Source organism: Lethenteron reissneri, chromosome 65 (genome assembly GCF_015708825.2).
Source record: "Lethenteron reissneri isolate LAM-NWPU_2019-01 chromosome 65, ASM1570882v1, whole genome shotgun sequence".
Classification (NCBI taxonomy): domain Eukaryota; kingdom Metazoa; phylum Chordata; class Hyperoartia; order Petromyzontiformes; family Petromyzontidae; genus Lethenteron; species Lethenteron reissneri.
In genome coordinates, this window is record NC_083843.1 from 3,641,755 (window position 1) to 3,713,843 (window position 72,089).

The following is a 72,089-nucleotide window of genomic DNA, read 5'->3' on the forward strand; positions in this document are numbered from 1 at the left end:
GATGGGTCAAATATCTCGATGGGTCTATATATATCTATATGGGTATATATGTGTCTCTATGGTCCCGATATATTTCCATGGGTGTCTAGGTATCTCTATGTGTCTCTATGTATCTACATGGGTCTCGTTGTATATTTGGCTGCTGCTATAAATTTCCACACGGTGACGATCAGTTACTTCGTAGAGCTTTCATTTGTGGTGGCCAGGTAGTTTCTGAAAAAGGAGCTACACAGCTCAGTGGGGCATTACCTGGTGAAATAAAAATAGTTGTTTCGTACAGTTTGTGTCGTGGGCACGGCTGGGTAGCTCTGTGCGATATTTAAAGCTGTTTTTAAATTGGTAACTTTCACACCTCCATAACGTGACACAACACCTATCTAGTCTACTTACGAGTGCTGAAGTTTAACATTACAGCGGTGGTCCAGATATATTGTGACCCCATCCTCCTCCCCGCCCATTTAATTCTCTAATATGTAATATCTATTTTCAAGTAAGGTTAATTTTAAACATAAATTAATATTCAAAGGAAAAAAAGAGTTACGGGGCAATTAATTGGGGGTGAGTCACCAGACATCTGGACCACACCTGTGCAAGGCACGCAAGGGGATGGCCCCCGCAAAATTGACAGCAGTGGATTCTTAACCTTTATTGGCCACTGTTACTCTCCTGGCTGCATTTAATTTCAACCTAGTACCGCCATTGCCTGACCCAACATGGTTTTGAGAAATGAAGACATGAAGAATGAACGTCAATATTTGAACGAATTGTCCATTTTGTGAGGTGTCCTCACTTTCCAGTAACTGCAAGCGAATACAAACAATCCTACGGACGCTCTGCATGCGTGACGACTTATGAACAGACCTCTGGAAACCTCACTTGTTCAAAAGTAGAGGAGTCCCCATATTAGTTTTGTTATTGGCAACTTTTCTGGAATAGCCATTGCTGAATCGTTGTTTGTGTTTAAGAAGCAGAAGTTTCGTCGTGCTAGTGTCAAAATGAAACTCAAAACAAGAAGGTGAAATATTTTTTTTCTGCTATATATTTATTATACCTTATTCCTGCTGTAAAATGCAGTGTACATTATTGGGACACCGCTTACTACTTATCGTGTGCATATGACAACAACAACACCAATTTACACTTAGAGGGTTGCGAATTGCATCCGTAGAGTCCCGCCACCAATGCGCCCAGCGTACGGAAAGCAGAAAATAGACAGAGTCTGCGGGGTAGACGGGCATGGCTTGGCAGGGGGGATGAAGAGTGATTTAGCCACTCAGCCACTCACTCACCTACTCACTCACCAACCCATTAATAAACTTACATACCCACCAACTCACCCAACAACAAACCCAGTCACTCACTCACCTACCCACACACTCACCAACTTACCTACTGACTTACCTACTCACTTACTCACCCACTCACCCACTCAAGCACTCACTCAGCTACTTACCCATCCACACACTGACCCACTTACCCACCTCACTCAACCACCTCCCACTCACAAACTAATTTCCTCACTCACTAACCACCAGGGTAAACAGGGTATAGGCCAGTTTGATTGTCTGATGCGTAAAGACAAAGCGTCGTTTCAGTCTTGGGAGCTGCACAATACAGACACCAGCCCCATCACCCGTTCACCCACTCACTCACTCACCCATTCACTCACCCACCCACTCATACACCCACTCACCCACACACCCACCCACGCACCCATGAACACACTTACGCACCCACACATCCACCTACGAACCCATTTACGCACCCACCCAACCACGCACTCTCCCACCCACGCACGCACTCACCCACCCACCCATGCACCGACCCACGCACGCACCCACCCACTCACCCACCTCCACCCACTCATCCACTCACCCACCCACTTACCCACCTCCACTCACCCACCTCCACTCACCCACCTCCACTCACCCACCTCCACCCACTCACCCACCCACCCACCCACTCACCAACCCACCCACCCACCTCCACCCACTCACCAACACACTTACCCACGTCCACTCACTCACCAACCCAACCACTCGATCAACCCACGAACAGACCCTTCATCTCGGAGTTCTTGGAAGGAGGCGACCCGTAGGCCTCAGGGGTCTCGTTGGTTTATGAGCGGAGATCGGTCCCTGTAGACAGTGGTTCTTTACCTGGCGTGCACGCACCCCTGGGGGTGTGAGATGCCCTTTCTGGGGGGTGTGAGACATGGCCAGCCTTTTTGAGAAGATAAATCATCAAACATAAATTAAGTACTGGCCCGTAAGTACAACTCCTTTGTTTTTCAAACCCCCGGGTATTTATTAACATTATTAAACATTTTCACGATTGAGAACCAAAGGGGTGCAAGGCTGCAGTAAAGTTTAAGAACCACTGCTGTCAATATTGCGGGGGCCATCCCATTGCGTGTCTTGTACGGGCGTGGTCCAGATGTCTGGTGACCCGTGTTGAATATATTTTCATTAAAAATATATTCCTTAAATATTGATACAACAATAAACTAATTACAAAATATTAACATAAAATATGTTAATGTTGTAATTAATTGTGATTAACCAAAATGCGTGTTAAGTGTAATTAAGATTGTGTGTGTAAAAAAAATGTAATAATTAATGTGTATGTATGTGATTATGTGTTGTCTAGGGGTATGTACGTGTGATTATGTTTGTTTGTGTGATTATGTGGGGGGGAGGGCCAATTCCGATTGCAAGCATATGACTCGGACGGTGAGAAATCAGGTGCACAGGCCGACAAGATGGAACTGCAGACCATGCTCCACTCGCTGTCCTCCAAGCTCGAGGATATGAGCACATGCAACGACCTGATCGGCAAGCACGGAGCCGCCCTTCAGCGCTCGCTCAATGACCTGGAAACCTCGATTTAAAGCTTTCGTGACTGCAGGGATTCATCTTCTTGGTTCTTTCGGTAAAGTCATGTAGAAGGGAAGTAATAAAATAATAAAAATAAAACATAATAAAATTATTCTCACGACGTTTCGGCTACAACGCAAGCAGCCGTCTTCAGGTGAAGAATGAGACACTACCAAGCTAGGAGCTTATATATACGCTGGGTTGGAGGTGCAAGAAGAGCGCCTTAACAAAAAGAATGTGCATATGAAGAGGCATTTAGCATATTCATGGGAAATGCGTAGGAGGTGGGCGGGGGGGTTTCAAAGTCATATTATGCCCATGCATTATGCAGGATCAGCAGCACCAAGGGAGGGTGTACGGAGTAGCATTAACAAAGGAAAGGAATGTTAATAGTATGTAGCTGCAGTTACTAAACAACCACGTAGAAAACTAAAGTATAAACTTCATAAAAAAAAACTAAAGTATAAACTGCATAGCACCATCAGTGTACTTACTATACTCTACAATAAGCTGAGTTACTCACTGCAAGTAATACATTACAATTCTACGTCGTAAAAATTATATAATATGCTTCCATATAAACTTTATTCTCTTACATCACACGAGCATACACCGTACTATATACTGCCATAGATAAACCCAACATTAAATTATATACTGTATTGCTATAAACCTTATACATTTTAATATAACAATATGTATTATTCTACCCACCTTAATGTGTATCACACTGCTATATGTTTACTATACAATTACGATACTATATATTACTTTGTACATTGTATTAAGCATATAAATGTTATACTCTTTGTTATTATACACTGTACAATTGACCGTCGTGTCAATGGGTGAGTCGTGGTGGGAAACTTGCAGCGGAGCAAAGAATCCATTCCCTGCGGAGAATACAATGCCAGTGAGTGGAAACGCGGTCTGAAAGTCACCGTAAACGTGAACACAATCAGTTAAGATCCGAAATGGTTTATTACGTCCTTCCAATGATTGCTAAGCCAGAATCCATCTTCTCGTTTAAAATTGTCTCTGTGTTTGTATATGTGGATCGCCTCATGAACGAATCTCTCATGATAGCCAGATGGCTTGCAGAAAATCTCTGTCTTGGAGAAGTCAATGTCATGTGAGCCCACTGAGTTGTAACAGTGATCTGCCACGGCTGAGGAGTTAGTCCTACCGTGTTTCAGGTCTGCTTTATGTTCACGGATGCGGTCCGAGACATGTCGTTTGGTTTCCCCAATGTAACTGCTACCACAGAGGAAACTTAGTTTGTAGACGCCAGGGTACTGTATGTCTGGAACCACATCTTTTACAGACGGTACCAGATCACGGATTTTGTGTACTGTGTTGAATCGGACCTGGATCTTGTGTTTAATCAGGATTTTGGAGATCTTTTTTGTGACCCCAGCAATGTAGGGTAAGGTGATGGTCTTGAAAGGCTCCTCAACAGGATCCTTCTTGATGGTTGGAGTGATGGCTTTGCGGATTGTGTAGTCGGAGTAACCATTAGCCTTAAGAGCTTGGCGTACGTGTTTGAGTTCACTGGAAATGTGTTCCTGGTCGGAGATGCATTGGGCTCTATGATATAGAGTCTTGATGAGAGAATTCTTCTGGGATGGATGGTGGTGGGAATCCGGTTTTAGGTAAGCATCCGTATGGGTGGCTTTCCTGTAGACAGAGTGGTTCATTGAACCATCAGGTCTCCTTTTGATTAGGACACCCAAAAAGGGTAGCTTGCCATCTTTTTCGACTTCCATGGTGAATCTGATGGCTGGGTGTATGGAATTGATGTGGTCGAGAAATTGGTCTAGAGCAGGCCGGCCATGTGGCCAGATGACAAAAGTGTCATCTACGTACCTCTTCCATAAGGTCGGGCGTAGAGTGGCAGTCTGGATGGCGTCCGTCTCAAATTTCTCCATGAAGATGTTGGCTACAACCGGAGATAGGGGGGAGCCCATTGGGGTGCCCTCAGTTTGATTGTAGAAAGTTCCATTCCAGGTGAAGTATGTATTGGTTAAGCAGTGTCTCACCAGGGGGGGGTACCCGGCATTCAGTCCTTGATGAACCAAGTCTTCAATGATTGCGATGGTGTCAGGTACAGGAACCTTGGTGAATAAGGAAACCACATCAAAACTGACAAGCAGGTCGTCTGGGGACAGGGCAATCCCCTTGATTATCGATACCAGGTCAGTAGAGTTTAGTACCGCAGAGGTGGTTTTTCCAGTGAAAGGTCGTAGGATTTCAGACAAAAAACGAGCCAATTTATAGGTGGGGGAGTTGATAGTAGAGACAATGGGACGAAAAAGATGGCAAGCTACCCTTTTTGGATGTCCTAATCAAAAGGAGACCTGATGGTTCAATGAGCCACTCTGTCTACAGGAAAGCCACCCATACGGATGCTTACCTAAAACCGGATTCCCACCACCATCCATCCCAGAAGAATTCTCTCATCAAGACTCTATATCATAGAGCCCAATGCATCTCCGACCAGGAACACATTTCCAGTGAACTCAAACACGTACGCCAAGCTCTTAAGGCTAATGGTTACTCCGACTACACAATCCGCAAAGCCATCACTCCAACCATCAAGAAGGATCCTGTTGAGGAGCCTTTCAAGACCATCACCTTACCCTACATTGCTGGGGTCACAAAAAAGATCTCCAAAATCCTGATTAAACACAAGATCCAGGTCCGATTCAACACAGTACACAAAATCCGTGATCTGGTACCGTCTGTAAAAGATGTGGTTCCAGACATACAGTACCCTGGCGTCTACAAACTAAGTTGCCTCTGTGGTAGCAGTTACATTGGGGAAACCAAACGACATGTCTCGGACCGCATCCGTGAACATAAAGCAGACCTAAAACACGGTAGGACTAACTCCTCAGCCGTGGCAGATCACTGTTACAACTCAGTGGGCTCACATGACATTGACTTCTCCAAGACAGAGGTTCTCTGCAAGCCATCTGGCTATCATGAGAGATTCGTTCATGAGGCGATCCACATATACAAACACAGAGACAATTTTAACCGAGAAGATGGATTCTGGCTTAGCAATCATTGGAAGGACGTAATAAACCATTTCGGATCTTAACTGATTGTGTTCCCGTTTACGGTGACTTTCAGACCGCGTTTCCACTCACTGGCATTGTATTCTCCGCAGGGAATGGATTCTTTGCTCCGTTGCAAGTTTCCCACCACGACTCACCCATTGACACGACGGTCAATTATACAGTGTATAATAACAAAGAGTATAACATTTATTTGCTTAATACAATGTACAAAGTAATATATAGTATCGTAATTGTATAGTAAACATATAGCAGTGTGATACACATTAAGGTGGGTAGAATAATACATAGTGTTATATTAAAATGTATAAGGTTTATAGCAATGCAGTATATAAGTTAATGTTGGGTTTATCTATGGCAGTATATAGTACGGTGTATGCTCGTGTGATGTAAGAGAATAAAGTTTAGATGGAAGCATATTATATAATTTTTACGACGTAGAATTGTAATGTATTACTTGCTGTGAGTAACTCAGCTTATTGTAGAGTATAGTAAGTACACTGATGGTGCTATGCAGTTTATACTTTAGTTTTTTTTATGTAGTTTATACTTTAGTTTTCTACGTGGTTGTTTAGTAACTGGAGCTACATACTATTAACATTCCTTTCCTTTGTTAATGCTACTCCGTACACCCTCCCTTGGTGCTGCTGATCCTGCATAATGCATGGGCATAATATGACTTTGAAACCCCCCCCCGCCCACCTCCTACGCATTTCCCATGAATATGCTAAATTCCTCTTCATATGCACATTCTTTTTGTTAAGGCGCTCTTCTTGCACCTCCAACCCAGCGTATATATAAGCTCCTAGCTTGGTAGTGTCTCATTCTTCACCTGAAGACGGCTGCTTGCGTTTTAGCCGAAACGTCGTGAGAATTATTTTATTATGTTTTATTTGTATTATTTTATTACTTCCCTTCTACGTGACTTTACCGAAAGAACCAAGAAGATGACCTGGAAACCCTTAAGCTGCCGCCCAAGTGCAGCGAAAAGCTAAAGGCCGTCTTCTGCTTCACCTCCAATGCTATGATCAATAGTGATCTCTTGCTCTGATGACACATTGAGGGCGGTGCTCATCTCCAAAAACTCAAGCACACTGGCGAGAAGCCGTGCATCTGTGACGAGTGCGGAAAGACGTTTCTCGCGCTAACCTACAAGTATTTTTTTTGCTTGTGTGTTAAACTATGTGTACCCTTGATATTTTAAAGATGGCAGTTCTACTGCTGTGTATCCTACTGCTGTCCCTCCTGGCCATATCTAGTGCCACACTCAACTCTACCACCGGCATCCCTCGTTATTTTTCGTCCATACTTGTTGCTCAATTTGCCACTACACCTGCTAATGAAACAGGTTATAGACACTTCTACACTCCATCATTGTATCCTTTTAAACCCTATCTCTGTCCCATTACTTCACCAGCACTCTTTCCAAACTTCATTCTGCTCTTAAAAATGTCGCCATCTGCGAGCTGCTGCTATTCGTCCAAGGTTCGCCGCTCTTCATCCTTTCACAGAAAATACCTGTGCAAACTATTAATTCTACTTTTGTTATTTCTGGGAGGTATTGAGCTTCATCCTGGCCCAAATGTAGAGAACTCATGTAATTATGTAGATTTTTCTGTTCTACATGTCAACATCAGAGGGCTTGTAATTAAATTAAGTAAACTTAAACTAGAAGTGGCAAATCTGGACCCAGACATTTTTTGCCTTACAGAAACATTTCTCACTCCTGCCGTAAATGACTTGCAGATTACGATTGACAACTACAACCTTTTACGGCTTGACCGAGGGTCTAAAGGAGGTGGAAGTGCCATCTATTTTCGTAATACTGTGGAATGTTCACCAGCTCACTCCTTAAATTTCAATTTAAAGCTTTCGTGACTGCAGGGATTCATCTTCTTGGTTCTTTCGGTAAAGTCATGTAGAAGGGAAATAATAAAATAATAAAAATAAAACATAATTATAATTATTTTATTATGTTTTATTTTTTTTATTTTTTTATTTCCCTTCTACGTGACTTTACCGAAAGAACCAAGAAGAGCTCACTCCTTGCTAAAAAAAATGTTGCTTTGAAGGTCTGGCTCTCAGAATAGCTCTCCCAAATAAAAAACAGATATTGGTAGTGTGCTGCTATAGACCGCCTAGTGGTAAGGATGTTGAAGCAGCGTCTGCACTGAGAGAACTTCTTGGGGGCCTCCCTAAATGTGAAATAGTTTTAGTGGGTGATCTGAATTGGAATTGGCTAAACCCGCCGGCCGTGGCCACAAATTTTGCAGATGAATTTAACTTATTTCAATTAATAAATGTCCCCACAAGTCCCAACCTAAATAATCCGGGACATTCATCTCTGCTTGACGTCCTATTGACTAATGCCTCTCACAAATTTCACACTTACTTGTGTTCTGAGAAATAACCTTCGTGATCACTCCTTCAAATTTGGGGTGAGATCATCAGCCAGACCCAAAGCCCCCCCCTAAATTGGTTTATAAGCATTCCATAAGACACTTCAGCATACAGGCATTTACTAATGATGTGCTTCACTCGGATATTGACAAGGTCTGTGAAATCCCAACCTGACTACGGCTTGGGAGACCTTCAGGTACACGTTTCTCCAAATTCTTAACAAACATGCTCCGTTGGTTAGATAAAAAATTAAAGGCTACCGCCGACCATGGTTTGATCCTTTGATTACTAAGCTCATGAAAACTAAGGACAAGGCTTGGGCATGTGCTCAGAGAAGTAATTTGGTCAATGACTGGCTAGAATACAGGATTTTGAGGAAAAATGCTTACTTTTCCTCCACTCTACGGGAATCATATGGCAATGCCAGGATCTTCTGGAAAACAATCAAACGTATCGAAAAGGCATCCAACACAGATAATCTGCCCGTTGCGCTTAACCAAAATGAGACTATATTTCAGAACCCCAAAATATAGTCGACAATTTTAACCTGAATTTTTCTGAAGCTGGTGACCTTTTTGATAATGTATTGGGAGTCACCCCTGCTTATGCAATTTCCTACACCCATGCCCAAACATTAAACTAATTTAGTTTCCAGCCTATCGACGAAAGTATTATGCTGAAACAACTGTCCTACATCAAAGGGTCCTCCTCTACCGGAGCGCATAGTATTCCCGTCTTTACTCTGCTAACTGTTGGTCACCTAACATACAAACCTATAACCCATATTTTCAACCTGTCCATCAAAGAAGCATCAGTACCTCTAGAATGGAAACATTCCTATGTTCGTCCACTTTAAAACAGGGGGCCCTAAAGATGATCCAAATAACTACCGACCTATCTCAATTTTGTCCTCGATGATGAACATTTTTGAAAAAGTATTGAACTACCGAATTAGCAGTTTCCTGTCCGACATCAATCTATTACATCGAAACCAATCTTGGTTCTGCAACAAAAATACAGCACCACATCTGCTGCATTAGACTCCCTGAATCACATTTACAGTAGCCTTGATGATAAGCAGTACTGCGCCAGTCTTTTTCTTGACTTGTCCAAAGCCTTTGATACAGTCGACCACAACACCCTGCTTTGTAAACTATGTTGCCTCCGTTTTGCCAAACACGCAGTAGAATGGTTAAAAAATTACCTCTCTTCTTGCACCCAAACTGTATTCATAGATGGTTGGAGGTCAAACAGTATTAAGATAACAAAAGAGGTTCCACAGGGTTCCATCCTCGGCCCCCTCTTGTTCTAAATCTGTTTGCAGATGACACGATACTGATTACTGCTGGCGGCTCTCCGGATGACGTGATTGCTAAGATCCATGGTGATTTAAACAAACTGCAACATCAGCTAGTTGCTCTTAAACGAGTCCTGAACACCTCCAAAACCAAGTTGTTATTTTTCTCACCAGGACTAAAGCAGGAAGTAATTTTTCCCCAATTATATTCCTTAAATAATCATCAAACAGAGCAAGTCAAGATCTCTAAGTATCTTGGGGTCATCTTTGATTCAAAACTGAATTTTCAAGATCACATCGATTATATTGGTAAAAGGACAAAATAAAAAATTGGTTTTCTGTATCGACACCAGCAAAGCTTCCCCCTATGTTCCGCTTCGAATTTATAAAAGTTACCATACTGCCTCTACTTGATTATTGTGACATCGTATATAAATCAGCCCCCAGTATTATACTGAAGCAGCTTGACTAAATTTATCACTCGGCCTTAAGATTTGCATTAAACTGCCCATATAGGACCCATCACTGCGATTTCTACATTGGATCAACCTTAACTTATCTTAATTATCGACGGCTTGTGCATCAGATCTTATTTATTCACAATGTACTTACAAAAAAATCAGCAGATTACCTGCTGGATATCCTCACTGTTTCGAAGAACAAATGTGACCTAAGGTCTTCGCTCATTTACCAGCTTCACATTCCTTATTGCCGTACAAATACTGGAGGAAGGGCCTTTTCTATTGATGCCCCCAGGGTCTGCAATGCTATCGCTAATAAACTACAACTTGGATCACTACCTGTGAGATCTTCACTCAAAACTGCTCTAGAGTAGTTGTACACCCCTAGCTGCCACTCCTATTCAGTATGACCTGAAATCAAATGTATCGTTTAGGATGACCGCTGCAAAGTATGATCTTGAGTTTTGATAATAGTGTGCTGATCTTTAAAGGTGTATTGAAAAATTTTGAAACCGATACTCCTGCTGTCATGGAGTGACTCATGCAGCCAGCTATGGCTGCAAAGTTTGGGTGTACATGTTGTGTATATCACTTATTGTTAAATTTGAATCACAGTTCTTATGATCACTGTTACATTGTTTTTATAGCTTTATTTTGGTGATTTTTAAAAGTTTCGGTTTAGCCATGTTTGTTTGTTGTAGTACAGAGTTAGCATGATAACTTTAAACTAAATTGTCTTATGGTTGTTATTGTTTGACTTGTATCCCACTGGGATTTTTGCACACAGTGTTGAAATACGGTGTTTTTTCTGGAAGACTTTTGTTGTTTTTTCCTGGATTTTTCTGTTGCGTGTAGTCACTTTAAGAGGTTTATTGTTCATGTTTTTGTTTGTTGCGGTTGCACCCGAGTCAAGAGCCGCATGGCTCACAAGGTTATACCTAATAAATGAAACTAAAACTGAAAACTGAAAGCGGATGAGTCCAGGCCGTGTTCAGTGGATTCCAGTTCGCGTTTTCCCACGAGTCCGACTGGGGTGTAGAGTTCAATGCATTCGTTATCTGCTGTGAACAACCCGCAGAGCCCAAGAGAGCGTCTCCGGGTTCAAGCAAGCGTTTAGAGTACAGTATTTAGATTATTTGGCTGCTGTGCATTTCCAACATGACGAGCCACTTTGATGAGCTATCATTTGTGATGGGCAGGTCGCATATGAAAAATAAGCTAATAGCTCAGTAGGGCATTACACCTTGTAAAACAAAAATAGTTTAATTCTAGATTTGAAGCTTTCGTGACTGCAAGGATTCATATTCTTAGGTTTTTTCGGTAAAGTCACGTAGGTAAAACATTAAAATTAATAAAAGTAAAATAAAATAAAAATAAAAATCACGACGTTTCGGAGGCAACACAAGCTTCCGTCTTCAGGTGGAACCGTCACAGCCACGACAGCTGTATCAAGTAAATGAGAGATTGCAAGAGCTATCACTCCGTATATATAATGGTTGGAGAGGGGAAGGGCCAAGTAAGGCACACTTTTTATTAATATGGTCAGGTGAGGCTTCAGACTAAGAATAGACTGAGCCTTTGTTATGGAGAGGTACGGTTTGTGACTAAGCCTGGCTACATAACAATAGTGTGAAAAAAGAAAACAACTAAACATGGTAAAACAAGCCTGGCTGTCTATCAATAACCTGTAATAGTTGTTTGTCAATAAGATGGACGAAAAAAGGGGAGTTAAATCTTTTTTGCATGGTTAATCACATCTTTCCAATGATTACTCAGTTTGTAACCATCATCACGATTGAAATTATGTCTGTGTTTGTATATTTGTATGGCTTCGTGTACAAACCTTTGATGGTAGCCAGGAGGTTTGCAGAGCACCTTGGTCTCGGAAAAGACAATTTCATGAGAGCCCACAGAGTTGTAGCAATGATCGGCAACGGCCGAAGAATCAGTTCTGCCGTTTTTCAGATCTGACTTGTGCTTGCGGACATGATCAGAAACATGACGTTTCGTTTCTCCAATGTAGCAATCACCACAACTGCAACTCAATTTGTAGACTCCAGGATACTGTAATTCAGGAACGACATCCTTCACAGATGGAATCAGATCACGGATTTTATGCACTGTACTGAATCGCACTTGGATCTTATGTTTGTTTAGAATTTTGGAGATCTTTTTGGTCACGCCTGTACACGAAGCCATACAAATATACAAACACAGACAATATTCCAACCGTGATGATGGTTACAAATTGAGTAATCATTGGAAAGATGTGATTAACCATGCAAAATAGATTTAACTACACTTATTTGGTCGATCTTATTTGACAGACAACTATTACAGGTTATTGATAGACAGCCAGGCTTGTTTTACCATGTTTAGTTGTTTTCTTTTTTCACACTATTGTTATGTAGGCCAGGCGTAGTCACAAACCGTACCTCTCCATAACAAAGGCTCAGCTTTTGTTATGCAGTCTATTCTTAGTCTTAAGCCTCACCTTACCATATTAATAAAAAGTGTGCCTTACTTGGCCCTTCCCCTCTCCAACCATTATATATACGGAGTGATAGCTCTTGCAATCTCTCATTTACTTGATACAGCTGTCGTGGCTGTGACGGTTCCACCTGAAGACGGAAGCTTGTGTTGCCTCCGAAACGTCGTGATTTTTATTTTTATTTTATTTTACTTTTATTAATTTTAATGTTTTACCTACGTGACTTTACCGAAAAAACCTAAGAATAAAAATAGTTTAGTCTAATTTGTATATTTTTTACAATAATGGTGAACGCCAATGGGCATTCGTGTTGCTGCATGTGCTTGAGTGTTGACTCGCCGTGCGTGTGAATGTGAAACAACCGAGGTGAAGTGAGCGGTGGGTGCGGCTGTGAATGGCCGGCACGGGGATCTGCAGTCTCGGACAAGGTGTGCCTGAGAGACGGTGACATCGCCAGCAGTGGGTGACGGAGGCAGGTAGAGTTGGTGATAGAGTCACACTGCTAGCAAAAGGCTCAAGATTCCAGGATGGGTCACAGGAGTCTACAGACAAATTCCATCTCGGATGCCACAATGACATTCAAGAAACTCGTCACGTTGGGGTAATTACACTGAGATGGAGTTGCAGGATATCATGAAATATCTAAAACTATACCAACTATTTATTTTGTTTTACCACGCAAGGCTCACTGAGCAATGTGGCTCATTATTAGAAACGACCCGGTCACAAGTGATGGCATATCACGTGGAAATATATTGCGGCCAAATTTAAACGCGTGATGCTCATTGTAAATGAGGAGGGAAAAAACCGGAGGACCCGAATAAAAATTGACGCGACCATGGAGAGAAAGAGAGAGACACAAACTTTAAATATAAAGCAGGCGTCATGGTCTGGATCAAACCCACCACCTCCTGTATACCAGGCGAGGGAGATAACATCTTGCCACCAACTTGCTGTAGAAGGATGAGTTTATTTCTCGACACTAATCTCAAGAATGAGCCACCGCAGCTGAGCCTCACCGATTTATATTAACAACAGCACTCATTTATTTAAATGTCAAAGTGTGTACAGTAGCCATGTTCACCTTGAGGCTGCTGTTTGTGCAACTAAGGGCGCGGATTCACATTCCAGGCAGTGTCTCGTGATGTCAGTGACGAAATGAAAACTTTTTATTTTACTTCCTTCTTCACCGTCATTATAAGAGAGAGGTCCTGGTACAGCGTCTCTCTGAGCCACACAGCGAGCGATCCCAGCGAAGGCACGGGTCATGGCGAGCGCGACTCCTAGTGAGTGTGGATAGTAAGCTGCGCTGCTCCATCTGCCTGGGCACGTTCGTCTGCCCCTCCACGCTGAGCTGCGGACACTCGTTTTACTTCCAGTGCCTGGAGGCCGCCTGGGAGACGGCGAGCAGCTTTAGCTGCTCGCAGTGCCGAGCCACCTTCCCTGTGCGACCCCAGCTGAGGAGGAACGTGGCCCTTGCCAACCTGGCGTAGCAGATCAGAGTTGGAGACGGGATGGCCACGGCCGTCGTGTGTGAGAACTGCACTGGCGGCCAAACTCCTGCAGTGAAGACCTGCCTGAGATGTGAGATGTCCTTCTGTGCGATGCACGTGAGCCCTCACTTGGAGAATCCCAGATTAAGTGACCACGTCCTGGTGGCTCCCATCGCGAATCTGGAAGAGCGACGGTGCCGGCAGCACAGACAGGAACAGATAAATTTCTACTGTGAACAAGATGAGAGCCTGGTCTGCACAGTCTGCACCATCGCTGGGGAACATAGAGGGCATGAGGTAATTCCAGTGGAAAATGCACAACAGACAAAACAGGTGAGATATAAATTGCTGCTATAATCCAATATCCTGCAGTGTAACCACAGCATTCTTCGTGTGTGTTGTGCAGATAGACGGTCTGTATTTTATCATTAATATTTGCATATTATTAGGTACCTCCTATTGTCAGCAGTGTGACGGTCAATCGAAGCACACGGTAGACAGCAAAGACACGGAATATGGCAATGTTGATTTGAATGTATGGCAAAGCAGGGTGTTCCATGGTTTAGTTAGAAGACAAAGGACTTTGTGACATGGCTGGCAAAGTTGCAAAATACACTTCGCATTATAATATTCGTACATGTCAGTAGCAATGATGAGTGGAGAGAAATGTGGACTAACGCGAGATACTTCAAACGTGAGACGGTTCAAAATTGCACTGACCATGAACTTAAAAGAGGCAAATCAAAAGCCATTCCAATGGGAGAACCAGGCTGTCAGGCACGGTTTTATTGTCCATAGGGCAGATTTAGATTTGATTATGTTGCAATGTTTGGTGTCTAAAATGACACCCTGCCTCTAACATAGACGCCGTGTATTTGCATTGTGACAGAACAGTGGATTGTGATTGAGCGCTGCCACGGTGAAGCATGCAACCCCCAGAGCGTTTAGCCTGCCATACTTTTATTGGCAGGTGAAATGGGGCAACAGAGTGCAGGAATAAGGGCACACAGCCAGACCTGGGTGGGACTTGGCGTAGGCAGTTTCACGTTCACAGCGCTTAATCCTGCCAGTGTCAGGCCCTGCCAGAAGCAATCAAATGGGGACAGCTTAAGTCAAACATAACATGATAATTGTTTTTTTACCCTTCTATCTGGCAACAAAACTGACACCTTTTTACAAGGAGTCATGTTTGCATAGACCGCAATACCTGCAGTCATAATACAAACAAAAGACATAACTCTGATAATGTGCACTGTCCTTGAAGTTGATTGGTCCACACCCGAGACAGCTTTCCTTAGAGCCTAGTCTCACATGGATTGGACCAGATGACCAATTATCATATTTTTACTGGCAAATGAGGTTCCCATAGTGTCAAACATAACAATGAAGGATATTCATGTCCAACATCATAATCATGACTATGGATGTGTTTGTTTATTCTGTTGTCGTTGTTGCTGCTGGTAATATTATTTACATCGTCATAGTATTAATATGATAGTGTTAATATTGACATTGTGTTTCCTGCTGCTGACAATTTTATTCTGCAAATTAAATTATGGCTGTCGCCTGATGATGCTGGTTGTAATTAGTAGCCAAGCAAAACGTAACGGTACTCAAATTGTAAATGTTGTGGGTTTACTTTCCAACACACCAGTATGCTGAAGTAATTGGCACTTTTTTTCAAGTACCAACTCTTACTAATTTACTGTGTCGGGTGGTGGCGGGTTTAACGACACACTTATAATCATGAATAGTATTGGTGGCCAAAGCCTACATGTTAAACTTAATCTGCATCTATTTATTTGTAGCAATATTCTTAAAATTAGTAGTATCGCATACACTGCATTTCTAGAAATGTTGAAACTGTGAAATGAGTGTGCGGTTGTTCCTGCTTTCGGAGGCGGTGGCGTGTTTAGCATGTAACGAATCTGATCACATGGCTCTCCCTCCCCTGAGTCCTGTCCAACTTGTCCCAACATACCCGAGCAGCAGGCCTATCAGCACCAGAGCTGTCCGTACCCTAATACCGCTCTGGCACTCAGCTTGGTTTCCTGTAAAATTTCGGATTCAAGTTTGGGTGTTTACCGCACTGTCACGCAAAGTGTGTGCTGTAGATATCTCGCGGGGTTATGGTTATCCATTGTTGGGAAAAACTTGAGAAAACACGAGCGTGGGGACTCCTCAATACACCGCGCTGTGATCCAGCCACCTACCTCAGACACTACTGTTGTGCTGCCTCTTGAAGACCACCTTACAACCTTGGAGGTTAAAGATTCAAAGGGCGATGATTATCGCTGGGCGATCCACGAAACTGGCCTGCAAGGCTCCGAATTAAAGGCATGGGCTAGATGATGATGGGAGTACCAAACATCGCGTATTTGTCTACCCCATTTATAGGAGACGTTCAGACTCGAGAAGACAGGGAGAGAGAAGAAGAAGACTATTGCAGAATCACGGACACAGCAGCTCAAGGGTGCCTACAGGCGCGTGCAGGTACAGAGACACACACAGACACGTGCAGGTACAAAGAGACGCACAGACACGTGCAAGTACAGAGAGACACACAAACACGTGCAGGTACAGAGAGACACGCAAACACGTGCAGGTACAGAGAGACACACAGACACGTGCAGGTACAGAGAGACACAGACAGGTGCAGGTACAGAGAGACACACAGACACGTGCAGGTACAGAGACACACACAGACACGTGCAGGTACAGAGAGACACACAGACACGTAGCGGTACAGAGAGACACAGAAACGTGCAGGTAGAGAGAGACACACAGACACGTGCAGGTATAGACAGACACGCAAACAATGCGGGTACACAGTGAGAATTTGGTATAAGACTACCTATGAATATTATCTCTAAACCTTCTTCTTTAGTGCATATTATTACTCCCCGTTCTCAAAAATTAAGTCACCTGCCTCTTCGAACGGAATTATTAAACGTGACCGTATCGAAGTCCTTTATGAAGTCACATCGCACTGTGTTGTGTTGAATTTCAATAGCGTGACATCGTATCTCTGCGTAGAAGTCTCTGAGTGGGACCAAGGCGCGGATCAGCCGAGAGTTTGAGCGCCGGAGGGAGCAGCTGAGGGAGGAGGAGAGGGAGGCGCTGGAGCGCGTGGACGAGGAGGGCCGCTCCCTGCTGTCCCGCATCCAGGCGGACATCGCTCGCTACGAGAGCACAGCACGTGACCTGGAGCAGGAGATCAACCAGCTGCTTGCCTCCCTCGCCGTGCAGGACCCCCTCGTCTTCCTGCAGGTGGCACCACCTCCATTCACTCGCCGTGGTGGCTAGGATATGTTAAGTACCTCGCAGGAGAGCATGAGTTCAACCCCGACCCTGACGATGCCTACTGTAAATTTAGAGTTTGCATTTCTCTGACTTTCTCTCTCTTTCTCCCGTAGTCGCATAGATTTTTCTCCAGGTCCTCTGGTTTTACACTCTATATTTAGAATCAAATTCACGCGTTTAAAGTATTTAGCTGCTATTGTAAGTGTCCACTTGACAAACCATTTTGTTGAGCTGTCATTTGTAGCCAGGTCGCTTCTGAAAAAGAGCGACACAGCTTAGTGGGCCTTACATGGGTTATTCAGAGCTCAACAACATGAGTTGTTGCGCGTTATTAAACCATTTATTTATCTACTAGAATAGACCTGTAAAAGAGTATTCTAGATTTGAAGCTTTCGTGACTGCAAGGATTCATACTCTTAGTTTTTTCGGTAGTCACGTAGGTAAAAAATGAAATAAAAATTAATAAAAATAAAAATAAAAGAATAAAAATCACGACGTTTTGGAGGCAACACAAGCTTCCGTCTTCAGGTGAAACCGTCACAGCAAAATATCTGTATCATATCTGTATACAGATATTTTGCTGTGACGGTTTCGGAGGCAACACAAGCTTCCGTCTTCAAGTGAAACCGTCGAAGCAAAATATCTGTATACAGATATGACACAGATATTTTGCTGTGACGGTTTCACCTGCAGACGGAAGCTTGTGTTGCCTCCGAAACGTCGTGATTTTTATTCTTTTATTTTTATTTTTATAAATTATTTCATTTTTTACCTACGTGACTTTACCGAAAAAACTAAGAGTATGTTAAAGTGTAGTTTTGTCATTTTTAGACGTCCGTTCGTGTCCAAATAAACGAACCCCGTTTTTCATCATGCTCTGTTTGCAGTTATTTGTGAATTCCCTGATGTCGCGGTCCACTGTAAACAGCAGGTGACTTTGTGGAGGTGGGGCATCTGTTTAGGGTGTCAATGTTAATGTGAAATGCGGGTTTATGTTTTTCAGGATCCCCTGCATGAGAGTCTCAGGTCAGTACCAACCCAGACTCAAACTCGAGCTCTGTCTGCCGCCTGGTGGAGAAATTATCAAACGGTCGTGATGTGATTCCTAATAAACCCAATTGTATGCAGTCGTATCCCGTATGGGCAGTCTTATCACATATGGACAGTCCTCGGGTTACGCACGTAATTTATGAATGCGACTCCTTTGTAAGCTGAACGGTTCGTAAGTCGGAAAACAATAATGCAGCATATTTAAATGCCGACACAGTCAGTGTTATAAAATATGTTACGGTTCAACAAAAAGGGAAGCATTGTAAAACTCATAATTAAGAAATATTATACATTTTCATCTAATACTATAAAAATGATAGTAGAGTAAACAAAAGATTAAATAAAGTAACATACGTAGAGAACAAGTTTTATTTTTCACTTACTTTGATGCTAGCTTGTTTTTCGGAAGGGGGGCAATGAGTCGCCACAATTGTACACACACAAACAGGGCATGCGCGCATGCGCACACACAAAGACAAATACACCCCAACGACAACAATCCCCCGTGTAGCCTTAACATGCTGTATGGGGCAAGTTCTCTCAGCGAGCAGTGCCTAAGATGGCCGCCACGGTGGCACGCGAGGGGGTGGGTGGCCAGCGTCATGGCCTGCTGCTTTTGTCTCCCCGGTGGCGATGTTTACACACCACACCAGGTACTGGTGTTGGCCGTCACCAAGAATCAAACTCGGTCGCCGCTTTCGTAGCGCAGAACACTCACCACTAAACTACCGTTCCCCACAACAATACCAATACCTGCCATTCACCACTAAGTGACGGTGATGTCACCACGGCGCCTGTACCAAGCCAAGTGCACTTTGAGGCCACGTTCGTAAGTCGAGGGCTGCCTGTATTGTCCGTTTGAAGAGAGACATGGACCCTCACTAGACTCTGTGTGTCCTGTGCTGTGAGTGTGGAGAGACATGGACCCTCAATAGACTCTGTGTGTTCCTGTGCTTTGAGTGCAGGAGGAGCTGCGTCTCCCTGGAGACTCAGGATGACCTAGCCCCCGTCTCACACGGTCTGAACCTCGGAAAAGTCATCTCAGTGGGTGGCGTCCAAACTAAACTTCTGCCTTTTCTCGGTACGTCCCTCTGCCACAACAATCTTCATTAGACTCCATTACAGACTCTGGATTGCCGACAAATCCTACCCATTTGTAGGGCGTCCTTTATTTTACCCAGGCTTGAGTGCATTAATGCAGCGTGACCCCTTGATAAGGGAGACCTGCATACATTCAGGTCATGAAACGGGCACAGAGGTGCTGGGTGAAAGTTCGCTAACAACACGAAGGGTCTCATTCATCATGAGTTGCAAACAACAACAGTAACGTGACAGTGCGTTTCATGAGAGCAAAAGTGCGACTTTGTAAGCAATGGACGAAGCACATGTCAGTCATGTCACGCTTATTTAGACGCTGACCATCACACGTGGGTGCAGTGGGTTCACGATTGGTTGACAGTGGCTGCTAGGTGAGAATTAGGATGAACGTGAGCCACATGATAAGTAACTTATTGTTTGTAGGGCGCTCATTGCGGGCATATTGGGATTAAACTCTTAACATAAAACGAAATACAGGATGGAGACTACAGCTCTTTAATAATCGCGAAGGCAGCCTTCACAACCGGGACTTAAAAAATTAACCCGTAAAAACAAAGTTTTTCACTATAAATTCTTTATATGCGTGGCGGCTAGAGTCCTCTCGTCCTCTGGCTTGAGATGGCTGCCACCTATGGGTCAGATGATTGCATTGCACCATTAAGCAATTGGTAATTAAATATAATATTTTTGTCCTAAAAAGTGTAAAATTTTTGAAAAAAATTTTCACGAACATTAATTGTCACGCACAACGAGTCTGTGTGTAAAATGTCAGCTCGATTGGATCACGGGAAGTGGGTTAAAAAACGACCGGAAGATTTGCATGGTCGTAAGCAAGCAAGCGAACTTAATATAAAGGATTTAAAAATACAATGGAATCTAAATGATTGACTGGGTCTCAGAGTTTCAGTGTAAGATCCTCATTTACAGCCTTTTGTCAATCTATCGCTGGATGAAGGTCTCCCATAGTGTGTCAAATATGGAGGTTGCTTGACCATACTTCACCACGGTGGCCACTGTGTCTGTGTTTTTGCGAATGGGCAGGACAAGGACCAGTTCTGATGTTGCTCAGCCCCGTTGTTAGCCACAGCCGGTAATCAAACTGAGGTCGTTTGGTTCACAGCGACACGAATGAACAACTGCTCAAGCAGGAGGTCACTCTCACTCAAGTCACAACGGAGTGGACCACTGCAGCGAGATTATCCACATGTAGCCATCACCGTGCATCGCTACACGAGGTTAAGAAAGCCGGACTAAGGCAGCTTTGGGATTCTCAGAGTGCAATCACAACAGACGATGCAATCGCGGTCAAAATTCTTCCCAGAATTAACACTCACACACACTCTAGCTACCTCACTCATCTGCTCACCCACCCACCCACTCACACTCTTACTCCCCCAGCTCACTCTCTCACACTCTTATTACCTCACTCACTCACCCACCCACTCACCCACCCACCACACCGCAGGTCACCTCACTTCTCTTTCTGCGTCTTCCATCACTCCGCTCCACTTGGGAGACCCCTCCACTCGTCTTTGCTCCCAAGCTCCTACACGAACCTGGCCTAAGTCAAACATGTATTTGCAACTTGTATTGTGCTGCTTGTTGCTGCACACTTGGCGTTTTGCGTCCAGAAACTGCGATTTGTAAAGGAAATGATGCCCAAAGCTCAGAGAGCCACACTGCAGCATAGTTGTAGGACTATGACATCAAGAGTACACGTGACTAGACCGAGTGTACTCATACACACAGATGGAAATGTACACGCTCCAGTACAAGCACTGATGTATACATCACGGTGGCTAGGTATACAGAAGGTCGTGGGTTCTATCCCCATCCCGATGCCTGTATAGATGGAGTTTTGGTGTCTCTCTCCCTGTGGTCGCATGGATTTTTCTACGGATCTCCGGTTTTTTCCCTCCACATTTAGAAATCTGCGTTCAGGGTATTTGGCTGCTATACATTTCCACGTGAAAAGCCACTTCAATGAGCAATCACTACGTGTGGCCAGGTCGCTTCTGAAAAAGATCAAAGTAGAGCAGTGTGCCTACCGCTACGTTAACACTCCCCACACCCACTCACTCTTACAACCTCAATCACTCACCTTCTCACTCACCCACTCATTCACCCACTCACTCACCCACTCACACCCCCACTCACCCACTCACGAGTTTATATTTTAACAGTTAGTAAACTCATCGGGGGAGCGGTGGGACAGCAGCTGACGCGCTGCTCAACGTGGGGTCTATTCCTGGCTAAGCAGCATTGAGCCTGGCGAGTGCTGGGATGGATGACCACCGTGCATAGCAGGTGCTATAGGCTGCGGGGCTTTCTGACCTACATATTTAACGTGTTTTTATTTGACCAGGTGCAGGGCCCCACTGAGCTATGTAGCACTTGTTCAGAAGCGTCCTGGCCACCACAAATGACAGCTCAGGCAAGTGGCTGATATCGTCACTGTGTGGACATTTATAGAAGCAGACAAATACTCGCTGCTAGTGAAGGGAAAAACCGGAGGGCCCGGTAGAGATTTGGGCATCAACATTTATTTAATGAAATAAAAACTCTCAATTGTTGTGACGGGGTGGGCAGCAGAGGGCAGCGCAGCATGAACCATTGTTATACTGTACATCTACGCTTCTACGTTCAAAATCCCCAACATCGCCAACACTCACCGACGAGAGCGGTGAAGTATGGTCAAACCTGCCCCCCCCCCAGGATGCGCACGGCACGGGGAGGTGCTCATCCAGCAGCGGAGTGACAAAATATCTGTGCGTGGATGTGAGTGTGCGAGGCTGCGGTGGCTATTGTACAGGCGTCGTGTTTGTAGAGAGACGCTGTGAGAGTGGCGTTAACATCGTGGTGCTGGCATCATCACCACTGTTCACTAACACTGCACACACACCCATGGTCAAAATAGTGTAGTACTATTGTTATGATAAATTATTATTCACTAATTATTATTCACGAGTGATTAGCAGTGTGTGTACATAGATAAGAGCGAATATTAATATATGTACACAAATACTAATACTAGTATGTGTACACAAATTCGAACGAATATTAGTATGCGTACTCAAATACTAACGGATATTAGTATGCGTACAGTAATACTCACGAATATTATGTGTACACTAATACTAACAAATATTAGTATGTGTGCTCAAATACTAACGGAAATTAGTATGTGTACACAAACAGTAAGGAATATTAGTTTGCGTACACTAATACTAACGAATATTAGTAACTGTACACTAATACTAGCAAATGCTAGTCCTGTATGCATGTCATACACGTGATGATCACAGTGTTACATATCAACGTATCACGTACTGCGATATGACCACAACAACACAACAGACAACACAACACCAGCGTGTGTGTGTGTACACGCCACGTGCACTGCTCGTGACGCTACTGCACACACGTCGCCGTGACCGCTATGCAAGAGTCGTCGCTGTCCTCACCACAGATGGACGCTCACCGACTCTGGACGCAAACTCAGCCCGCGACCGCCTCCAGATTTCCTCGGATCTCAGGACGGTGACGTGGAGCCGTGTCCTCCAGGGTCGCCCCCATCACCCACACCCCTTTGAGTGCTGGGACCAAGCCCTGTGCTCTGAGAGCTTCTCATCGGGTCAGCACTACTGGGAGGTGGACGTGGGGAGCGCGTGGTGGTGTCGGATTGGAGTCGCGTACGGGACAATCCCATGGAGCGGAAGTGGTGATGAGTGCCTCCTGGGAGGGAGTGACGTCTCCTGGTGCCTACAGAAAGAAGGCGAAAGATTCTCAGTGCTGCATGGCGGGGTAGCGACGTCAATGTCTGTGCCGGAGCCTCCGCGGAGAGTCGGGGTTCATCTGGACTGGGACGCGGGGCTGTTGTCGTTTTACCGCGCCGACTCCATGTCGCTGTTGAACTCGTTTCACCAAACCTTCGCACAGCCCCTACACCCTGGGCTGGCAATTTGGGGGTGGGATGACGGTGACTCAGTGAGGATTGTGGATCTGAATGGTGCGTCCTGAGAGAGGTGAACGTGAACAGCGCAGAGGGCCGACGCCACGACGCACGGGGCTCGCCACCCTCGTCACCGTCACGCGCAGCGCCACGCCCGTGACTGGCAGGTGGCTGTCGGTGGCTATGGGCTGCGTGGCTCTCCGTCACAACGGGGGGGGGGGGGGGGGGGGGGGGGCTGAGCGTAAACAATCCTCACGACCTTCATAGGGGGGGGGGTGATAAAATTGGTACCGCTCTGTGTGTGTGTGAAGCCAGCGTGGATGTATTCACCCTGCCAAAGGAGTGTGATTGTAGTGTAGGGGTGCGGTGAGTAGCAATGGTGTACTGGGATGTGTTTATACACTGGTGGTGTCATGGTTTGTGGGAGAGACACAACAACAATAATATTATATTCTTTACGTTCTTTCGGTAAAGTCACGTAGATAAAAAAAAAAAAATTTTTACTTTTTTTATAATAAACATTAAGTAAAAACTTAAAATGAAAAACAAAAAATTCATGACGTTTTGATCGCAACACAAGCGGTCGTCATCAGTCAAAAAAAGTTTTAAGTCAAAACAATAATATTATTTATTTTAAAACGTAAAAAAGTACGTGTACGACAGTGGCGTTGTAACGCTTGTATCGTCAATTTTACAATAAAAATACAGAACACAAACAACAACAACAATGTAGTTGTGTACAGCGTCATTCGTGCTCACTGCATCCCGCAACGCTCTTCATTAATTTAACACGAGGACCAAATCCTCTACACTGCCAAGCAAATTTAATCTACAAATTAATAAACAAATAAAGAGATGGCGCCAAACACAAAAGGCGCCAACAATATCCGAGCTGTTCAAGTTATCTCCTGCTGCGTAATGGGCGTGGGGACGTCACCACGCACGCTGCCCCCACTCTGTGACGTCACCACGCACGCTCCCCCAACGCGGTGACGTCACTACGTCACCCGTCCCCCTCTCCCCCCACGCCCGCCTCAGCACTGTGGTGGGGGGGGATCACCACTTACGCTGCTGTGACCCAGCACTCATGCTTACACACTACACAAGGTGTCGTTTTTATAGTTAAGTCGAACTCGGCAATGTTCAGGACCAGTTTAAATATTTGTTTAATATTTTTTAAATATTTAAAACTAAGATATTACTTGCTTTGAATGTCAGCCATCGAAGGTATTTTAACTAATTTCACTGGGATTGTGGTGCAGTGCACAATCCACAGCATATTACACTGGAACACTCGATCTATACAGACACACATCCTACTCTCTACCCTGTATACACACACACAGTCTACTCCCTACACTGTATACACACACAGTGTACTCTCTACCCTGTATACACACACAGCCTACTCTCTACACTGTATACACACACACAGTGTACTCTCTACCAGAGGTGGGACAAAGTCATTGTTATGCAAGTCCAAGTCGAGTCTGAAGTCATCAAATTCATGACTCGAGTCTGACTCGAGTCCAAGTCACATGACTCGAGTCCACACCTCAGAGGTGGGACAAAGTCATTGTTATGCAAGTCCAAGTCGAGTCTGAAGTCATCAAATTCATGACTCGAGTCTGACTCGAGTCCAAGTCACATGACTCGAGTCCACACCTCTGCTCTCTACCCTGTATACACACAGTCTACTCCCTACACTCTGTATACACACACAGTCTACTCCTTACACTCTGTATATACACACAGCCTACTCCCTGCACACAGAGACAAACACATATTAGAAACGCATAGAAACATTGACATTACTATATACAGACTAGAGAGTCACACACTACACCAATATACACAGAGACTGGAGACACAGATACACATCCTACACAGACTACAGACACGCAGAAGCATGTACAGTACTACACACAAAGACTCACAGACGACACAAGAGACATGTACCGTATTACACACAAAAACACACAGACTGGGGACACACAGAATCATGTACAGGACTACACACAGAGGCTGTATAAATACAGAGAGACTTATATGCAAATTACACAAACATTCCCCGTATAGCCTCGGTAGATCGTGTGGACAAGTCCCGTTAGCGAGTGGCAGCAGTGCCTAGGGAAGCCGTGACGGCTCACGAGTTGGTGACTGTCAGCACCACAGCCGTCTGGCTTCGCCTTTGGCCAGCAGCGATGTTCACTACACACCGCACGAGGCAGGATGCATCTGGTGTTGAGTCGACCTAGGGGAGGCCCAGGGCCGGTTCAGGTCATTGCCAACACAGCTGCTGGTGGTGGCCGTGTACAGTGGTCATGTACAGACAGGACACAGAGGGCTTTATACAGAGACACCGAAGTATATATATAGTGTAGCGCCATGGATGGGCTGCACTTGCAGGCAACGACAAGCAGCCCAGAAGCGGTTGGGGGCTGTGAGGGATTCTACGATCCCTCGCAAACACTCACAACGGCTGGGGGCTGCGCAGAGGTCGCAAACGGGTTTTGATTCCTTACCCGTACCCGTACCCGGCCGCACCAGGGTCGCAAATGGGTACCCGTACCCTACCCGAAATGAGTGACAAACGGTTACTCACCAGTGACTCACGGCCTACCCGTACCCGTACCCGGCCGCACCAGGGTCGCAAACGGCTACCCGTACCCGGCCGGGTACGGGTAGCCGGGTATCGGGTAGGGTACGGGTATCGGGTACCCGGTTGCGACCTCTGGGGCTGCGGCTGCAATTGCCTGCAAAGGCAGACAGCCCAAAAGCGGTTGGGGGCTGCGGGGTGTTCTACGATCCCACAGAGCCCCACCCCTCGGCTGAGAAGCGTATTTAAAGCAGACCTCTGGGGAGGTTTGTGGCAGTTGAAGTTGAAGACGACCAGTTGAAGCAAGAATACCTGCTAGAATAGGAATCTGAACCCCTAGCTTCACCGTCCTTTTAAAGGCCGAAGCTCTGTGAGGTCAGTGCTGTACCTGCACCTTGGCTGGGTCGGGTCAGGTAGCCTCCCATAGGATATTATAGCCAGAGGCCCTGGAGTGTAGCAGGGGTAGGCACGCTACATAGGAGGTGTATAATATACCAAGTGGAAGAAGTGCTCGAGATAAATTGTACGAGGAGTTGATGTTTAGTAGTTAGGGTGCGTGTGTATAATAAAGACGTGCCCCCTACAAAGTGTCCCCGAAGCAACACTACAATAGTGTACAGTACTCCGTTGGTGGGCGTGAAGCGGGGTGGTGGTGGTGGTAGTGTTGGTCGTGGAAGTGGTGTTGGTGGTTGTGGTGATGTTCGGAGTGTTGGTGTTGTTAGTGGTGGTGATAGTGGTGTTGGTGGTGGTGTTAGTGGTAGTGGTGGTAGTGGTGGTGGTCTGTGGCCGGGAGGGCCGATGCGGTGTCTCTTAGCCAGCGGTGACGGTGCGAGATGTTCACTTTCAGCATGGGCCGAGTTTGGGTGGGGAGGGGGGGACAACGCCCCCCCCCCACCCCCCCGCTTAAAAAAACCTGGACACCTTTATTCATTTATTTTCATTACTTACAAATGAAATTTAATAAAATGCTCCCGCGATTCCTAATGTGAGGTACAAATATGGTAGTCAAACTCCGCCAATGATTTTAAGTCTTCAACGTTGCCTCATTCGTCGCTTTCATTTTTTTTGGCGCCAAAAATGTAAATACAAAATAGCGTCGGAGACTCCATTTTGTATCATTTATTCATTTATTTACAATTAACGAGCGTTGATGACTTTGTTATGGAAATTCTGAGGTAAATTTATCTGCATTTAGCGATCGGAAGGCGGTTACAACATTGTGAATCGTAAACACTGAAATATAGAAGCAATTATTAGAGTCGCTTGTTCAATTTAATGTTATGTTTATTTAAGTTTTAATGTTTAAAACGCACAAAATGGCTGCCTTCGGGTTGAGCGTTTGTCGCGAGCCTAGTTGGTTCAGCAGCTTGATCAAGATGACTGCAGTGGCTGATTCAGAGAGGAGATGCGTTTTTTTAATTTATTCACGATTATAGCGGGTTTGAATAGTAAACGTAGGCTAACATATATTTGAGTATTTTTGTTCAAGTACGTCTTGTGTTCAGCGCTGGTTCAATAGGCCATGGGGGGGGGGGTGAGCAGAGTGGTGGATTGTGGCATGTGGGATGATGCAAACTATAAACTATTTTTATTTTACTGGCAAGGCTCACTGAGATAAGTCGCTCTTTTTCACATGTGACCTGGTTATCACAAATTATTGCTCAACGGAGTGGCTCGTCACGTGGATATATATAGTGGCAGGCAAATCCTCTGAATGCAAATTTATTCTAAATGTAGAGGGGAAAAACGGAGGAACCGGAGAAAAATCTATGCAACAACGGGGAGAGAGACTTGATAACTCAAAATATACAGCGAGCGTTATGGTCGTGATCGAACACACGACCTCCTGTGTACCAGGCGAGGTAGTGAACATGTTGCCACCAATACTGTGACTCCTGGACACTTTTGCAGTGATAAGAGGACTACCCAGAAGTGATTTGTTTGCTTTCGTTTAGAGTGCTCAATTAAATGATAACTCGTGCTTAAACTATTTTCACAGTAGATGTTCAAGAGATAGACGCTCAAATTTACTGAGCCTTGTGCCAGTGTTTGCTAAATCATTCCACTTTGAATTGGTCTGCAAAGATCGCAGGTACATGAAGCTTAAAGCTGGCTGTCAGTCCTCAACGTGAAACAAACCTGTATAACTTGTAGGTTTAGAATTATTATTTGATGATACTACGTTGACAATTGTGCACAAGACAATAAACTCTCAAAATATTGCTCAAAAACAGCCAGATAATAGAAAACGCACAACTGGTGACATTTCAAGCAATGCCTCTTCTTGAGAGCATATAATGGTATTCTTAGGTTTTTTCGGAAAAGTCACGTAGGTAAAACATTAAAATTAATAAAAGTAAAACTAAGCAAAATTAAAAATCACGACGTTTCGGAGGCAACACAAGCTTCCGTCTTCTGGTGGAACCGTCACAGCCACGACAGCTGTATCAAGTAAATGAGAGATTACAAGAGCTACCACTCCGTATATATAATGGTTGGAGAGGGGAAGGGCCAAGTAAGGCACACTTTTTATTAATATGGTAAGGTGAGGCTTAAGACTAAGAATAGACTGCATAACAAAGGCTGAGGCTTTGTTATGGAGAGGTACGGTTTGTGACTAAGCCTGGCCTACATAACAATAGTGTGAAAAAAGAAACAACTAAACATGGTAAAACAAGCCTGGCTGTTCATCAATAACCTGTAATAGTTGTCTGTCAAATAAGATGGACCAAATAAGTGTAGTTAAATCTTTTTTGCATGGTTAGTCACATCTTTCCAATGATTACTCAGTTTGTAACCATCATCACGGTTGAAATTATGTCTGTGTTTGTATATTTGTATGGCTTCGTGTACAAACTTTTGATGGTAGCCAGGAGGTTTGCAGAGCACCTTGGTCTCGGAAAAGACAATTTCATGAGAGCCCACAGAGTTGTAGCAATGATCGGCAACTGCCGAAGAATCAGTTCTGCCGTGTTTCAGATCTGACTTGTGCTCGCGGACACGATCAGAAACATGACGTTTCGTTTCTCCAATGTAGCAATCACCACAACTGCAACTCAATTTGTAGACTCCAGGATACTGTAAGTCAGGAACGACATCCTTCACAGATGGAATCAAATCACGGATTTTATGCACTGTACTGAATCGGACTTGGATCTTATGTTTGTTTAGAATTTTGGAGATCTTTTTGGTCACGCCTGCTATGTATGGTAACGTGATAGTTTTGGTCGGAGTTTCATGTGGCTGTTTCTGTGTGGTGGGAGAAACAGCTTGGCGGATAGTGCGGTCAGAGTATCCGTTCATCCTGAGGGCCCGATGTACATGTCTTAATTCACCGGCCAGGTGGTGTTGGTCAGAAATGCCATGGGCTCTGTGGTATAGCGTTTAGATGAGAGAATTCTTTTGAGATGGGTGGTGGTGGGAATCCGGTTTCAAGTAGGAATCTGTGTGGGTGGCTTTCCTGTAGACAGAATGTCCCAAGGATCCGTCAGGCCTCCTCTCAAACAGAATATCCAAGAATCGTAGTTTACCATCTTTCTCCACTTCCATGGTGAATCTGATGGATGGGTTTCTAGAATTGATGTGGTCCAAGAAGTGGTTCAATGCTGGGAGGCCATGTGTCTTAAGCCTCACCTTACCATATTAATAAAAAGTGTGCCTTACTTGGCCCTTCCCCTCTCCAAGCATTATATATACGGAGTGGTAGCTCTTGTAATCTCTCATTTACTTGATACAGCTGTCGTGGCTGTGACGGTTCCACCAGAAGACGGAAGCTTGTGATTTATATTTTTGTTTTATTTTATTTTACTTTTATTAATTTTAATGTTTTACCTACGTGACTTTACCGAAAAAACCTAAGAATATGAATCCTTGCAGTCACGAAAGCTTCAAATCTAGAAGCATATAATGGGTTTAAGAAGAATGCCAATTGCTATAAACGTCGCGTATTGTGTGTATGAATGCATTTATTTGTATGGCGGTGTTATTGATGAACGTGTTGAGTTGTTTGGAAAAAAGATTAAGATGATTACAATTCGTGAGGCTTAACGCATCGTCAGTAGAACACGCGCACAGCCTGAAGAGGCTTCACCACCACCTTGATCAGCATCACTCGGGGGAGCCCACCTGAGTGGAGGCCTTTTGAGGAGGTTGGGGGTACTGGCAAAGGAAGTCCAATGATGTAGATGCTCACCCCGAGCCCTTATCACTTTGATATTGCATTGTCTTTGAGCTGATCGCCTTTTGGCATCCTCTGGTCGAGCACCAATTGGCTTGAGGCTCAAAAGAAAGCCGTCCCTTGGTGTGGACCAATCAGTTTCAAGGGCAATGCATATATTATCATAGTTAGTTTTTTGTTTGCATTTGACTGCAAGTATTGTGGTTAATGCAGACATGAATCCTTGAAAAAAGGTTTCAGTTTTGTTGCCAGAAAAAAGTGAAAAAACTCTATTATGAGGTTGGGGGGGGGGGTTGGTGGATCACGAATATTTGTGAAACTCAAAAGTAACTGAGGCTGCAAAGTAGCCAGATGTTGTACATGAAGCGGGTTCGTTAAACCTACTGTGTGGCCCTATATGTGCCTTGACTCCATCAGTCAGTTATTTTCCAGCTGCTAGGCTGGAAATTGATGTGTGTAGAACAGGGTAAAGCAGAACAATCCAATGTTGTACTGCAATTTGTACCTCTGTCTAAAGATCCCACGTCTAACACTAACCCGTACTGGCCGGCGTGGTGAAGTGTGGCCAAACAACCCCCACGATCCGCACGGCCTGTGGACACTATAAATTATTTATTCTGAGTAACTGCGTGCGTTGAAATGGTTGGCTCGTAGATGAATAGCTCCGTCCATAGCAGAAATAGCCAACTTTACCAATTTCCCTCAACATCTTACCCCTTTTTACTCCACCAGCTAAAGCTTTCAGTTTTTTCATTATTCATAAACTTCTCCACAGATGTTCTAACCACCCTTTTTTTGCCTTCCAACAACCTACTGTACTGTACCTGTATAACACGGGCTGTGGTGATGGGTGCCTGAAATCCAGCACTGGATTCCATTGGGGAGGGATCCCCTGTAATCCAGGTGGATCAGTCTCTTACCCCTGGGTACTGAGGTCACCATACTCTGGATTGCCAGCAGATGGCAGTACAGCAAGTACAGCAAGTGGACTCATCTCCACCTGCTCCATCGCGTTAGATGTGTCTGGGTACTCGGGTTCATCATCAAAGTCGCCTCTCCTCCTCTACTCGAGCAGCAGTGCTGTGAGCAGCTCGGCAGCATTGCCACTCACGATCATTCTGATTGACGTGCGCACACTCCTTCACTTTCATATTGTAACTCGTGTGCCTACATGCGGATGGTTCTGTCATGCGTGCTTTCTTTGATTTAAAAATAAAATATATTTTCAACAGCAGTAATTTCCCCCGTACTTTATGTGATGTGCAATGGGTGGGTGGCGTTCATGCGAATGAATAAGTTCATCCAAACCACACGGGGATTGTCCACCCGACGCTGGGGGGACGAACCGCCTCGAGTACGCCCTGCCCACAGGACGTCCACAACGCGCCGAGTGTCTCTCAACTCCGTGCTCTGTACAAGACGCATCTACTCACACTCGCCTGCCCCTAACATCCACCATTTAACAAGGGGGGTGGGAACCGGTGCATTTATTATTCTTTAAATTAGTTGTTTTGTTTAATTTATTATTCATACGTTTTGATTTAAAGCTTTCGTGACTGCAGGGATTCATATTCTTGGTTCTTTCTGTAAAGTCACGTAGAAGGGAAACAATAAAATAATAAAAATATAAATAATAAAATTCTCACGACGATTCGACTGCAATACAAGCAATCATCATCAGGTGTGAAAACCACAGCAAGAAAATTTGAAAAAAGAGGCGTTTTTTTTACGTTAGCACCACGGACAGCGATTTGGCAGTTGTTCAGGATAGCCTCATGAACGAGATTCGTTCATGAGGCTATCCACATTATGCAAACACAGAGACAATTTCAATCGAGAAGATGGATTCTGGCTTAGCAATTATTGGAAGGATTTAATAAACCATTTCGGGTCTTAATTGATTGTGTTCACGCTTACGGTGACTTTCAGACCGCTTTCCATTCTCTTCCTCTCCCCCCTCCTCTTTTCCGAACATAGATGGACTCGTCCATCTGAACAACTGCCAAATCGCTGTCCGTGGTGCTAACGTAAAAAAAAACCGCCACCTTTTTCAAATTTTCTTGCTGTGGTTTTCACACCTGATGATGATTGCTTGTGTTGCAGTCGAAACGTCGTGAGAATTTTATTGTTTATTATTTTTATCATTTTATTGTTTCGCTTCTACGTGACTTTACTGAAAGAACCAAGAATATTCACACATTATTTATTTTATTGAAATTATAAAATATTTATAAATATTATTTATTAAAATTATTACATAAAGAAGAAATATTTATTTAATTGGTAACTAAATAATTCACTTAATTTTAATTATAAAAAATATATAATAAAGGTTTAATATTAATTTATATAAATGCGTCAATTCATGTAACTTATACACTTTACAATTATTTTTATTATTCATTCATATAATACATTTTATTATTAATATTCTTTCATTATTAATTTTCTTGACTTATTATTTACTTATTTGCTGTTCGTTGTGCGCAGTTGCAAATTGACCCGCTGAGGTCGTGACGGATTTCTTTTGTTCCATTCCTGTTGCTCTGTGGCCCGGTACCGTTCCCGTGCTGCTGTGATGTGCTCCGATGCCCACTTTAGTGAGGGCGATGTTGGCACGCAGACTGAAGATCGATGTCTCGTTACTCGAACAAATATGTTAAACCTTACCCATGGCTCGAGAAGTATCCTGAAGCTTATTAAATAACTTCAAAATTATGATAGGAATATCAGCTCCATCGTAACGAAGAATTGAAGGCTCGTCAATGCTCCTCACATTTCCACTTTCAACTGAAGCTTCAAATCTTGACGATGCTCCCAGCACGTGGAGGGAACGTCACAGACATCGTGCTGATCAACAAGGGGCAGAACCTGAACGCGAATCGGAGAGGCACAATGCGTAATCAGCAGAGGTGGGACAAAGTCATTGTTATGCAAGTCCAAGTCGAGTCTGAAGTCATCAAATTCATGACTCGAGTCTGACTCGAGTCCAAGTCACATGACTCGAGTCCACACCTCTGGTAATCAGCACACTGCACTCCGACGTGCACGCCGCTCACCAATCCCAGCGCTACAGTCCAGGCTCAACCTTGCGTAGCTTCCCAGATTTGGAAAAAAAGAAATTGGTGACATTCCGGGTTGATTTGGCCACAGACTCTTTTGAAATCTCCCTTGCACTTTCATTATTCAGCGCGCCCCTTGAATCCCTGTGGTGGAGTGGCAGCGCCCTCGCGTGGCGCGCACCAACACCGCTCCAGACACCGCCGGGACCCAAACGATGTCTGGGAATCGGTCGCAATCACGCCTCACAGCGTTCATGACCTCGTCATCAAACTACTCCTCTACACAAATATTAATATGCATATCTAAATACATATATAAGCAATTGTTGGCCATAGCCAGAATTTATGTGCGGCGTGTTTACAAAACTGGAGACGATTTTTTTATTTTTAGTTCCCAGTCCCTGTCGCTGGGTGAAGTTTACGCGTGGTGGTGGTTATTGTTGCGGTGGCTGTTGTTGTGGTGGTTGTGGTGGTTGTATTGGTGGTGCTTATTGTGGTGGTTGTTGTGGTGGTGGTGGTTGTGGTGGTAGTAGTGGTGGTTATTATGGTGGTGGTTTTTAAGGTGGTGGTTGCTATGGTGGTGGTTGTGGTGGTGGTTGTTGTAGTGGATGTTGTAGTGGTTGTTGTGGTGGTAGTGGTGATCGTTGTTGTGGTGGTTGTAGTGGTGGTTGTGATGGTGGTGGTGATGGTTGTGGTGGTGGTTGTTCTGGTGGTTGTGGTGGTGGTTGTTGTTGTAGCTGTTCTACCGCCTTCTCCTGGTGAGCAACAGGGCCACGTGGCGCCTCGTCGACTCGCCCTCGCGGGGAGTTCCCAGCAGCGTCAGTGGTGATCCACCAACCACCCCCTCCCCCCCACAGTGCTGGGTCACAGTGAGGCTGCAGGTTGCCCCTCAGTGCCTCTGTTTGTTTTTGTTGTCGCCAACGCGGGACTCCCCCAGTGGTGGGAATCCAGAATATCAGAAGCTGTGTTTGTAGTGCGTTAGGAATCCGCTGAGCTGTGAAGCTCTTTGTGTTCACAGATGGTGCAGTGGTGAGGGGCAGGCATGGGGGGAGAGCGTAGGGGGGTGGGGGGAGAGGGGGATGAGTGACGTGGTGACGTCACCGCGTTGGGGGAGCGTGCGTGGTGACGTCACCACGTCCATGACGCAGCAGCAGATAACTTGAACAGCTCGGACATTGTTGGCGCCTTTTGTGTTTGTCGTCATCTCTTTATTTGTTTCTTTATTTGTAGAGGATTTGATCCTCGTGTTAAATTATTGAACGGCGTTGCGGGATGCAGTGAGCACGAATGACGCTGTACACAACTACATTGTTGTTGTTTGTGTTCTGTATTTTTATTTTAGACGATACAAGTATTACAACGCCACTGTCGTACGCGTACATTTATACTTTTAAAAATAAATATTTGTATTGTTGTATCTCTCCCACAACCCATGACACCACCAGTGTATAACCACATCCCAGTTCACCATTGCTAATTACTGCACCTACACTACAGTCACACTCCTCTGGCAGGGTGAATACATCCACGTTGGATTCACTCACGCACAGAGCGGTACTATTTTATCACCCACCACCCCCCTATGAAGGTTGTGAGGATTGTTTATGCTCAGCCCCCTCGTTGTGATGGAGAGCCACGCAGCCCCTAGCCACCGACAGCCACCAGCCAGTCACGGGCGTGGCACTGCGTGTGACGGTGACGAGGGTGGCGAGCGCCGTGGCGTCTGCCCTCTGCGCTGTTCACGTTCACCTCTCTCAGGACGCACCGCTCAGATCCACAATCCTCACTGAGTCCCCAACATCACCCAACACCCACAGCCCAGGATGTAGGGGCTGAATGAAAGTTTGGTGAAACGAATGCAACGTTGCCATTGAGTCTGCGCAGTAAAACGACAGCAGCCCCTCGTCCCAGTCGAGATGGACCCCGACTCTCCGCAGAGGCTCCGGCACCGACAGTGAGGTCTCTACCCCGCCATGCAGCACTGAGAAGCTGTCGTCATATTTCTGTAGACACCAGGAGACGTCACTCACTCCCAGGAGGCACTTATCACCACGCCCTCTCCATGGGATCGTCCTATACACGACTCCAATCCCGCACCACTCTGCGCTCCCCACGTCCACCTCCCAGTAGTGTTGACCCGACGAGAAGCTCTCAGAGCACAGGGCTTGTGGCCAGACATCAAAGCGGAGTGGGTTATGGGAACGACCCTGGGGGACACGACTCCTTGTCACCGTCCTGAGATCCGAGGAAATCTGGAGGCGGTCGTGGGCTGAGTTTGTGTCCAGAGTCGGCGAGCATCCATCTGTGGTGAGGACAGCGACAACACCCGCACAGAGGTCACGGCGACGCGTGCACAGTAGCGGCACGAGCAGTGCACGTGGCGTATACACACACACGCTGGTGTTGTGTTGTGTTGGTGTTGTCTTACTGCAGTACGTGATATGTTCATACATTACACTGTGGTTATCACGAGTATGACAACTACATACAGGACTAATATTCGCTAGTATTTGTGTACACATACTAATATTCGTTAGTAATAGTGTACACATACTAATATTCGTTAGAAGTTGCACATACTATTATTCGTTAGTAGTTGTGTACATACACTAATATTTTTTAGTATTAGTGAGTGAGTCCAACTGAGTCGCAGACGTTATCTTGGGAGCAACACTTTTAATTTAGATTAACACCAACACAACATAATGTAACCTACACTCGGGTGTTGAACGCCCATCTAACCATGCAACGGCAGAACTAGACAATGTCCCGCTATCCCGGTCCGGACCAGAAGCTGGGTCCCGGACCACGTGGCTACAGGCTTCTTCAACCCGACGTGGATCTTCTCTTACCAACAGCCATTATATCGGCCCGGGCTGGGGCTGGCTCCGCCTCTCGCCCCACCCCCCTTCTCGATCTTTCGAGCTCTTTCCCGAAGGCTCCCGAGAGCTCTTCTATACCACGTGACCACCCAACGGCCCCCGTCCACCGGTGGCCTCCCTCCAATATCATCCGGTCACGTGTCGGCAGGTCAATAAGTGTATCAAGCCCCAACGTAACCCTGCTGGCTGACACCCTCTCTTGCTTTCTGGGAGCCCACACCGCACACTGTACGTGGTGTTCCCGCGCTGACCAGCGCTCACCTAAGCCCCGCTAGGGCTGGTACTATGCCCAGTAACCGGGCTGCACAAAATGTCTTTTCGATCTTCGGGTCTCCAGTCGTCACGTTCGGCATCGTGGATCAGGCAGTACGTTCCTGCCTGACCCGGTTATGTAGTTACCCTGTTGGGGTCTAGTTAACTAAGTGTATGTTATGTAGTACTGGTAGGAACCTCCTGGTTACACCAGCCCACAGGGGATTATTGTGTCCGTCCATCCGTCGTGCAGGGAGGGGCTGGGTGGGGAGAGAGGGGCTGGGTGGGGAGGGGAGGGTGGGGAGGGGCTGGGTGGGGAGGGTGGGGCTGAGTGGGGAGGGGCTGGGTGGGGAGGGGCTGGTCACCCTGTGGTGCCCTTATAAAACTCAACGTTTACCCTACTCACGCCGGCTTGTGCCTGCCCTCACAGTCGGGCATATTTGTGGAATACACCATGCCGCCGTTGACCCTGGCCATTGACCGAGCAACCCAACGTTCCTACCAGCTCCCTCCGCAGGAATGTGTTTAAAACGTATATCTCCGTAGAATCCACTACACATATACTAATATTTGTTAGTATTAGTGTACACATACTAATATTCATTACTATTAGTGTACAGATACTAAAAATCGTTTGTATTAGTCAACATATACTAATTTTCGTTAGTATTTGTCTACTAATATTAGTTAGTATTTGTGTACTAATATTCGTTAGTATCTGTGTATACACTAATAGTTGTTAGTATTTGTGTACACACTAATATTCGTTAGTATATGTGAACACACACTAATATTCGTTAGTATCTGTGTACACATACTAATATTCGTTAGTATCAGTGTACTCAAACGAATATTCGTTAGTTTTTTTTTGCGTACTAATATTCGTTAGTATTTGTGTACTAATATTCGTTAGTGTCTGTGTATGCACTAATATTCGTTAGTATCTGTGTACATACACTAGTATTCGTTAGTATCTGTGTATACACACTAATGTTCATTAGTTTTAGTGTGCACACACTAATATTCGTTAGTATCTCCATACACATACTAATATTTCTTAGTATTTGTGTAAGCATACTAATATTAGTTAGTTTTAGTGTACACATACTAATATATGTTTGTATCTGTGTACGCAAACTAATATTCGTTAGTATCTGTGTACACATACAAATATTCGTATTTGTGTACAAATACTAATATTCGTTAGTATCCGTGTACGCATGCTAATATTCGTTAGTATCTGTGTACACATCCTAATATTCGTTAGTATTAGTGTACTCATAATAATGTTGCGTTGTAAACTCAAACGGAGACGAGATTCTCTGTAAGGGCCCGGTACCCGCCTAACTCTTCGGCCTATCCTCACCTAAGCTCCCCACTAATCCTACTCTTTCCTCGGCCTAGGGTCTCGGTGCCGAGCAGTGTGTCTTCCGTCTCCTAGAGACCTCCGTTCCCGCGGCTCCCCACAACGACCCGCCCCTCGGCCCGGGGTCCCCCTTAAGTACCCCTTTCCCTCTTGGTAACATGACGTCACCCTAAGACGTAATGCAGTTCTTTCCTCCCGATGCCTTCACTTCCTCCCACTACTCCTCTACATCACCCCCCCCCCCCCCATAAAAAAAACACAGCCGTCCCGGCTGATAACACAACTTTAGGCCTGGCAGACATCCCGCAAAATCAGCACCCTGCCATTGGTAATTATGACCAACAAGAGAAGGAGGCCGGGGGTGGCAAGGCGGAGGTGATGTCTGAGACGGGGAGAACACTGAAGACAAGCAGAATGGCGGGGCGGGAAGGCCCCCTCCCCAGGATGGCTGGCGAACCGATGTCCGTGATTGCTGGCAGTTGGCCGGACGGCCTCTGGCGGTCAACAAAAACGATTGGCCCTGGAGCACGTGTGAGCAGCAGGTCCGCTACCATGGGCGGCGTCCGGTATCGGGTGTGGGGAGGCATCTGCTGGTGCAGGTACCGTTGTCGTGGGTCCCAAGCATGGGACGGCGGGACCTACTTGGAGAGGCTTTGTGGGCATACAGGCAGGTGGATTATTCCGCATAGCGTCTTGGGCCAGGCGACCCGGCTCGTCGGACACATTACAACCCGGCCGCTCCATGAGTGGGGATGGACTAACCGAATGAGGTGGCACATACCTCTTTAACCTAGAGAGGTGGACTATCCATTAGCGGTGGCCGAATCGAATGCGCACACACTGTGGCCTGCGGGCCTAAATGACGTCAACGGGGCCTTGCCAAGGGTGGTGAAACTTAGGCGATGTACTGACGGGCACTTGCGGGCATGGAACCCCTAAAGCCTGATGCCTTGGTAGGCGTTTGGTAGCCGCTTGGCGACTGGCCGAATTGTTGATGGCCGCCTGTCGAGCATCGTGCAGTCTGTTGAGCATGCCCCTCATTAACACCGGCATGGCGGATTTCTTAAGAGGAGGCTGCAGATCCAATTGTACCTGCATAGGGGGCTCCGGTTCTCTCCCATACATTAGATAAAAGAGTGAGAACCCCGTTGAGGCATGAGGAGCCAGCCTATATGCGTCAAGGACGCGCGGAATCAGCAAGTTCCAGTCTGACTGAGACTGGTTGACATGGAGGCACAGCAGGGACGTGAGAGTGCGGTTGAGACGCTCAACCATCCCGTTGGTCTGAGGGTGGTAGGGCGAGGTTCGAACCTTCTTGGTGCCCAGGAGATCACAGACCTCTTTGAGCAGCCTTGAAGAAAAATGTCGACCTAGGTCGGTCAACAGTCGCCCTGGGACCCCTTTATCCATCACATACCCTTGCAAGAAGGCGTCCGTGATAGATGTGGACGATTGGTCTCCTTCCATACCTGGTCAATAGTAGTCACGCTTGAGGCTTAACAATGTTTTGTGGACCCCCAGGTGCATTAACTTTTCATGAACCGACATAGTTAGTCTCCCTCACAGGACAACAGGAACTACCAGGCAAAATTTCTCGAGCTCAGGGTCCCAGCGCATGAGTAGGCCATCGTGCAGTGCAATTGGCGGAGTGGTCGGCTGAGAGGGGGTTTGGTCGTCAGGCCTAACCCGGCGTTGCAGCTTAAGCAGAAAGGTATCCTCCATCTGCAAGCGTTACCACTCTTCTCGTAGGATTCCAAAGCAGAAGTCGACGGGCAGGACCTCGGTCGTCGCTATCAAGTGTGCCCCGACGCTACTCGTATCCCTACAGCGACTTGATCCCGTCGAGCAGGCACACCCGTACTCCGGAGGCCGCCTAGACAGCCCATCAGCATTTCCGTGCTAAGTACCCTTCCTGTGTATGACCTCGAATGAGTACTCCTGGAGCACTTTGAGCCATCGGGACAACTGGCCCGAAGGCTGATCGATGTGCAATGAATATTGTAGTGCCGCATGGTCAGTACGAACGGTAAACCAACGACCGTACAAGTAGGGTCTATACAGCTGCACAAAAACACAATTGCCAACAGCTCTCTTTGGGTGATGCAATATCGCTGTTCGGTGGGTGACAAGACTTGACTGCCAAATGCCACAACTCGCTCAACGCCATCCACCACTTGTGCCAACACAGCCCCTATGGCCGTGTCGCTGGTGTCGGTGTCGAGCACAAAGGGCCATGAGAAGTCCGGATATCCCAAGGTGGGCGCATCTGCCAGGGATGTCTGGAGTGCGACAAAGGTCTCGTCCTCCTCCGTGCCCCAGCAAAACTTTTGTCCCTTTGTGGTGAGGGCATGGAGAGGCTTTGCGACCATCTCGAAGTTGCACACAAAGCGACGGTAGTAAGATGCGAAGCCAACAAAGCTTCGAACCTTGGTGACAGATGTAGGAGTCGGCCACGTACGGACGCACGTCGTTTTCTCTGGGTCAGTGGCCACACCTGATGCACTAACAATGTGGAATAGATACTTAACGGAGGGCTGCAGCAAATGGCATTTCTGGGGTTTGAATTTCAACCCAGCAGTGCACACTTTGGTGAAGACTGACTCCAGCCGCAGTAAGTGTTCGCAAAACGTACGGCTGAAAACAATGACATCGTCTAAATAGATCAAACAAGATTCCCACTGGAGACCTGCCAAAACCATCTCCATAAGGCATTAGAACGTGGCAGGGCAGAATGGAGGCCCATAGGAAGCCTATTACAATGCAACAACCCCTGAGGTGTGTGGAACGCGGTTTTGGATTTGGAAGCCTCGTCCAATGGCAATTGCCAAAAGCCTGAAAGCAAATCCAGGGTGGAAAAAAACCGCGCGCCGGAGAGGGCGTCAAGCGAATCATCCATCCGAGGCAGGGGATAGGCATCTGCCACGGAAATCTTGTTTAACTTACGGAAATCAACGCAGAAACGGAGACTCCTATCCCGTTTCTTGACCAGAACGATAGAGGCTCCCCACGGGCTATTGGAAGGGGAGATAATGTCTGCCGCCAACATGTCATCCACGGCTGAGTGAATATGCTCCTTCTCCGTTGGGCTAAAGCGATGGGAAATTAAGCGAATGGGGGCCGCATTTCCTGTCTCTATGGAAATGTTCTAGCAAGGACGTGCGGCTGATGTCGAATTTGCCGTGACTCAACATGTCGGAGAATTTGTTGATGAGTGTTCGAAGCTGGCCCCGCTCCTTTGGGGACAGGAGAACGTTTTCATGAAAGAGTGCATCCACCCAGGACGTGTCAGACTTCCCCTCAGGCAGCACAGCCGCCAATCCCCCCTCCGGCGCTGGCCTTGACCGGTGGGAGGGCTGGGGACGCGTGTGCCACAACGGTGCCCGCCGGGACTGTTAACCTGCGAGGGCCCCGCATTGAGAATTTGTAGGAATGGCTCCTGATTTTCTGCTACAACCGAAAGGGCACCCACAAGGGAGGGTGTCTGGAGAGCGTTAAGAGGATGCCCGCCTCCAATAGTCTGAAATTGTGATTTCCCACACAGCCTCAAGGGTATTAGCATTTGTGTTCCTGGCGGGATAGTCAAGGAATCTCTTGCCAAGCCACGAACACTGGTTACACTGGCCGCAAGAGGGGTCCACACCATAGGAGAATTAAAAAAGGTCAAGCGCTGGCCAGATGGTAACTCGACACAACCCTGGTCGATGAGTATCTTCATGGGCATTTTGGCCATGAAGTCTGTGCCCAAGAGGCATGGCACTGCGAGCGTCTTAGAGACCAAGACAGGACCTTCCAGTTGAATGTCCCCAACCCGAATTGATGCCACAATATGGCCCACTATACCCAGACTGCCCCCATTTGTGGCAACACATGCCCCCTGCACAGGTCTCAGTGGACCAACACTGCATGATCATAACTCGAAAATGCAATCTGATATAATGGTGGCCGACGCCCTCGTGTCCACCAAGATGCGAACCTCCACCCCTTGTATGTACCCTGTGACCACGTAGGAACCCGCCGCGGCCGCCACCACAGGGTGTGCGAGCGCAGCCCACTGACGGACACGTCTGGGCCACCCGGATACCGACGGCGAGCGAGTACGGCGCGAGACAGAACTTCCGGAGGTGACCCGGTGAATATGAGCCCTATCCCCACTCTGTGCGTGAGGTGGAGGGAGCGGCCGGTAAGGTGATGCATCGCGACTTGCCTGCGGCCCCACTGGTGTAAAGGCGGAGGACCACGAGGATCCGCCGAAGGTTCCCGGAGCGTTGCAGTAGCCCACCGCCATGTGGCCCGCCTGACCGCAACGGAAGCAGACGGTGGACGGCGTCCGCTGTGGAAGGGATGATCTCGGGTGCCGCTGATGGTCCGGTCGTCGGCCTCTGGCACCTCTCCACCGTCGGTCGTGACCAGTGAAAGGAACGAAGTGGTCGTGGTCCTCGTCCCGCGGTGTGACGGCCATCGCTGTACTCGGGGCCCCCGCACACACCTTAACCCCGAGTGGCTTGCGCAGGCTGAGGTGCACCTGAATACCTTGCGCTACTTTGAAGGACGAGACCTCTGCCTCATCTGCCACCGACAGAGCCACCCCGAGCTCATGTGCGAGGAAAAGCAGGCATTCCAGGGCCAACAAATCGAGAGCAGCCGCATCCATGCCGGGTTAAGCGGCACGGGCGAGTGACAGAAAGGCGCTGCAGAACGAGAGAGGCATTTCGGAGTCCTCCCGTCGCTGCGACAGGAACTTTTGGTGAGCGATAGAGGCCGGCTTGAAGATGGCCGCCATCTGGGCATACACCAGAGGAAGCATCGCCCTATCTGCAGGTGTGATGGAGTTAAAGGCTACCAGAGAGTTGTCGTCGAGGGCCGTCGGGAGGGCTTTGAGTGCTTCCTCCATGGGCCACCCGACGGAGATGTAGGCCGCCTCAAAGCGGTCGCGAAAGGACGGCCAGTCACCCGCGGCAGAGATTAAAGGAGGCACGGGTGGCAAGCGTCGCAAAAATGACGAGTTGACAGCAAGGGCCGGCGATTGTGCTCCAGAATGAACGCATAGCGGCGTCGCTGGAGACGGGCAATGGCGGCCAGATGCTGAGTCACGTATACAGTGTCGCTGACTTCTCGCGTCACATGCAAAATGACATCCGTTTGCGGTGGCGCACCCGAGGGCAAGATGGTGCCCAAATCCCGCGTCACGTCGATGGGAGAATTGGCGGGAAACTGCACTGTTGCGGGAAGGGAAATGGTGGCGGGATGCGCATGATCTCGCTCCAGAAGCACGATATCGCGCGCGACTGGGCACCCACCTCCGTCATCACAACGGCGAGCTGAGCAGTCATCTGCAGCAGCTGTCCGAACTGGGAGGTGAGAAGATCCCAGCTCTCTCGCGATGGTGATGAAGTGGCCGTGGTCGCGGCAGCCACCACCACTCCAGCCGATGGGCCGACCTCGCCCGGGTGCATTTCCGGAGTCCCGGGCCCCAGGGACGTTGTGGGCACCTCCTCGGAGCGCTCCTTGTCCTCCGATCTCTCCACCAGACGGTACTTGCGCTTCGCAGCCAACTTGGACATGATGTTGCAGGTTGTTTATCACTTCTGACTCCAGTTGTTGCGTTGTAAACTCACGCAGAGACGAGATTCTCTGTAAGGGCTATTGCCAGTTTATTAACGACTACACTCACGTACAGTATCACCGGATCACACCCAAGGTAGGTACTTCTACACTTGGTCCTTCCTGTGGACCGTCCCGGTACCTGCTTAACTGCTCGGCCTATCCTCACCTAAGCTCCCCACTAATCCTACTCTTTCCTCGGCCTAGGGTCTCGGTGCCGAGCTGCGTGTCTTCCGTTCGGCGGGTCTTCCATCTCCTCGAGACCTCCGTTCCCTAGGCACCCCACAACGGCCCCGCCCCTCGACCCGGGGTCCCCCTCAAGTACCCCTTTCCCTCTTGGTAACATGCCATCACTCTAAGACGTAATCCAGTTATTTCCTCCCGATGCCCTCACTTCTTCCCACTACTCCTCTACACTAATTCGTTAGTATCTCTGTACACATACTGCTAATCATATAAGAAAAGGTTTTTTCCATTTTTTCTGGCAACAAAACTGAAACCTTTTTACGAGGAATCATGTCTGCATTAACCACAATACTTGTGGTCAGAATGCAAACAAAAAACACACTGATAATGTACATTATACTGGCAAAGAATGTCTCATGATGTAGATTAGTACCCCGAGCTCTCATTACTTTGATAGTGCATTGTCTTTGAGCTGTATGCCTTTTGGCGTCCTCTGGTCTAGCACCGTTTAGGACGAGGCTCAAAAGAAAGCTGTTTCTGGTGTGGACCAATCAGTTTCAAGGACAATGCATATATTATCAGCGTGTTTTTTGTTACCATTCTGACCACAAGCATTGTGGTTAATGCAGACATGATTCCTTGTAAAAAGGTTTCAGTTATGTTGCCAGAAAAAGGGGAAAAACCTATTCTTATATTTTGGTACTGGCAAAGGAGGTCTCATGATACTGCTGAAATAAAGGGCAGCAGCCTACTGAATGGTGCCAGTCTGCAGTGTTGTGTTTGTAATGAACGATGTTGACAGAGATCAGTGCAGAGTGCAGAGAAAGAGACTCACACACGAGAGCCACGCGCATCGTATTCACTCCTCCTAGCGAGATGACCTCTGTGAGCTCTTGGTGACTGAATGTGGGAGGAGGCGGATCCTGGATCCCCTGCGAGTCCGAGCTCCTGCACTCAGCACGGGTCACGCAGAGTCTATGGAGGGTGCAGTCCCTCCACTCACACAGCACGGGACATGCAGAGTCTATGGAGGGTGCAGTCCCTCCACTCACACAGCACGGGACACGCAGAGTCTATGGAGGGTGCAGTCCATCCACTCACACAGCACGGGACACACAAAGTCTAATGCAGGTCCATATCTCTTGACACACAGACAACATGGGATACAACTGCATACAATTGGGTTTATTAGGAATCACATCATGACCGTTCACTGATTTGTCCACCAGGTGGCAGACAGAGCTTGAGATTGAGTCTGGGTTGGTACTGACCTGAGAATATCATGAACGGGATCCTGAAAAACACAAACCCGCATTTCACGTTAACATTGACATGCTAAACAGATGCCCCACCTACATACAGTCACCTGCCGCTTACATTGCAGCACAACATCAAGGAATTAATAAATACCTGCAAACAGAGAATGGTGAAGAACAGAGTTATCTGTGGGACCTATTTGCCAATATCGATATAATGAAAAAAAATAAGAAGAGGCTTTATCCATTCTGGCAATTAAAATAGGAGGGTTTAAAATATTCTTAACACCAAACAGATACCTATTGCAAGGCATCACTGTTCAACCAATTAATACTTTGATACTTGCATTGCCTCTGTACTGTTAAGCCTATGTATTACTACTATAATGAACCAAGAATGTCTGTTTGTGTGTCCGGCATGTGACGTCACTCCACATGCCACACCCCCCACCCCCAGTCATTATATTCATGAGCAGGTGGATTTTTACACTCACGTAGAAGGTCGAGCGGAAATATTTTTTTTCGCAAATTCGCTTTAAGTTTCACGTTTCTTTATTGAAAGTGAATCTAATAAATAATTCTATCCAACAAGAAAGTTGATTTGGTGTCATTATTTATTTGTTCACCACTTGAGACAAAAGGTAAGCCTAATTTATGCTTCTACGTTATGGTAAAATATACATTTCTTGGTGATTTTCCAGATATTGTATCGATTTCAAATTTATTTCAACTCCAGCAATCGAAAACAGAAGAGAATAAAGTATCAGAGCAGTGAATTTGAACAAATTGGAGGTCAGCTATATACAGTGCTACAGTGACATGAAGTAAGGTGTTTCATGATGTAGTTTTTTGCAAGAATCACTGCCTATTATACAGTGCTACAGTGAAATGCAGTGAAGTGTTTGATACCATTCTTTTGTGCAAGATTCACTGCCATTAAATTTACACAAGATACAATTCTGCTCTGCTCCATTTTTTCATACATATTACAGCTTCCGTCCTAGGACGGGCAAAGAAGCAAGTTCTTATTACTTTTTCATCAAAAACAGGATTTGTATAACTGGACACGGACCCCAACAAATGACAAAACAGGTCTAGTCTAGCAGCTAAACAAATGGTTAAGTAACATTCAACAACTCGTGTTTTTGAACTCTGAATAAACAAAACTTTGTATTTTACCAGGTAAGGTCCACTTGGCTATGTCGCTCTTGTTCAGTAGCGAGCTGGCTATCACAATAATAGCTCAACGAACGGGCTTATGTGGACATTTATAATAGCAGCCAAATACTGTGAATGCGTGATGTTGATTTTAAATATGGAGTGATAAACTAGAGGACATGGAAAAAAATCTAAGCAATCACAGAGAGAGACGTAGACTCCAAATTTACAGCACGCATCATCGGGGTCAAACCCACGACCTCCTGCATAGCAGGCGAGGTAAATGGCAATGTTGTACTGGACAAGTCCAGGTCTGAATGTCACACAGAAGCAAACGCGCGGCTATTTTTCCCAGATCGAAAAACACTGAAATAAGATTTTCAACAATGTAAACGTCTCAGAGGGCGGTGCACCTCTGCTGGTTGTAGATAAACCCTCTGATAAACCAAGGCTGTGAGTATAAACTATCATAAACATATTTTTTATACCTTACGAGGTAAGGCCCACTGAGCTATATAACTCTACTACAGAGGTAACCTTGCCAGAAATGATAACTCAACAAAATGGCTTATTGCACATAAATTCACTGCAGCAAAATACTCTAAACGCGTGACGTTGATTTTAAATGTGGAGGGAAAAAACGGAGGACCTGGAAAAAAATCTACGTGTCCATGGGGAGAGAGAGAGGCGCAAACTCCAAATATACAGCAGCCGTCAAGGTTGGTATCGAACCCACGACCTCCTGCATATCAGGCGAGGTAGTTAACATCTCATAACCACCACGGTGAGTGAATGGAGGTGGTGCCACCTGCAGGAAGGAGAGTGGGTCCTTCACGGCGAGGGCGGCAAGCAGCTGGTTGATCTCCTGCTCCAGGCCGCGTGCTCTGCTCTCGTAGCGAGCGATGTCCGCCTGGATGCGGGACAGCACGGAGCGGCCCTCCTCGTCCACGCGGTTCAGCACCTCCCTCTCTTCATTCCACCGGCGCTCAAATTCTCGACTGATACCGCGTACATTCTCCTACACAGACAGTGGCGAGTTGTTGAGTCACTTACTCTTTGGTTCTTTCGGTAAAGTCACGTATAAAGATAAAATAATAAATTAAATAATAGCATACGACGTTTCGATTGCAACACAAGCAATCATCATCAGGTATAAAAGAAATAGCAACAAAAATCTAACCAGAAAACTTTAGACAGACATATAAGCAGACAGATATCACAAAGATACATAGAGAGAGAACACACATCGGCACACAGAGAGAGAACGTCTCTGTGACGAGGCCTTAAATAGAGAGAGGGGGTGGGGGCGGAGAGAGGGAGGGGTTAGAGAAAAATTTGCATGTCAATGAGTAGGACGACGCGTGGTAAGGTACGCAAGCTTGAAAATTAGGAGAGCGGGAGAGAGACACACTAAATTAAATAACCTAGCAAAATATCGAAATGTAATGTAATGCAACACAGAGAGTCGGTCAACACACAATTAACGCATAGCCTGGTTGATTACGTATTTCAAAGATTGCTAAGTTAGAAGTTAAGTGTGAAATTTGAAAGACACAAACACGAATATCGATACACAGGCAGAGAGAGAGAACAAAAAACCCAGAGAGAGAGAAAAAGATAAACTTAAAACTTCCCCGTAGAAGTGGTTCAATCTTAATTTAGATTTTTGTTGCTATTTCTTTTATACCTGATGATGATTGCTTGTGTTGCAATCGAAACGTCGTATGCTATTATTTAATTTATTATTTTATCTTTATACGTGACTTTACCGAAAGAACCAAAGAGTAATTCCTGCAGTCACGAAAGCTCCAAATTAAGATTGTTGAGTCACTTGTTAGGTAACGACGCAAGCAATGATTGTTACCATACCTCGATTATGTACAAGGAGGTGGGCGACATGTGTATTCGAAGCTCGTGAACATATACAGCACAGGGAGAATGAGAATGGAATATAAGGAGAAAATATCAAGGCAAGGGAAGTATTGGAAATACTTATGTCTGTAGCTACACGTTGCTGAGTGTCTATCTGGGGAAAATGAAATACATCTCTATGGGTATCATTCGCATCTGTCTGTCTGTGCAATTCTGGATCTACCAAACGGTGCATCAGAGGGAAACACAAATTAAATGTAAACAAATTCTCTTGCCGAGGACATTCCCAGGAAATTGTGTAAAAGGTCTACGAATATACAAAACAAATACACGTCACATTGCTCCATTGTTTTAAGTGAAAAAGTGCTGAAATAGACAAAAAAAATCAGATTTTGAAGACAATACTCACGTCCACTCCTTATTGCCTTTAGGCTAAGTTGGTACTGTTAATTTTTTGGGGAGTCAGAAGGAAGGAATCACAAACTTCCATGGCAAGCATCGTGGTTGTGATCAATAAAGGAATCGACAGGGCAAGTCGCTAACGCACCATCCAGCGTGGATCGATTCTGTCCCCCCTAAACCAAAACTGCTGTCATGTTGTAAGTTGCATCGTAAATAAAGTTTCTGTGTCGTTCAGTGGTGGTCTTCTATTCACGTCATAAACGTTTGTTGAAAATCGGGCCGCCGTAAAACCGGACGAAATGTTTCCCAAATGTTTTAATAAAAATTTCACTGATGTGTAAAAACCCACGAAAGCAATCGATTAATTGAAGATTAACGTTTCATAAATGTTATGCGCTCAAATAAATGGGCTTAAAAAAGAAGTCCGGGCAGACAAACAGTTACGTCGTTGATTTTTTTTAGATTGAAAGAAGGCAGCCAGCAAGTTGTAATTGAATGAAATAACATTGTTTGGTTCATTTTCTATCACATAGATAGAAAATGAAATAAAAATGAAAAATAATAAAAATATAAATGAAAAAAAAGAAAAAACTCATTACGTTTAAATTCAACACAAGCGGTCGTTATCAAACGGAGAGAAAAGGGGGGTTAAGCTTCTAAATGCAACTGTTTATAAAGGTTCAAAATGGACGAGCTAGAGGTGAGCGGTGTAGCCCAAGTGTGTCAGCAGCATGGGCGGAGCAGCTAATGTTTATGTAGGAGAAGACAAAGGCGAGAGAGAGGGGGTAGAGATAGGGGAGAGAGAGGGGGAGAGAGAGGGGGGGAGATAGGGGGAGAGAGAGGGGGTAGAAATCGGTGGAGAGAGGGGGTAGAGATATGGGGAGAGCAAGGGGGTAGAGATGGGGGGCATTGCACCTCGCTCCACACATCCACACTGCTGATGGTGGAGGTTGACAAAAAAAATACAAATCAACCCAAAGTGGTAGATGACACCTTTCCAATAATTGCTGAGTTTATAACCGTCTTCTCGGTGGAAATTGTGTCTGTGTCTGTATATATGGATGGCTTCATGAACGAATCTTTGTTGATAGCCAGTAGGCTTGCAAAGTACCTTCGTCTTAGATAAATAAATTTCGTGTGAGCCAGGTTCTTTCGTTAAAGTCACGTAGATAGAAAATAAAAGTTGTATTATTTTTTATTTTATTTTCTATCTACATTACTTTACCGAAATAACCAAAGAATACGCTGTAATTGTTTGCAATTCACCAATGTTATATCCCGCGCCGATGTGTGGGACAGTGCTCGTCAATGATAAGAGCAAGGTTTAATGAAATACGATTCTTGGGCAAACCAGAAAAGGGAATTGTGCAGCTGCCATAACTCTCTCTACCTCCACGCGCCGGTAGTCGTCCCTGAGCGTCCGTGTCTGTGAAGCCGCTGTGTTCCTCTTCTCCTCTCTCCCCTTCTTCTTGACTCTGAGCTCCTCCTGCGTGTGGTAGATGAATAAATACGCGGTGCTCACCATTGGTGGATCACTGATAGATCATCATCCCGCATCTCTGATGAGCACAGTTGGCTATGAAAGAAGTTCAACACACATACCCACATCTGTTGCCATTATATGTCTGCATACGTCTCCATTTATGTTTTTACTTTTCCCATGATTGTATCCCGACTGCACTGTCCGCGTCATGTATTGAGATGAAGAATCCCATCGGAACTACTGCAGAGCAATGCAATATTCTGTGAGACATCATTGCCAAATATCACGTACATTCTAAAATGTTTTAAACCTCTTCCAGTGATGGATGTAGCGGTTTCTCACACGCCCTACGATACATAGTAAAGTTTCTGACTTAAACTAATATTTTTAATTCTCATGCAAAATATGATTTGACATGTCGTCAAATGTTGACTGGGCTTAGACGATCAACTCACTAAACTTCAGAATCCGGTTTAAACCATGGGTGGCCAGCGAGATTCCAACTCAAGATTTTAGCATTAACGTCTCAATATTCTGACATCTGATCCAGCCTGCCACCTCTACCTGGGCCTCCCTTTAAAGGGACGTTTGGTCTCAACAGGAGCTCACCTGGTCGAAGTGAGGGGTCACGACCTACTGATGTGAATCTCTCAATCTCCTGTAACAATGTGGATTACAACGGAACATGACACTTCACCTGTCTTGTCTGTTGCGCTTTTTCCACCGTGATAACTCTGTGCCCGAAGTGGTCTCCAGTGATGGTGCAGCCTGTGCAGACTGGGATCTCATCCTGTTCACAGAAGTACTTCAGCTCCTCTCTGTGCTCTCGGCACCGTCGCTCCTCCAGGTTCGCAATGGGAGCCACCAGGACGTGATCGCTCAGCCTGGGATTCTCTATATGAGGCATCAAGTGCCTCGCACAGAAGGACATCTCACATCTCAGGCAGGTCTTCACTGCAGGAGTCTGGCCACCACTGCAGTGGTCACACACGACGGCCGCGGCCATCCCGTCTCTGAGCTGCTCCGCCAGGTTGGCGAGGGCCACGTTCCTCCTCAGCTGGGGTCGCACAGGGAAGGTCGCTCGGCACTGCGGGCAGCTGAAGCTGCTCGCCGTCTTCCAGGCGGCCTCCAGGCACCGGAGGCAGAACGAGTGTCCGCAGCTCAGTGTGGAGGGGCAATCAAACGCCTCCAGGCAGATGGAGCAGCTGAGCTCAGATACAGCAGCTGGGGTGGCCATGGTTATGCTCGTCTCTGTGTCTCAGTGAGTGTCTAAGTGAGTTTCTGAGTGTCTCATTGAGTCTGTCGGTGAGTGTCTCGGTGTCTCAGTGAGTATAACGGTGAGTTTATCAGTGTCTCAGTGAGGCGCGAGTATCTCAGTGAGTCTTTCAGTGAATGTCTCAGTGAGTGTCTCAGTGAGTCTCTAAGCGAGTGTCTCTGTGAGTATCTCAGTGAGTGTCTCAGCGATTGTGTCAGTGAGTGTCAGAGTGCCTCAGTGAGTGTCTCAGTGAGTATCTCAGTGAGTTTCTCAGTGAGTGTCTTAGCAAGTGTCTCAGTGAGTCAGTGAGTGTATCAGTGAGTGTGCGGAGAGCACACAGTGCCGTACGATCCACGGAGCAAAGTGAACAGGAAACTGCAGTGCCAGTCACTTACTGGAAGAGGGTGACGCGCTCGTTACAGGAAGAGCAGCGTCACTAATTGAATTCACCCCACACTTAAGCAGGCAGACTGCCCCAGTCCGCGTGAGTGTTTTAAGTTGCAGTTGTTGTTGTTGTAACGGGTCGAGACCTCGAGAGAGACCCAGGCAAGAGGGAGAGGAGTCTCACTTTGCAAGTGGAGTGATGACCTGGCTCACCAGAAAAATAAACGAATTGCAAAATGAAGCGAAAAAAAATTACAGCAATGAAGTGGAACAATTGGAACTAAAAGACAACAAATCTTGACTTAAAGCTTTCATGACTGCAGGAATTCATAATCTTTGGGTATTTCGGTAAAGTAACGTAGATAGGTTTTTGTTATTTTCTTTGAACCTATCTACGTGACTTTACCGAAAGACAAAAATAATATAAAAGACAACAACTGTACCACGTGGGTGGAATTTAAAGCAGTGCACAAATATAAAAGTGAACATTACAATCGAAACTAAATTATGAAATTGTCCTGCATCGCAAATCGCCTCGGGGACCACAGCAGAAGCGACAGAACCAAGCTATAGAAACATTTCACAGATACAGGGTGACTGCAGTACTAACATGTAATATCCGTGTATCTATGTTGAACTTCTGTTGCACCGTACGTAGTTAACTGTGATAATCGTATGTGCAGGGGAAGGACAACAAACTCACCCAAAAAGCGGTTCTAAAGAATCAGTTTTGAATCTAGTATAATGGTGTAGTGTATAGTAGTGTAGTGTTTAGTAGTGTATAGTTGTGTATAGTAGTGTAGTGTATAGTAGTGTAGTGTATAGAAGTATAGTGTATAGTAGTGTAGTGTATGGTAGTGTAGTGTATCGCGGAGTGTATAGTGTGTGGTGTATAGTGTGGAGTGTATATTAGTGTATAGCGTAGTGTATAGTGTGTGGTGTATAGTGTAGAGTGTATAGTAGTGTATAGTAGTGTATAGTGTAGTGTGTGGTGTATATTGTGGAGTGTAAAGTGTAGTGTATGGTAGTGTATAGTGTAGTGTATAGTTTGTGGTGTATAGTGTGGATTGTATAGTACTGTATAGTGTAGTGTGGAGCAGAGCCGGCCCTAGACCTTTGGGGGCCCTAAGCAAAATTTGGTTGGAGGCCCCTTTGACCGTTTTAAGTACGGCCTAAAGAAAAGCAATGACTACCTTATAACTATACTGTACATATTATATCTACTATGTTATTTTTAAATGTTTTAGTCTATTAAATTATGTTTAATTATTCTATGTATACTGTATGTTAATGATCTTTTTTACGCTGCTGGTCCTGAGTACGTATTTCGCTCTTATGTGGCAACATGTACAGAATGACAATAAAAGACCTTGAGTTCTTGAGTCGAGTTCCATGTTTGATGTCTAACAGGACAATTATGATACCACTGAGCTGAATGGCAGTGCAGTGCAACGAACACACACTGATGAACTTGCTGAATAAAAAGACTGATAAAGTGATTTTCACTGACCATCAAAGAAACATTTTTAATTGACACCAGAGTTTAGGAGGCACAAACAACAGCCTATATATAATTTAAATGAAATAGAGCAAATAGAATCACATTTAAATAAAATATTATATAAAATAATAAATATAACATTTAAATGTTTGAATTTTTCCAAATTAACTAAATTAACAATAATATCTAAAACACCACAAACAAGATTAATAGTAACAATAATAAGAATTAAGTAACATTTCAAAATAACTGATAAAATCCAAACTTGTGTATTTGTGTGCGCGCACATGCATGCATGGTCACCTTGGAAAAAAGTTAATCGCTAAAAAACACTTGACTTGTAAGTGTAAAGGTCCACCCGTCGGCCCAACGACGGAATCCAACGGTGTGGCGAAGGGATAATGCGTGTAAGACTTTTCAGCGATTCTGTAAAGTTCACTTAATTTATTAGAATTTAGATGCACTTTTAAGTTAGCGCCACGCTTAATCTGACTCCAATTTTAAATGTTTATCAAATTTAGATTGTGTTTCCTTTTAGGAACTAATCATAAATATTGATGATATATTAATTTAGATCATTGATTTATCTAGAACTCTCCTATTTTCAAATATCAAACACTTTCAACTTATGATTGCAATTATGAATCCAAATCACTTAGAGAATATACTCTGGCCAGAAAGCAACCTCACGACATAATCACGTTAGCTCTGAAGATAGTCAGAGGTGCAGCGTTAACTAAAACATTAAAAAGGCAGCTGCAACATACTCGCTCCTATCATACAGTTTCATTTAGTCACAGACTGCACATGCTAAAATCAGTGATAGTTAGAAATCAAAAGTTCATTGCAAAGTAGTGCTCCCTGCTCCTACCATGGTATCTTCAGTTTCTACTATACTAACGCAAACTTATGGAAATTCGACCTCCAATAATCTACAAAAAAAGAATGATTTTAGAGCAATTCAGAACAAATCAAGTGTAACATTTTATTTGTCAGGTAATAATGTATCATGCCAATTCCACAAATAAACAATTAAAAGCCGATTCAGAAATAATAAATGCATAACATCAATTGCTCCAAGATGACTCTAAGAATGAGAAATATCTGACAAAGACATACAGTGTGTGTGTGAGTGTCTTCTGAGTGCAGGACTCAGGAAGACACTGACACAGCACTGTATGGGGGTCTTCTGGCTACAGATTCCCAAATGGCTGCTTTGCACCTCGCTTTAAATACCCCAAACCAGAACAAAAGGGCAGTAAATATTTACACCCGGTTTCGGGGGAGAGGAGAAGGAGTATCAGATATCTTGAAGAGTCACCACCCAAAAAGGAGAACAGAACTCTCCTAAGTTTTAATACCAAGGACTGTAGTGAAAGTGAGAGTATTTTACCAATCGCACTGAGACCTTTAAAATTATACCAAACATGAACGGGAAAACCAATAGATTGATAAAGACATTCCCCAGTGCTGAAAGGAAGGTATGAAGGAGAGGGAGGAGGGAGAGGGAGGAGGGAGGAATGCACGGCGGGAAGTTTGAACACGGCAGTCTCACAGGCTCCTTCTTTGAAGTCGTCCCTCCAGGGGTGTGTTTTATTGTTTAATTGTAGGGAGTTCTCTCAATTCTTATCAAAGCAGGAAAATCACTCCTTACATAAGTAGGCTATTAACCATGTATTATTGACTAAATATAATCATAAGGTTACAATGATGCTGATCATATGTAATTTTCAAAAAAGACATTTGTGGGAAATGCCTTCCCTTCTGAAGTTCTTCAAATCTGTGATGCTATGCATCCATTTACTCATTCCTCAGAATTGTTCTCTTCTTGCCTTCCTGGATGCAAAGTCATTTATAACCTCATCATATGAGATCTGGCTGCCTATCTGGTGATTGATGCTAATCATTGCCATGCCGCTCAGGCGTTCCTGACACATGGAGAACCTCAGGAAGGTTTTTATGAGTTTAAGCTTAGAGAAGCTTCTCTCTGCAGTTGCCACTGTCACTGGAAGAGTGCAGGCTATCCTCAGCGCTACCCAAAGATTTGGGTATAACTCACACAGCCCCCTTTCATGTATATGAATAAGTAGCTCCAACGCTGTCGTGACTTCTTTGGGAAGCTCTGGAAGGCTCTGCATCTCCATGGCTAGCTTTCTCCAATCAATATCTGCCTCTTCTCCGCAGGTGAGTGTTTTTTCGAGCTGGGCACATTGCTCTTTAAGTAACTCTTCATCCAGTTTGTGGAAGTTCAGGAGCACTCCGAATTTATCTTTAACTTCCCCCATTGACTTGAATCGGTCCTCCAAAGACTGGATGCTACAGTCTACCACAACATTGAAAAATCCTGTTTCCAGTCTCTTCATTGCAGTGATCACTACCTCATCAGCTGCCTCATAGGTAAAGTGCTTCTTTGTACTTCGCAGCCTCTTCTCTTTCAGCACTGCCTCAACATTCATGTTTTCACAGAGCTCTTTTGCAGTGGTCTGAGCATCTACAAACCCAGTTGGCCTGTAGGTCTTTAGAGATGCTTTGGTTTTATTTATGAGATTTACTGCTATGTCCAGCTGCATGTTGACGGACTGAAGGAGTTTGCTAACTGTGTTAATTTTTGATAGAATGTCATACCAGACAACTGTGCAGATCTGGAACCTAAATGATCCAATTTCTTCAGCCAGGGACTGGGCCTCAATTCTAATCATAGGGTCATTTGTCTTTTCCCTCACCTCAAGCAAAGCTTCCCTGACTTTGACGGTGTGGTAGCGTAAAGGCTCAATGCTGTTAATTCGGCTTTCCCACCTTGTTTCACTCCAGGCCTTGACAGTGAGGTCCACGTGATCTTTTAAGATGGCCCACCTCTGGGACGCAGCTGCATATAAGGTGTACAATTTCTGCACCACTCCGAAGAAGTTAGTGGCATCCACTGACCCCTTGGCTGAATCTGCCACCATCAGATTTAATGTGTGGGCTGCACAAGGTACATAGAGAGCTCGAGGATTCTTCTTCAACAGCCTGGCCTGTGTCCCTTTATTTCGGCTGTTCATGTTGGCACCATTGTCATAAGATTGTCCTCTGCAGTCCTCAAAGGGGATGTTCAGCTCCTCTAACCTTCTTAGAATCAGTGTGGATAAGCCGAGTCCAGTTGATTCATGGGCTAATAGGAACCCCAGGAAGTGCTCTCTGATTTCTGGTGTGTTTTTTAGGTCGACTGTACGGATCACAACAGACATCTGCTCCTGGTGGCTGACATCTGGAGTGCAGTCCAAAATCAGGGAAAAATACTTTGACTCCTTGATTTGAACCACAATTGTACGGAGAATGGTGTCACTCATGCAAGCGATAAGCTCATTTTGTATTGTTTTCCCTAAGAATGTTGTGTGATTCGCTCCACTGTCAATGCGTCGTACATGCTCTTTTAAAACAGGATCAAACTTCGCCAGTAATTCCACTTCTTTTAGGAAGTTACCATTATTGTTGACATGTAACCTATCAACAGATCCTCTAAGACCCATGTTCCTCTCTGCTAGAGATTGTATGATTGACACAAGCCTAATGAGGACCTCTCTCCACCTGTTTCTCTCTGCCTCTAAGAGGGACAATTCAGTTTGATCTTTTGTCTCCCCTTTTCGTAGACGGACTTCTAGCTCCTTCCATGACAGCACATTTTTAGCATGATCTGGGCTGATTTCATGTTGCTTAAGTAATGTGCCAATATTGATCCAGTCTTGTTGACCATCTGTACTGAGCTTTGTTGATTTTTTTGAAAACAATTTACAACAAACACAGTAGACAGCATTACTTTTCTGTGAATATGTTAACCAGCTTCTCTTTACCTTTTCACCATTTGTGAGAGATCGAAACATGAAATGATAGTGAAATCTCCTATTGTCTGATTGTCTTGTTGGAAATGTGAAGTGGTGGTCAACATGTGCTGGTCCTCTGCTAACCAGATCAATGCGTACTTTGTCATTAATGACTGTTGGCCAGTTAGCTGGATCCAATGGAGGAGTAGAAAGAGAGCCAGGTGTGGTGGAAGGCATGGGGGTACTGCTCTCCACTTCGACAGGAGAAAGACCTATGGGGAAGTTTAACACAAAAAAAATTCTTAATTTTAGTAAGTTGACATATGTTGGATGTTAGTTTAATAATTGTTAATTTATTGTCGATGTAGGAGTAAACTTACCAGCATTGTCAGCTTCTTGGGTGACACCAGAGCTGGAGGTAGAGGTTGATGGGCCTGCTAATGAAAAAAATAAAATAAAATAATGAAATAAATTGACTGAATTGAAATTACCTGTGTTTTTAGCATCAAACCTAGAGAATCTCAAAATGCAAAACAATCTGCAAGAGTTTGATGCCATCTTCTTTTAAAAAAGTTACTTTAGATAAAATGTCTTTTCAACATTAGCAGCTTTGGAGGACACTCCATAATGTTGCTCAATAATCAGTCCTTAAAAACAGCTACTACACGCTCCCCTCATGACAGATTTCATTTATGAGCAAAGAACAGGACACTAAAACAAGTGGGAAATGTATCTATCTCTATAGGTTAAACAAAACACAGAACTTACCAGCATTGTCAGCTTCTTGGGTGACATTACTGTGTTGTGAACCAGGAAAAGAAGTGGTTGATGGAGCTGCAATGAAATAAAGAAAATAATTATACGTAAAGTTAGACTTAATTTTTCAAATGCAGAAGGTTATCATTTTACAGCCCCTTTATACTCACCAACAGCTGGAGCTTTGCTTACTGGCAGCATATACTTTAATAGTGCCCCTGGAAAGGGGACATAAGAAGTAAATTAATGTTAGCCCTTTAGTGTAGAAGCCAAACTGGGTTTATATTGTTCTGATAAATGCTTTAACATCACAGCAAATGGTATAATACTAAACCAATTTTATGCAGCATGTTATTAGCATTTATTACATGGCTTGGTTGAATTCCAATGTAGAATGCGGTCTGTTATGTCTTGATAACAGACCGCTGCGAAGTAGGCTATAACACACCGTTGCCATAAAAAAACAGAGCGTTGCTATGGACGCGGAACAGACTATTTTCTTTAGCGGAAGCAATACAATCGTTTTTAAATCAATAAACTCCTTTTTAAATCAATATTTTGTGGCAAATTATTTATTTATTTTGTAGGTAGCCATGTAATAAGCGGGATAATCTATAGCGAGCTGCGAGGCGGTTGTTATTCGCTATAACAACCGCCTCGCTATACATTATCCCTTACGTAAACAACTGTAGCATAACAAAAGTTAATACAAGCACGATTTAGGCTACTGTTAATATAAGACTTTTAGACTGCAGATTATCCATACAGGTATCGGAAAATGAAGCCTACAGGTTTACGTACCTTTATCTTCTTGCTTCTTTTCTTCTTCCAGCCTCTTCTTTTGTCGTTTTTCATGGCCAGAATTATATTTTCGTTTCTTGTCAGACATCGTCGACGTCGGAGTCACTGACTGACAGTCTGACTGTGACAGACACTGACCAGGTGACGAGTGACATCATAGGGTCAGTCAGGGTCAAGATTAGCGGGGAACTCGCCATAATAAAGAACTAAATAAATAACAACTGTGCTTATCATGATGCCTGATAAAGAGCGCTGTAGGCCCATTTCTTTTTATTTATTTATTTTATGTTACGTTTGATGTATGATTTATTTCACCCACTAGCTAGCAGTGACTCTAGGGGGCCCTCTGCTGGCCACGGGGCCCTTTGCAATTGCAAGGGTCGCATAGTGGCTTGGCCGGCTCTGGTGTGGAGTGTCTAGTAGTAAAAAGTGTTGTGTATAGCGTGTGGTGTGGAGTGTATAGCAAAACAACCCCCTACCTCCTCGTGGTGCCGGACGGGCAACGCTGTAGTGGTCAGTGCTGTGGGGGGAGGGCCAATTAAAATTGGCCTTTCTCCTCATGGCGCTTGTGACTACCACAGCGGCTAAATGGGGGCTCTGGACGGGTGCGAGGAGTTGGTAACCCCTCCACCTTCAATTAACTTACCGTTAAACCACGACGACTAAATTTGATTAATAAGTTACATCATGGGACCTCCTTTGCCAGTAGCAAAATATGAGAATAGGTTTTCCACTTTTTTCTGGCAACAAAACAGGTGTTAAGATGTTAAAACACCAAACTGAAACCTTTTACAAGGAATCATGTCTGCATTAACCACAATACTTGTGGTCATAATGCAAACAAAAAACATACTCTGATAATATATGCATTGTCTTTGAAACTGTTGCCAGAAAAAAGGGGAAAACCTATTCTCATACTTTGATTAATAAGCTTGTGCCGGAGGACCCGGGGGGACAGACATCTATGACGTCTCCTGGCCAAACCCCATTTGGCGGAGCCAGGAGACTGAATCCTTACCCTCGGGGCTCCTCCAGAAACAACAAAAAACTACTACGTGTGGCCACATGGAATGTTCGAACGCTCACTGTGGAGGAGAGGCTGCCACTGCTCTGTCGGGAGCTGGACCGGTACCACCTGGATCTCTGTGGTATTCAGGAGGTCCGGCTCTGGCTCTTGCGACCATGAGGGGTGGACAGTCCTTTTCTCGGGGCAGGAGACTGCCTAACAACAGGGAGTGGCTCTTCTTCTGTAAAAAAAAATTATGAAGGGGGCGTGGGAGCATCGCGGTGAGGTGTGGGAAGCTGTAAGTCCCAGGCTACTTTGGGCTCGCCTTCCTATCAACCAGATGCGAGAAGTGGTGGTCATGATTACTTATGCCCCCACTGAAGACGAACATTCGTGGAGGGATGCAGGCAAGGCCGATAAGTCAGATGCTTTCTATGACCTCCTGTCACAGGTGCTAGCTAAAGTGGCCCCTCGGGACAGAGTCATCGTGTTGGGTGACTTCAATGCCCAAGTTGGCCATGATGCTGGCACCTGGTCTGGAGTTATTGGAAGGCATGGGCCAGATCAGCTCAATAACAACGGCAGGAGGCTGCTAGATTTTTGTGCAGCCCATAATTACCAACCAGCTGTTCCGGCATTGGCGCATGCACACAACATCATGGATGCATGCCGGGTCCAAGCAAGAACATCTGCTGGACTACATAGTGATGGAAAAGCGGACGCGGGCCCATGTACTTGACACCAGGACCTACTGTGGAGCTGATCTGCCCACTGACTATCGACTTGTCATCTGTAAGATGCGGCTGCCATTCTTCCACTCCGGTGGTGGGTGTACACCCAGGACCCCATTCCAACCCCTAGTGGCATGGTCTCAGCTAGCTGTTGAAAGTTGCAAGCGATAATTTCATCATCGCTTGCGGCTGGGGTTGGCATCATCCCCCACTCCTCCTGACGTCGAGGGTAAATGGGCGAGGTTTAAGTCTGTGGCTCATGCAGCTGGAATGGCTGCTTTGGGTACACGGTCCAGACGCCACAGAGACCCTGGCTATCAGAGGAGGTGTTCAAGCTGGCTGAGAAAAAGCGACAGGCCCACTATCATCGGCTACAGCATCCCACTTCGGAAAATGAGGAGGCTTACCGCAGCCTTCGCTCGGAGGTTCGGAGAGCGGTAAGGCGCTGTAAGGATGGGTGGTGGTCCCGGGTTGCTGAGGAGATGGAGTCTGCCTCAGTGGCCCGCGATCACAAATTACTATTTAACTCCATCAAAAAAGTAACCTGCAGCGCCACACCTATTACCATCATTAGGGAAGGAATGGTGATCCAATCTCCGACCCCCAGGAACAGGTTTGCAAATTTGCTGAGCATTTCTGTGAGGTCCTGGGGGAGGGGACATCCCTCAACCTGGATAACAACGTTGGACAAAGTGAGGATGACCCTGCTGAGGCTGCTGTGCCTCAAATATTGGAAGAAGTCACTCCCTGTGAGTGGCTGGCTGAGGTGCCATCTGTTGAGGAAGTACTGAAGGTGATCCAGAGTTTGAGACCAGGAAATGCACCGGGCAGGGATGATCTCCCAAGCGAAATACTGAGGGAGGGTGGCGTTTTTGCATAGACTGCCCTACATGACATCATGGCAACAGCCTGGACCACAGGACGGGTTCCGCAGGACTGGAAGGATGCCCTGGTGGTCCCCCTCTTTAAGAAGGGGGACCACACAGACTGTAACAACTACAGGGGCATCTCACTCCTCAGTGTGCCGGGAAAGGTCCTGGCAAGGATTATTCAACATCGCCTTGCTAGGCACGCTGAGGAGAGGCTTGCGGAGCCCCAATGCGGTTTAAGGGAAGGGCGGTCCTGCACGGATGCCATATTTTACGTCCGTCTGCTACAGCAGAGCTGAAGGGAATTCAAACAAGACCTACATCTCTGCTTTATTGACCTGGTCAAGCTCTATGATACCATCAGTAGGCCTGGGCTCTGAGTTGTTCTTCGTGCTTTCAGAGTCCCTGACCCTCTGTTCATGATGATTAATGACCTTCATGATGGTGAGCGGGCCCGGGTAAAACTACGTGGCCGGGAGTCGGAGACATTCGCTGTACACCTTGGGGTGCGACAGGGATATCCTCTGGCTCCCACATTATTTAACATCTATTTTGGCCACGTAGTTCGTGAGGCCTTCAATAGCTGTACCGGAGGAATTTCCATCTGGTACAGATACAATGGGAGGCTGATCAATGCCTGGGTGCGGTCAAGAGATGGCTCCGTATTGCTCAACCATGTTATGTATGCCGATGATCTGGTCATCGCTGCTCATTCAGAGGAGGAGTTGGAGGCGCTGCTGCTAAACCTGGAGCTTGCCACTAAGAGGTGGGCCTTACCATCAGCCCCACCAAAACTAAGCACCTGCCAGGGTATTTTGTACCATCGGACACTCCACCCCCACAACTCCCAATTGGTGATGGGGTGGTTGTGGAGAGAGTGGAGAGAGTTCCTATATTTGGGCAGTGTGCTTATGACCGGCTCCGGGTTAACAGTGGAGGGTTCACTCTGAATCAGTTGAGCGCCATTATATTTTCATCGGTTGCATAACGCTGTGTGGAAGCTACCTGGTCTGTCGCTCCGCACAAAGCTTCAGGTATTCTCGGCCACAGTCATTCCCTCCCTTCTCTATGCTTGCAAAACGGGGACCCCCCTAATGGAACATCATCGCCGGTTAGAAACGTTTAGGCTGGCCTGCCTACGATCCATCCTGGTTTTAACCAGGCTGGATTGTGTGAGGAGCTCACAAATCCTTGAAAGATCTGGACAAAGTCCCATCGGTGAGCTCCTCTGGCAGGCAATGCTCCGTTGGCTGGGCCATGTAGCCCGCATGCTGAGTCACCGCATGCCTGAACAGCTTCTGTTCGGCCGGATCGAGGGGGCTAAATGGGCGCGGCACAGGCTAGAGAAGAGATGGAGTGATGTGGTACAGGAGGTTGTGGAGCTGAGTGGACTTGCTGATGACTGGTACCAGCGGTTACAAGATTGTCCTCTGTGAAGGAGGCTCGTGAAGGACGCTACTGGGCAGTTAGAGGCAGTCGCCCTCCAACAACAACGGAGGGCGGAGGAGCGACGCTCACAACAACGAGCGGAGCGCCGGGTGACTAAAGCACAGCAAGTTGGCACAGTAGGGGGCACAGGTGGTGCATCAGCCAGTCATCTCAGTCCTCTCAGTCAGTCGACCCGTGGCACCTGGGTCTGCCCCGTGACCTACTGCCAGTGGGCGTTCGACACTTCACGTGGCCTCAAGGTGCACATAGCCTAGCACAAGCGTCGTGGTGACGTCACTGCTACTTAGTGGCGAAAGGCAGTTGTTGTTGTTTCAGTAATTTATAGTGTAGTGTATAGTGTATAGTAGTGTATAGTGTATAGTGTGTGCTGTATAGTGTTAATAAATACATAGGTTTGATGAAACAAAGTAGTTATACTTAGGTGCCCGTGGTTAATTTGTCTTTTCGATCATTTACCCCCAGGTTATAAACCAATGACCTATTTCGGCTATTGGATTTTATCTTGAGTTTGGGGCAAAATTGTTCAGATTCTGACATAGGGAAAATTCGGGTTACATTCTCTGAAACCTAACCTTTTCGTAACCTGGGGACTGCCTGTGCTATGGATAGAATAAACGTAGTGTTGGGAATGATAGTAAGGATAAGCATAGCATTGTAAATTGTACTCTGGATAGGTTATGTAATGAAAATCATCGATAGGATAAGTACGGTAATATAAATGATAGCTGGAATAGGTGCTGCATTATTAATAACTAGCCTTTTGCCTGTCCTAGAACTGAAGCTGCAATATTTACGGAAAAAAATAGCAGATTATAATTGTCTCTTATGTAAATTTAATGGCAGTGAATCTTGCACAAAAGTAGGTCATAAAACACCTGACTTCATATCACTGTAGCACTGTATCTAACTGACCTTCAATTTGTTCAAATTTACTACTCTGATACTTTGTTCTCTTCTGCTTTCGGTTGCTGGGGTTGAAATTAATTGGTAATCGATACAATATCTGGAAAATCACCGAGAAATGTCCATTATACCATAATGTAGAAGAATAAATTAGACTTACCTTTTGTCTCAAGTGCTGAAGAAATATATAAAGACACCAAATCTACTTTGTTGCTGCGTAGATTTATTAGATTCATCTTCAATAAAGAAAGTGAAACTTAAAGCGAATTTGCGACAAAAAAAGTATTTCCGCTCGACATTCTGTGTGAGTGTAAAAATCAACCCGCTCATGAATACTCTTAGGTTTATTAATGACGGGGACGGAGGGTGCGGCATGTGGAGGACGTCACACGAGTTACACACAAAAATATATTCTTGGCTCATTATAGTAGTAATACTCAAATTATTTTGGTCTTTCGGTAAATTCACGTAGATCAGTTAAAATAAATAGAAAATAAAATAAACAAAAAAACTACGACGTTTCGATCACAACACAAGCGATTCTAATCAGGAGGAAGAAAGAGGGTAAAACTGCTGAAGGCAGGCTGTTTAAAAGGTTTTAAAAAGCGTGTTGCCCAAGGATTCTAAACGAAGTGGACGGGGCTAGTGATGTTAATGTGAGAAATTGGCATGTAAGATCGGAGAGCGGCCTCCACGGCGAGCGCGTGGAGATGGCTATGTTGGTGTGAGAAGTTTAACCTGTTAACAGGTTAAATTAATTATTACGTCAGTATTTTTAAATATTATTTTAAAATCACGATATATTCAACAGGGTTCACCAGACATCTGGACCACGCCTGTACAAGGCACGCAATGGGATGGCCACCGCGATATTGACAGCAGTGGTTCTTAACCTTGACTTCAGCCTTGCACCCCTTTGGTTCTCATTCGTTATAATGTTTAATAATGTTAATAAATAGTTGGGGGTTTGATAAACAAAGGAGTTGTACTTACGTGCCGGTGCTTAATTTGTGTTTCGATGAATTTCCCTCTAAACAAAGTCTGGCCACGTCTCACAGCCCCCATAAAGGGCATCTCGCACCCACAGGGGCTGCGTGCACGCCAGGTTAAGAACCACTGTCTACAGGAACCGATCTCCGCTCATACACCACGAGACCCCTGAGGCCTACGGGGATTGCCTCCTTCTAAGGACTCCGAGGTCAAGGCTCTGTTCGTGGGGTGATGGGGTGGATGGGTGAGTGGGTGGAGGTGGGTGGCTGCTTGAGTGGGAGGATGCGTGGGTGGGTGCGTGGGTGGGTGCGTGGCGTGGGTGGGTGAGTGTGTGCATCAGTGTGTGGGTGGGTGAATGGGTGATGGGTCTGTTGTCTGCACTGTGCAGCTCTGAAGACTGAAACAACGCTTTGTCTTTACGTATCAGACAATCAGAGTCGTTGGAGCTGTTAAAGTTTCGTTTTGAAAACACACCTCTTTAAACTGGCCTATACCCCGTTTACCCTGGTGGTGAGTGAGGGAATGATTCTAGATTTGAAGTTTTCCATCTCTAGCCTATATAACATCGTGTTTCAGCAGCTTTACCGCTGTATTTTCTCCTGCCTCGGCAGCTCTCCCGCTATATATATTTTTTTACCTGAAGACGATTGCTTGTGTTGCTATTGAAACGTCGTGATTTATTATTATTTTCTTATTATCTTTATATCTACGTGACTTTACCGAAAGACCCAAAGAGTATTAAAATTATAAATTGAAAATAATAAAAGCAAAAAACCCACGACGTTTTGATCGAAATACAAGCGGTCTTCATCAGGCGGAGAGAAAAGAGGGGGCAATCCTCCAAATGCAACTGCTTATGAAGGCTTTCAAAGTGCATGGGCGGGGCAGCAAGCTGAAATGTAGGAGACAATGGGGGGAGGGAGGGGGCAGAGACAGGGGGGGTGGTAGAGATCAGGGACGTCCGGTCAGGGGAGGCAGGAGAGGCAGAGCCTCACCTGTCATACACGCCAATGAAATTAGCTGTTACAAAAAGTAAAAAAATATATTTTTCTACTGATCTGTCTTATAAATGTAATTTCTGCATTATTCAATCATTACAGAGATATGAAAACAGGCACGCGCTTATTGCCCACGCTCTATCTAGTTTCTGAGGGGTTGTGCAATCAGAGGGGAGGCTGAGCTCGTCGCTGCCTCACCTCTTGTCTCCCTGTATTTGCTGCGGAGCTCCGCAAATTTGGCAATTTTGACTATCAATATTATTGGAATCATACAGAAATGACAGAACATAGATCAGTGGAAGAATCTTAATTTTTATTTTATTATTTTTTACTTTGCGTAACAGCTATTTTCATTGGAGTATAACAGGTGAGGCAGTGCCTCCCCTGCCTCGCCTCACCGCACGTCCCTGGTAGAGATAGAGGTGGAGCTGAAGGCGAGGGCATAGTGTGTTAGACAATGGAGGGAGGAAGAGGGTAGAGATAGTGGGGAGAGAGAGGGGGGGGTGAGATAGGGGGAGAGAGGGGGGTAGAGATGGGGGGGGGGCATTGCACCTCGCTACACACATCCACACTGATGACGGTAGAGGTTGACAAGAAAACACAAATCAAGTCATGACCCAAAGTGGTTGATGACATCTTTCCAATGATTTCTGAGTTTAAAACCATCGTCTCGATTGAAATTGTGTATGTGTCTCTCATATATGGATGCTTCGTGAACGAATCTTTGTTGATAGCCAGTCGGCTTTCAAAGTACCATCTTCTTAGAGAAATCAATTTCACGTGAGCCAGCCGCATTAAAGTAATGATCAGCCACGGCAGAATTATTGGTCCTGCCCTGATTCAGATGTGCCTCATATTCACGAACACGGTCCGTGACAAGTCGTTTGGTTTCCCCAATGTAACTACTGCCGCAGATACAGATTAGTTTGTAGACGCCGGGATCTTTAAACTAACTCCGAGACAAGAAAGCTCCGTGTGTTTCTCTCAGTGTGTGTGCTTCTCTTTCTGATCCTTGTTTCTGTGTGTTTCTCTCGGTGTGTGTGCTTCTCTCTCTCCGAGTCGTTCTCTCTCTGGCACAAGACCAAGGCCCTCCAGCCTCGTGCTTGGCTACTCACCAGAGTCAACCGCTCACTCGCGCACTTCGTCTGGCATGGAAAGCACTGGCTATGGCCAGGCGTTCTCTGCCTGCCGGTGGGCAAGGGCAGCCAGGGTCTGGTGGACGTCGCCACCAGGGTCATGAGTTTCAGGCTCATCGCAGTCAGGCGGCTGCTGTACGACCGGGAGGAGCTACCCTGGAAGTCGCCGGCCCTCGCCCTGCTGAGGAATGCAGGGGGGTGCCTGGGGTACGGAAAGGAGCTTTTCCTGATGGACCTGAGTCTGGTCGACTACATGAGGCTGCCAGGTTATCACCAGAGCCTCTTGGACGCGTGGTGGAGCTTCGAGTGGATCAGAACACGCGCGCCCTACGACCTCGCGCAGTTCCTGAATGAGCCCTTGTTCTGCAACGGCCTTTTCCAGGGAATCAGAGGAGAGAGGACCCTGGCTCTTCGCCTCACCTCAGCAGGGCTGTGGACAGTCTTCCACCTTGTGCAGGCACACCAGCCCAAGTGGAAGACCGCAGCTGAGATCGCCAACACCGCAGCGCTCCGCTCCATGCTCGCTGGGTAGAAGCTGCTGCGGGACGTTCTCCGCGCGATAAAAGAGCTGCGCCTGAAGCTGGAGGCATGGGGGGATGGTGGCGGCCCTCCTCCCCTCCTCCTCCTCTTTCCCAGAGTTGTGCTTCTCCTGCGCGCAGCCCCCCGGCCACAGCGACTCCGGTAAGCTACTGAAGCTCCGAGGCTGCAGGGACGTGCCCCTCAAGAGTGCCCCAAACACAGCGCTCTACACATGCTCTGTCAAGGCACTGCATTCCCGGGACGTGGCCGACCTAGCGGACACAAAATGGAGAGACCATTTCTCTCCCCTCATTGCGGCCACCCCTCAATAGAAACAAATGTGCAAGTCTCCCTTAGACAAATGCTGCGATCACATTAAAACCATCATTTTGGTTTAGATATGTGGATGACACTTTGGTTGTCTGGCCACATGGTAAAGACACACTTGACGATTTCTAAATCGTCTCAATGCACAAAACCCGGCCATCCAGTTCACCATGGAAATGAAGGTGAATAACACACTCCCGTTCCTGGATATTTTGCTTGGACATGGCCTAAATGGTAAAGTAACACACAGCATTTACAGAAAGCAAACGCACACTGATGCCTATCTGAATGCAGATTCGCATCATCACTGTTGTATATGTCGGATTATGAAATTTTGATGAAAATAAAAAAAAGTAATGAAATTTTCGAAAAATGCGTAAATCGTATAAATTATGTTAATGTGTGTGATTATATGCATACATTATGATAATCACGGAGATAATCGTGGCAATTTTTGCGAATGCTTGCGATTATGTTAATGAGTGCAGTTATGATAATTAGGCTTAACTTCATTATCCAGAGTTGTATCAATCGGGATGAAACGATTATCTTTGATTAAACATTTACTGATCATCTTAGTGTGTTTATGTTATGTTAGGTCTCCAAATTCATATCTCATCGCAGGTTACAGTTCTTATGCATGGACTGGGAAAGAAGCACTCGAACACTTGGTGTTAAGCAATTTTAATTCTAAACAACCTATTACACTCTAACATGCAAAGGCAAAAGCATACGTGCATAGATTCATTGGCGAGATTATGCAATTAACGAAAATAAATGACTCAAACATTTCTTATTCATGTAACTCGACGGCAGCAACTGCTTTGCACGATCAGTTGATATTGAACGCACCACCTTGAAATGGCAACCCTTTTTGAAACACAAAAATAACTTTTTGAAAGTCTTATTCGTGTGCGTGTTGTGTGTGCGTTGTATTGTTCCCTTGATAATTAATATTTTGAGTAGAGGCAGGGCGCTGTGTCGGAGCTTGTGGGGTGGGGGAGGGGAGATACAACCAGCGGCCAGAGAGGTTCCTCTCGCTTGGGCGTGGCCGCAGCGAGCCCGTGCTGCTCCCTCGCTCGGGCGTGTCTCTGCTCGTGCGCTCTCTCTCTCCACTGCTGGATAACGAGTTGGCACGACGCTCGCCGACGTGGTGCGCGATGATTCCGTCGTCACTGCTGGACGTCTTGTCTGTTCTCACTGGGTGTTGGTCGGTGTGTGTGTGTATCAAACACACAGCGCATTCGATGGCACTCTCTCTCTCTTGGTGGCAGCTCCAGGCTTCTCCACTGCTGGATGATTGTTGAGTCGGCACGATGCTCGCCTTTGGCGGTGCGCGATGATATCGTCGTCGGATAGCGCACAGCTCATCCGCTTGGATGACGAGTCGGCACGATGCTCGGTGACGCCCTGGGTCGTGCTACTGCTGCTGTCCCTCTCTCCTTGATTGCTGCCAACTTCACCCGGACACTCGCCCTTACTTCAGGCTGTGTTGGCTCAGGCTCTGGACGACGCGGCTGTGCGCGCTCACCGGCTTGGAGCGCTCTGGCGATGAACGATGGCTCTTGTTGCTCATCCGCTGCTGCTCGTCCTTTTCGATGCTCGCTTGGTCGACGCTTGGCGATTTCCGCCCTTTCTACAGGTTGATTGCTTGTTGTCACTCGTCACTCTCTCTTCTCCGTGCTTTCCTTTGTTCGTGCAGCTGCCAGCTTCACTCGCACTTAACCACACCTCGCCACTTCGTTCTGCGAGAAGCGACACCTGCCATCGGTATCGGTGTTTGCTCCCTCACGACGCTCCGCCAGCCAGAGCACGGCTGAAACCCAGCCTCGACCTAGGCTGAACTCAGACTTCTGCGACTCGAACGACCCCTCCTCGTTCCATCTCTTCTCGAGGCACGACTCGCCCCAGCTCCCTTGCGAGCCCCGTCGCAACGCCGCGTCGCAAGCCGAGTTGCAAGACTGAGCGTGACTCGAACCAGACTGCTCATTCGTGATGTGCGCTTGTGCTTAAACTCAAAAACGTGAACACCCTCTCCTCTCTGCGCGTCTCTTGCGAGAGGAAAACAAACAACAAACCGAAAGAGAAAAACCAGACAGCCTCCCGGCCCCTCCTCGCGACCCTTTCTAACCCCCTAAAGTATTTACGGTGCCATCTGTTTGTGCCGGACCGTTGGAGACAAAGGTGGCTGAGGAGATTTTTGCAATACATTTATGTGGTCCTGTGTGTTACATTTATTCTTGATATTTCTTATGAGTTCCCTCGGTCTTAGTATATCGTGGTTATTATTCGGTCTATGTTTAATGAATATTCGTAATGATCCTCGTTACATCATTATTTTGAGGGCTTTGCCAAGTTTGGTTATGCGTTTGTTTCCAGGGATTGGTGTTTTATTCTGAGTTATATTTTAATGTCCTCAGGTTAAGTGTAACTAAGTTTCCACTTAAGCTTTCTGGAATTCGTATTCTTTAGTTTTTGGTAAGGTCATGCAGATAGAAACATACAATACAAAATAATATATATGCGGTGAATACGAGTAAAGTAAGGGAATATCTAATAAAAAGCCCCTATTGCCTAGTGTAGGCTGCAGTCTTATACCGTTGATTTTATTTTTTGTTAAGTTTCTACTTTTCGTTAAGGAAAACGTTAAAGAAAACGCGAGTTGCAACAGTTCTTTTTCTCTGCTCTGCACCTTATCCGTGCATCTCCAGACGTCTTGAGAAGGTTAGGCCATCGACCTTTTGTCCATCTGGATGTCTCTGACCTCTCTGTGCTCTGAAGTTTTACCGTTTAATGGCCCTCCCCGTTTCACAGATTCCTGGTGTGCTTGTGAGGAGTAGGGGCTGTTTTCATTATTTAATTTAAAATATATATAGATAAAAAAAAATTGGCCTAATTATTCTTAATGTTAATTTTTGGAAAACAGGGCATAGATACAACATCACCCAGCTCAGAAATCCTCTCTTATCAAGACGCTCATACATCGGGCAAAAACAGTGTCAGATGGTGAAAGTCTAGTGAGAGAGATTAAACATGTTAAAGAAGCATTACAACAAAATGGCTACAATAATGCTCAAATTAACAGAACACTAAATGCCAAATCACGATCGCAAAGCAACACTGCTGAAAGCAATCAGTTTGTTAAAACAATTAAAATACCATATATCTCAGGAGTAACTGACCAATTAGCCCGTGTTTTGCAAAAGCAAAACATCACAGTAAAATTTGGTACAGTACACAAAATTCAAAAACTAGTAACTTTCACTAAAGACGAATTACCTAAATTATCAACAGAAGGTGTATATCGGATTAATTGTTTATGTGGCAGATGCTATATTGGACAGACGGGGCGAAAAATCAGCGTAAGACTAAAAGAACACCAAATAAATATTAAATGATCTCAAACACAACTGTCGGCAGTGGCAGAACATGCTTGCCAACAGGGACACTCAATTGATTTTGATAACGTTGAGGTGTTGTTTAAAACTAACTATTAATGGCAAAGACTAATTAGAGAATCCATTGAAATTGAGAGAAACAGAAATAACTTTAATCGCTCCGACAGCTACAGGCTTAGTGCGGCCTGGAAGCGTATTATTAAATAATACATATTACAATTCCTTATAGGGGAAACAAATACTAATTAACTGATTACTAACGTAGCATATAATTACAATAACACAGGTTACAACTGTCTAATTATTCTACAACTCACATCGGAACAATTGACTGATTACCAATCTAGTATATAATTACAATAACCCCCCCCCCCCTCCGCCTCAAATCATTGCACCTGTTGAGTTAAATGATGACGTCACCCTGCTGCTGCTCTATTTAAGACCGGGAGCGAGAGCAGAGCCTCACCATTCTGGCGAATTGCCCGATGAGGAGGGCCACGACCGCGGCTGGTTTGTCTCTACCGTGTCTCTGCTGGTGTCGTGACTAGTCTCGGCTCCCTGGCTGCCTGGCCAGTGGCAGCCTCGCAGGCCCTCGGGGGCATGGCGACCAAGCGCTCTGGGGTGGTGAGCCAAGGTGAGCGGGCCAGTTTGGATGCTGCAGAGGCGGAGGATGGTGAGGTGGGACTGCCTGGAGGAGGGAGACCCGCAGGGGAGAGGGACGAGGCGCGAGCGTCGACCTCGAGGCGAGCGGAGGAGGACGCCTGGTGGCAGCGGGCGAGGAAGGGAGAGAAGCCGACGAGGAGTGGAATGGTGTCGGCCAGCCCAGGAGAGGAGGCGGAGGAAGCACCGAGCTCGGCGGGCCTGCAGGCGCAAGGTGCCCAAAGCGACGCTGTTCAGGCAAGTCCTGGTCCTGTGGGGGCAGGGCGGCCCCAGGAGCGCGCAGGGCGGTGGCACGGAGGATCGGGGGGGGAACTTCACCCCGATACTCGCCAAGCGGCACAATTGTGTACGGATGTCCTTCAAAGAGGACGTGCCAGAGGAAGTCACTATCGACAGACCGAGGTTTGTGCGGTCTGTGATGATAGAAACTCTGCGAGTGGATCCTGCGGATCTGTTTTGTTTGATTGCCCTGCCGGGTGGCCGGGCTTTTGACGTGAGCTTCAAGACAAGTAACTTGCTGCAACGCTTTATGACTTTGTTCGAGGAGAAGGCGGGGGAGAGGCCACTGTCACTGCTTAAGCTCCAACTGCTCTCCGAGCTAGACACAAAAATTGTCACCGTGTTTTTGTATAATGAGACTCTGCTAGACCACGACGTCGAGGTGTGGCTGAGGCAGCACTGCCTGGTGCTTACGGACAGTAAACGGGTCCAAGACTCTTTAGGGATCTGGACGGGCGCCAGGCAATGGCGAGTGAGGTTGAGAACGGCAGAAGGGGCTCTGCAACACATCCCGAGCGCCCTGAACATTG

The 72,089-nt window shown here is 45.9% G+C and overlaps 2 protein-coding genes across 2 annotated transcripts; one reads left to right on the forward strand and one right to left on the reverse strand.

Annotated features, from left to right (window-relative positions):
- The first annotated feature begins 13,816 nt into the window (after positions 1-13,816).
- LOC133359717 (E3 ubiquitin-protein ligase TRIM58-like) lies at positions 13,817-23,569 on the forward strand. Its single transcript, XM_061578237.1, has 6 exons — positions 13,817-14,431; positions 16,496-16,591; positions 17,135-17,368; positions 18,405-18,427; positions 19,417-19,532; positions 23,019-23,569. Exons 1-6 carry the CDS (start codon positions 14,120-14,122, stop codon positions 23,567-23,569), a joined length of 1,332 nt encoding a protein of 443 aa, XP_061434221.1. The 5' UTR covers positions 13,817-14,119.
- An 11,103-nt stretch (positions 23,570-34,672) lies between these two features.
- On the reverse strand, positions 34,673-51,410 carry LOC133359511 (E3 ubiquitin/ISG15 ligase TRIM25-like). Its single transcript, XM_061577928.1, has 6 exons — positions 50,495-51,410; positions 49,705-49,800; positions 46,849-47,058; positions 44,898-44,920; positions 44,462-44,574; positions 34,673-35,641 (listed from the first exon to the last, which is right to left on the reverse strand). The coding sequence occupies exons 1-6, from the start codon at positions 51,032-51,034 to the stop codon at positions 35,094-35,096; spliced, it is 1,530 nt and encodes a 509-aa protein (XP_061433912.1). The 5' UTR covers positions 51,035-51,410; the 3' UTR covers positions 34,673-35,093.
- Positions 51,411-72,089: the final 20,679 nt, after the last annotated feature.

Coding starts and splice junctions, on each gene's coding strand:
- LOC133359717 (XM_061578237.1), top strand. CDS start 14,120: ATGGCCACGGCCGTCGTGTGTGAGAACTGCACTGGCGGCCAAACTCCT. Junction 14,432..16,495: donor ATGCACAACAGACAAAACAG/GTGAGATATAAA, acceptor CCCCATTTATAG/GAGACGTTCAGACTCGAGAA. Junction 17,369..18,404: donor ACCCCCTCGTCTTCCTGCAG/GTGGCACCACCT, acceptor TATGTTTTTCAG/GATCCCCTGCATGAGAGTCT.
- LOC133359511 (XM_061577928.1), bottom strand. CDS start 51,034: ATGGCCACCCCAGCTGCTGTATCTGAGCTCAGCTGCTCCATCTGCCTG. Junction 47,059..49,704: donor ACGACTACCGGCGCGTGGAG/GTAGAGAGAGTT, acceptor CTGTCTGTGTAG/GAGAATGTACGCGGTATCAG. Junction 35,642..44,461: donor GATGCGCGTGGCTCTCGTGT/GTGAGTCTCTTT, acceptor TCCTCACCACAG/ATGGATGCTCGCCGACTCTG.